The 72,089-nt window shown below is 42.9% G+C and overlaps 2 protein-coding genes across 5 annotated transcripts in view; both read right to left on the reverse strand.

Moving 5' to 3' along the window:
- CD59 (CD59 molecule (CD59 blood group)) overlaps positions 1-13,951 on the reverse strand; it is a 20,643-nt gene extending 6,692 nt beyond the window's left edge. Inside the window, exons 1-3 of one of the 4 annotated variants that reach the window (XM_019797804.2) lie at positions 13,876-13,951; positions 3,983-4,061; positions 824-922 (exon numbers count right to left, since the gene is read on the reverse strand). In XM_019797804.2, coding sequence (XP_019653363.1) covers positions 824-922; positions 3,983-4,043 — 160 coding nt within the window. In that variant the 5' untranslated portion in view covers positions 4,044-4,061; positions 13,876-13,951. Of the gene's footprint in view, positions 1-823; positions 923-3,982; positions 4,062-13,139; positions 13,650-13,678; positions 13,809-13,875 lie in introns of those variants that run through there. The other 3 variants (XM_002917487.4, XM_034645494.1, XM_019797806.2) reach the window with 3 other exon arrangements.
- A 4,032-nt stretch (positions 13,952-17,983) lies between these two features.
- Positions 17,984-49,881, reverse strand: FBXO3 (F-box protein 3). The gene is made up of 11 exons (XM_002917496.4): positions 49,778-49,881; positions 45,737-45,826; positions 43,681-43,844; positions 33,507-33,621; positions 31,767-31,971; positions 30,676-30,721; positions 27,951-28,035; positions 26,993-27,115; positions 25,360-25,475; positions 24,278-24,468; positions 17,984-19,159 (listed from the first exon to the last, which is right to left on the reverse strand). The coding sequence occupies exons 1-11, from the start codon at positions 49,879-49,881 to the stop codon at positions 18,986-18,988; spliced, it is 1,413 nt and encodes a 470-aa protein (XP_002917542.2). The 3' UTR covers positions 17,984-18,985.
- Between the last annotated feature and the right edge of the window lie 22,208 nt (positions 49,882-72,089).

The raw sequence follows: 72,089 nt of genomic DNA on the forward strand, positions 1-72,089 counted from the left end.
AAACAGTGGGATTCGAGAGCTGGAAAAAAGATTCTGGCTCTCCTCCTCACCTCTACCATCCAACACACACATTTCATAAACCCAAAAACACAGGCAGAGAGCACTTACTGGAGGCGGACAAAGACTGGCTCTCAGAGCTCCTAAATGCGAATCTGATCCTTACTCTACCCATAATATTGTCTTCATTCTCTCACTTGGAAATTACACTTTTTGTAGTGGGTGGGGGGGTCCAAGAGACACAGATGATCAAGGTTAGCTTGACGTATGTGCTCACACATAATTGGTCTTCAAATATTTATGGAATAAATGGCTACGTTCTCTCCAGGGGCCTTACTGTGTTTTCCACATTAACAATGAGTGATCGTGGTCTCCTGGAGGCAGAGGACCTGTCCCCCTACAGAATCAAGGACCTCGCATGTAGGGCTTGGAATCTTACCCACATTCCAGGACTTTACATCAAAATGATCAGATCATCCAGTCTGACAGGATAATTCTGATGTGTCCTTACTTATTGAGGGATTTCTCCTTTCTGGGGAAATGAATTTTCTCCTTTCTATCGGGTTTTTCTGAACCTGTGCGTCTCCCAAGCCTTTTATGAGTTTACCGGACACGTTCAGCATTCCAGGACAATGCCACCAGAAGGACTTTGTGGTAGAGGGCAGAAAAACAGAATAATCTTGAAGGGTGCTTTTATTTTTATCTCTTAGATGGTAACCATTACTTGTTGAATATAAGTCTCACGAGAACGAGCATGGCACACATTTCCTCCCAGGCCCTCCTCATCCCAGCACCTTGAGGAGACAGGGCAAGGGCAGGCTCTTACCAGCTTTGACCCAAAGACATGTATCAAAATTAACCGAGCACACGGTGGTCTTATTGCAGGCTTTGTTGTCAACACAGGTGTAGCAGGTCAGGCTCCCACCTAGAATCAGGAAGAAACCCTGTCAGTACTTGTAAGATCCCCACCGACGTGCCCTCCTAGCTGCAGAAGGGAACCCACCACTGACACTGGTATGGCGCCAAGGTCGGCGACTCAGAGCAGGCTTCCGTTCCCACACATGCCTGCAGCAGACGTATTTTCCCAACCTCAAACTACAATCCCAGCAACATTTTTTGGACCCTGATACAAGTGCAAAAGAAATTTCCATATTTCAAAATCCACATAACTGGGATGCCTGGGTGGCTCAGTTGGTTAAGTGTCTGCCTTCGGCTCAGGTCATGATCCCGGGGTCCTGGGATCAAGTCCCACGTCGGGCTGCCTGCTCAGCAGATAGCCTGCTGACCCCCCTGTGATGCCCCCTCTCTCTGACAAATAAATGAATAAAATTTTTTAAAAACCCCAAAAACAAAATCCACATAACCAAGCAATTGAGAAGTTTCCTCTTACTTTCAACTAGAAGTGATTAAAAAAAAAAAGTGCTTAATCTGCATTGTAATGACATATTGAAAGGAAACTATCAAGAGAAAAAACTACCAGAATTCTATAAATGCCTTCCAGGCCATGACAACACTCTGTTTGCTCGCATTCTCGTAGACTGATATTCAGTTATTTCGCAGTACCTGTCTGTGTGAAAAGACATTTTCAAAGATGAGATACGTAAAATCTCATAAAAGAATGTCGTGGTTAAACCCAGACCAGGTGTGGGTTTTGGAACCCAAGAGCTCACTTGTAGTTCTAAGGCCAAAGCCTACATTCATCATACAGGGAAGGGGAATTTTCCAGAAGGCCAGAAGAAGGTGGCTCCTCACTATCTGAGCACCACAGGAGTCAAGCTTTCTATAACATATAAAATGGCCGTGCTTGTCTTCACTGGTGTGAAATCCCACCTAGAAGTGGACCCTCTGATTTGTGAAGGTTCCAGATTAACCTTTAAAATGTCAGTCCAAAAAAACGCTCCCCCTCAACCCTGCCGCCATCTACTTTGCTTGCATATGACAAGACAGTTACCTGGAGAAGTGAAGGGGCTCACCCAAGGACACCTGAAGGACACCCAAAGCAGCAGGTCTGGAGCCAGCCCCCACACCCAGGCATCGGGGTCCATTAGCCCACTCTGCCTTCCCCCTCCCAATGTTAGCGTTAGTCATGCCTGTGTGAGAGGGGAGCCACCATGAGAAGGGACAAAGATGTAATTTTCCTGCAGTCCCCTCCCTGTTCCAGATGTGTACACATGCGTGGGAGGGGAGGATGTAAAAGGGAAGAATGTTCTAGCCTGGATACTTGGGAGGGCCATCTGGAAAGGCTCTTCTCCTGGCTATAGCCAGACCTCATTTGGCTTCTAGACAAATCATTAAACAGAGGAACCAAAGCTCACACTTAAAACTTGTATGGGGCAGAAATACAGCTAACGTGTTCATTCGGTGTGCAGAGGAAGGCTCCCCTGCATCTCCCTCCGAGCCTGGGCAGCAGCCAAGGAAGCGTCTCCCCTGGGTGCTCGTGCTCCGGACGGACCCTGACTCTCTGTGGAAGGGCTGGGGACCTGTCACAGTACAGCTGCTGGCCCCAAACCCAAGCCTTCTCCGTAAACAGATGCCGACTGCTGGCGATCGGGCATAACCAGGCGATTCCAATCACAGGAAATACACCAGGCAGAACAGAGACGATCGCGTCGTGCCGCCACAGGGGTGAGCCGTATCACCACTCACCCCGGCTGGGAGTCAGAGGTGCGGAGGGAGGCTCATGACAGCTCTTTTTTCTCAGAAAGCGAGAGCATCTTCAAATGTGTCCTTGGGCTAGTTCCTTCTTTGCCTCGATTCCCTCAACTATAAAATGGGAATAACAACAACAATCCTTCAGGGGGTGGCTGGAAGGGCTAAGCGAGACTGGGCTCGGCCCGGTCCCTAGGACACAGAAAGAATTCAGTATGTGGTAGCTGCGAAAGCTAATAGGATATAAGACATGCTCTGACACGGCAGAGATCTCTTCATTGCTCCCTGCATTGCTACTTCCCTTTCTGCCTCTCCCCCACGAAAACAACCCTGAAAAACTGGCAGAACTAACCGGACAGAGGCAGAAAATAACCTCTGATCCTTATCATGAAGCAAAGCAAGTAACGCAGGTGTTTTTCTTCTTCTTTTTTTTTTTTTTTAATTTATTTATTTGAGAGAGTGAGTGAGCAGAAGTGGGGCGGAGGGGGAGGGAGAAGCAGATTCCCCACTGCGCGTGGAGCCTGATGCAGGGCTTGATCCCACAACCCTGAGGTCATGACCTGAGCCAAAATCAAGAGTTGAACGTCTAACTGACTGAGCCACCCAGGCGCCCCAGTAACAGAGGAGTTTCTACTGTGACAGAACTAAGACTCAGGAACACACAACCACTTGCAGGAACCAGGGAGGGGTGGCTGGGGAAGGAGTTCAGAGCAGACACCCTGGTGTGAGTCCGTTTGGGCTCAAATTCTGGCTGCACCACTCCTGTGTGACATTTTACAAATTAGTCCATCTCTTTGCGCCTTAGTCTGATCGTTTATAAAATGATGGCAAACACAGGACCTACTCCATAGAGTTGACATGAGGACTCAGTAAGTGAGCGCACACAAAATGCTGAAAACAGCGGTCGGCACATGAATGCCATGAGCTAGCTGCTGTGGCTCCTGGGATCGTCACCGTCACCGTCACACGGCGGATGCCCCCGCGCAGAAGGACGGAGCTCAGCACTTTAAAGCTGGTGCCCACTGGGGTCCCCAACAGCTGGGAGAGGGAGAAACTTCAGCTGCTGCGTGTACCCCCCGTGCCCTGCTCCCCCCCAAATGCTACTCTGTCATCCAGGACGGGCTGTCACTCAGGAAGGTGCTCCAAGGAGGGCAAGGCTGTAATGTAGGAAGGAGTTGTCACATGGCCCTGGACCTATAATACCGGAAGGCAAAAGAAGCCAAGCCAGGTCCGAGGCCAGTGGCATCGCCTCCGTCTTTCTGAAGCCTAAGAAAAAGGAAGCTTATAATCACGGTGACCTAGGTGGTCTAGATCCAAGTCCCCTTTGACCACTCACCTGAATGGCAGAGGACAGCCAAGACGAGCAGGAGCAGGATGGAGCCTCCTTTGCTTCCCATTGTGATTGTCCACAGAATCTGGAAGAAAGGAACACAGAAGGTCGTCATGCACCAACAAAGGACTGCTGGTTATTTCAGAAGCCAACAGGTGGAAGGCCATGGGGAAGGAGTTAGTGGAGCAAGAAATGGCCTGGGGTGCCATGAACCCAGGTACTCTCCTGGTCCCTCCTCTTGCCCCCAGACCTCAGGTTACTGAAGAAATGCTACCCATCCTGGTGAGAGGGGCAGCTATGGGGAGTCAATGCCCACCGGGTCAAGCGTCGGCAACCCCCGGGCCCTGCCCAGCTCTCACCTACAGTGGCCAGGAATAAACAGTTACGTCTGACTAAACCTCAGTCCCTCCAAGCCGCGGTGGTCATGATCGTGCAGTGGGGATAGCACTCTCTTCCCCAGAAGGGTTGTTGAGTCAAATGAGAATGTGAGAAAAATACTTAATACAGCAACTACATTCCCACTCTGCTGGCCCCACCCCAAGCTGCTGGCTGAGCAGGGGACCCCTAGCAAGGGCCATGTCTCCAGGCCATTCCACTAAGTGTGTCAGACCAAAGGAGCGAGTCTGGAGGGCGCTGGCAGGCCTTGTCCCTCCGGGGAAGAGAAGAGGGGTCCCGGTAACTTTGATGACTAGTCCCCTTACTGTGTAGCACTGCACATCAGGGGAGGAAACGGCAGGGCTGACAGGCCTCAAACCCTCCTTCACCTGACAAGGAAGCCAAAACACAGAAGTTTCTCATTGTCTAAGTCTAAACCATGAGCAGCAGGTCTAAGCAGTCTCCCAATCCCGCCGCTACTTCGCAGACCCCACCCTGAGACAAGGAGGCAAGAGCGCCCCTGAACCAGGGTGCTCCACGCTCTCCTCCTCTCAGTCCCACAGGCCGGGACTCGCACCCACAGAGGGCCGGCGCTCAGGCTGGGTGAGCCCCCACCCTCCTCCCAGTGAGGAAGGTCATCCCTATGCTTCTGAAGGTCATCTGCTGCTGAGAAATGGGCTGTTCAAGGTCAGGGGAGGGTTGAGAAGCAGAAAGAACAGGTTCTGGCACTGCCCAAAGACGAAAACACCCAGTAGGCCATGCCCTTCTGATGCGTGGGGAACCAGAAAGAAAATCACACAGAGCCTGGCCTTTCTTTATAAGTTGAGCAACCCCCGCTTCCCTTGGCCTCTGCAAAATCTACAACAAGCCTACGAATGGCCACCCCCACCCCCCCGCGCCGCCGACCTTGCAGGGTGTGAGCTGCTCTCAGCAACTCCCGCCCAGGGAGGACGTGAGGTGCCCACAGGGAGCGGTGGCGAGCTGGAAGGGCGGGGGCCTGGCCCTCAGGTTGGCTCTGTCACTGCCCCCGCCACATTCCCCTCATCTGTAACCAGAGGCCACATTCCCCTCATCTGTAACCAGAGGCCAGTGAGGCGCTTCCCAACACCGTGAGGGTTCACTGAGATGAAACACGTGATCCGAGCACGTGCTCGAGACTCAGCCCAGCACAGGCCAGTGGCGGATGTGACCCAAGCACACGCACAGCCTTCCCGCCCTGACTCAGCCAGGAACGGCTCCCACACCTCCTGCCCCGAGGGTCGGCATGTCCCTGGATCTCTCTTCCTGGCCCCTGACCCTGAGAGGTGGGGGCCCTGAGCTCTCTGTACCCTAAAGGATGAGGAAGAGGCCTCAGCGCCTCCTGCCGGCACCCCGTGCCCTCTGTCTGGAGCCAGATGAGGGACCCCAAAGAGCCCCATCCACTCTCCCCTGGCCAGAGAGTGGCCCGAGCCTCGGTGCCCTGCCAGCTCCCCGCCTGGCTTCTCGGGGCTTGGGAGTTTCTGGGTAGAGAGAATGATTCACACACGCCAATGAGCCCGGGCTCAGGCCTGTGAAGAACAGCTGCCCTCGAGTGAGCAAGGAGAGGAAGGTATCCATCAGAGAGCCTCCCACCCCCCCAGGGGCAGGAGCTACCAGACAAAAGGGCTGCCACATCCAGGGTCCCCACTGGTGGAGGCGGGAGGGAGCTGCTGAGCCGGCTCAGCAACCGGCGGCGAGGCATCGAGCTGGCAGGAACTGCTGGTTCCCCAGGAATGGCCCTTAGCATAAATGACACCAGGACAAACAGGGTGCCACACGGAGAAGGGTTCCCGCCTGGAGTGCATGAGAAAGAACCCCTCCTAAGAAAGGCTCATCTCTTAACAAAAGCAAGAAAGAAGCCTCGAACTGGGGACGGTGAACTGGGGACGACGGGGTTCCTGGTCTGGTCTGGAGAGTTCAAACAAGGCCTCGGGCAGCTCTGGCTCCGCCACTGCCACTTCCGCAGTTTACTCAACCTGAGCTTCACTCTTCCTTCAGCCAGCGTGGGCATAATGACACAGACCACAGGGGACAATGCCTGGCACTCCAGAAGGTACTCAAAAAGCCATCGCCACTTCAGTCTCACTGAAAAGTCGTGAGGTTACCAGGAGGAAGCAACTGGGTAGGGAGAGGTGTTGGGGGGGTAAGAGTGGGGGGTACGGAGCTGCAGGTGAAGAAGCCAGACAAACACCCCGAAATGGATGAGCTGGGGACATCTCAGGCCCCAAACGTAGAGCAGCCTCCAGCTTTTTGGGTTGGAAGGGAAGTGTCAGGTCTTGGTTTCAACATGTCACCCAGCTGGCTGGGGGTCACAGTAGCCACTTCTGTGACTTGGCTGTGGGAAGGCAAGGACCGCAGAGGAAGGAACCGGCCAGCGTGCATGCGGATGCCAAGGTGAAGCTGTTCAAACTGAGGCAAGACCAGGTCTTCACCGATAACCACGACTAAAACACACATTTCCAAGGGCAAAATGTCGTTATGGAGTAGGGGGCGAGGGAGCATGGGAAAGACCTGGTTGTTTTCAAGCGATTTTATAAATGTCCCCAGGATGCTGACAGTAATGAATGCTAAGCAGGTTTCTTTACGATTTATTTCTCTTCCCGACCCTTTGCTTTCTGCCACACTTTCCTCAACTGTTCTCTAATGAACCAGGCATTACCTTCATAATCAGAAATATTGGGGAAATCCACACATAACAAATGTATCTATCACCCACCTTTGGGCAAATCTTTTTCTGAATGAAAACACAAACTAACTGAACCTCGTGATTTCCACCGCTTCCCCCGGTTTAAAGAGCCTCCAGCGGGCACTTGAAAATGATGCCCATAAGCAAGTGTACATCGGAGGGTGGCTGAGAAATAAGAGCCGGCATGACTCCTCCAATCCACCCAAGCCCAACGCTTCCGTGCGAGATGCCTCCAGAGGCCTCGACACTCTCTTTCCCAAACATACAGCCGACGGTGACGGTGAAATTAACGACTGGAAACAGACCAAAGTCGCTGTGAATAAGGTCCACAGAATAAAGATGGGTGAGTCTATTGGAAAACGTCATTTTGGAGTTGTAAAACGCACTCGAAGCCAGCCTTAGGGAGTTCGGACAGGTTTTCCTGGGAGGTTGTAACTTGACTCAGAAGTTCAGGGGTGCTCCAAACAGGCTTTTCATCGCAGGATGAGGTAAAGACTTACTACTCACTCAAGGATAAAGGATACATACCCACTGTTTAAAATAGCAAAAATCTGGCAACAGACGTGGCTAGAAGTAAATGAGCCCACGATTCCATGGGGTGGGGGGGGGGAATGCGCAGCCATGAGGAAAGCCAGCCAGGGAAGGCTGCTCACCGTGTATTAAGGAAAAAGCCAGTCTAAAAATAGCTATAATCTTATTCCTTTTTCTTAAAGATACAATGCTTGGAATACCGTATCAACTTTTCTGAACATTTGTGGAACCCGTGGTTGACAGAATGGTGGAATTATCCGTAGCTTATTCATGCTGAAATATATTCTCTTAACAATAAACATTTTTATAGAAAGAGGCCTCAACACGATAGCAGGATATTTTAATGTACTTATGAACCACTTCACTTATAGCTTCTTAACTTTTTATTTTTCTGCTACTGAACCCTATTAGGTATAAGACATATATACCACCTTTCAAAACTGGCTTCTTTGAGGTAAAAAAGGTTTCATGTACATATGCTCTCCTGTGTCTGTCTGATAGTAATACTTGGAGTCATACTCGGTATTTGTAAAGTATGACGCTTGGGTGATTTTCTAGCAGTCCTGAAAGAGAGACCTAGATTCTTTTTTTTTTTTTTTTTTTTTTTTTTTTTTTTTTTTTTAATTTTTTTTTTTTTCAAAGATTTTATTTATTTATTTGACAGAGATAGAGACAGCCAGCGAGAGAGGGAACACAAGCAGGGGAATGGGAGAGGAAGAAGCAGGCTCATAGCAGAAGAGCCTGACGTGGGGCTCGATCCCATAACGCCGGGATCACGCCCTGAGCCGAAGGCAGACGCTCAACCGCTGTGCCACCCAGGAACCCCGAGAGACCTAGATTCTAATCCCACATTGCTGCCACCTCACACAACCTTAAAACAGTCAATTCCTTTACTTCCATTCCTCACTTGTGAAGGGGTAATAATGATTTTATATAATGATAAAACATAAGAATAAGACTTGAGACGTTTGTAGCTCAATATGGACTAAAACATGGCAGGATAAGGAAGAAGCAAGCAGACAAATACACACCAACCTGACCACTGTTTATTCATTCGCGTCCCCGAGACGTTACTAGGGAGCTAAAACATTGCAAGGTGACTCACAAACACAGGCATTCCCGATCCAGTTCCTGAAAATGTTCTGGGTGGCAAATTTATGGACAGTGTGAGCCTATATTCCATGTTTCCCCCTAGATTCCATTACTTTAAAAGGAAAACAAAACCATGTTACTGTCCATCCAAAAACCCCAACCAGTCCTTCCAAGTATCTATCTATCTAAACGATCCACAGGAATTTAAACATGAAGCATTTAACACCCCAACTATTTAATGACAAAACTGAAGCAAACGAAAGGAATTCACGGGTGGGTCTCTTTACTACTGTGAAGTCGGTTCAGGCTCGACACCTACGCCCCAGTCAGCCCACAACAATTGTCTGTGAACCTGCTGTGAGCAGGTGTCCTGCCAGGCGTGACATTACAGTGACGTTACAGTGACGTTACAGTGACCGCCGAGCCAGGCAAGGCCCCGCTCTTAACAATCTAGCAGAGGCAGACAACAGCTCGTGCTAAAGACCAGAAAGAAAATAAAATAAGGGCACAGCACTGGTTCTAAAACATGAGTGGCCGAAGAATCATCTGGGGGCGGTGAAGCACAGATGTTGAGCCCCATCTGGGGCTCAGAGGTTCTGGGTCTCCAGGTCTCAGGGGCCCAAGACTCTGCATTTCTAACCAGGCACACACTGAGAACCACTGGGTTAGTGAGTGACCTGGGAGGAGGGTGAGGCTACTTTAGATAGGGCTGGAGTGTCTCTAACAATGCTGTGAGAGAAGGTGCCCCTTCTGATTAAATAATTAAAGGCTTCTCCTGTTACGGGCCGTGTGATTACACTGCATCCGATGTCACCGAATGCCAGCCGTAAGCAAACACTTCTTTCTTTCAGTGAGCAAAAGTTATGGCCAGTTGCTATGCTGCTGCCCAACGTGTTAACTGCATTGAAACCTCACACAATGCTGTGAAGTAAATTTAATCCCTGCCTCCGTTTATCAAAGGAGGGAACTGAGGGTTGAGGAGGGGAAGGAACTAAGGCAACAGTGGTAGGTAGGATAAATAATGCCTCTCCCCCTGAGAGATGTCCACATCCTAATTCCGGGTGCCTGTGAATACCGGCAACCTTAGGTGGCAAGTGACTTAAGGTCACCGATGGTTCTGGATTATCCAGAATCACAAGGGCGATTACAATGAAGAGGATGAGGAAGGCAGCAGAGTGTCAAAGATGTGAAAACAGAAGCAAGAGGGGTGCCTGGCTGCCTCAGTCTGTGGAGCACGTGACTCCTGATCTCAGGGTTTTAAGTTCGAGTCTCATGCTGGGTGTAGAGATTACTTAAAAATAAAATCTTGGGGTGTCTGTCTGGGTGGCTCAGTTGGTTAAGCGTCTGACTCTTGATTTCGGCTCAGGTTCTGATCTCAAGGTTGTGAGACTGAGCCCCGCATTGGGCTCCATGCTGGGCATGAAGCCTGCTTAAGATTCTCTCTCCTTCTCCCTCTGCCCCTACCCGCCCTGCTCACGCACTCTCTCTCTAAAAAAGAAAAAAAAAATCTTAAAAAAAAAAAGAAGAGACAAGAGATTCAAGGAGGAGGATGGAACTCTCCTCCTATTACTGATTTTGCAGATGAATGAAGGGAGTCCACAGCCGAGGCACACAGGTGGCCTCTGGAACAGTCCTCAACTGACACGGGGCCAGGAAATGGGACCTCAGTCCTCCTACCACAAGGATTCTATTGTGCCAATAACCTGAATGAGCAAGAAATGGATTCTCCCACAGGCCTCCAGAAAGGAACGCAGCCCTGGAGAGACCCATGACAGACTTCGGACACACAAAACTGTAAAACCCATAAATCTGTGTTAAGCCACTACATTTGTGGTGATTTGTTTCAGCAGCAATAGAACACTGGTACATAGAGCAGCATTTAAACCCAGACCAGAGGTCTTAAACACAGTTCAGTTCTCTGGAGGAGAGACTTCCTCTGAATTCAGCTTCTGAAATAAATTAGTTAAGCTGAGGCCACAGAGAAGAGACTTGACATCAGCACTGGTTCCAAGAGATTCACAGAGACCCGTCAGTTCATAGTCACTGCTCCGAGGAGCGTGGCGCCTTCGAGGCTGATGAACTTGAAGGTTAGATGTGTCCTCAAAAATAAAACCCAATGTGCTCACTTTATAGAACATTCTTGGAGGCCCAGGGAATGAAGTTACCTGTCCCAAGGCAACAGGCTGCTGCAGAGGGCGGAGCCACTTCCATCCACCAGGGGCTGGTAACTCACACGTGGCTCAGCATTACTGTGGGAGGCCTGACGCTTGGCCTCCTTATGACCCTGGACACGCACCGCACCTGCGGCGGCCATGCGTGCAGAGACGCCTCGACAGAAATCAGTTACTCAGTTCAGGGAAGTCATTACATCAGAAGGTAGAGACAAACAGAAAGCCACCATCATAATGGCCAGCCCCTGCCAGCCACCCTGAGGTCCTGCTGCCAGAGACAACCACCCCAAAACTCTCTAAACCACATAAGCCGGCAGCTTCCCTTCCCAGGGCCTTCTCTGCCATTTGTTCCAGGACCCCAAGAGCTGGGGAGCTTTCCAAAGAGAGCCTCTCCTGAGAGATCCTCTTCATGGCCCTGCCCTTTGAGATGATGCATGCACAGCCGATGGTTCCGTGAACACTTTCACAAAGATCTGGGGCTTGGGTAAAAATACGTCTTCCCCTTTGGAAAACCTCAAGCGCCTCTAGGCTTGGCTTTGTTTGTGGCAGTCTGGCCGAATTCAAGAGCTGGCCCCGAATTTTTAATCTGCTTCTTTTCAAGAGCTTGTATCTGTGGCTGTGAAGGATGAATTCCATGACACACCTGCTCTCCTCGTTCTAAAGCCCTTTGTATGTCGGCTTCTATCTTCCAAACCACTCAGCATAATGGACTGTTTTCCTTACATCAAGGTTCAGCAAAAGGTTTCCTGTTATTGTTTTGAAAATACAGAACCAGGCAAGTTGCTGGCATGGGTGGTACTCCTCCATGGGTGGTACTCCTCCGGGAGGCTACTTCCTACCTACCCTGGGGTTACACATTTTCCACCACAGTAAATAACCAGTTTGAAAAGTGTTGCCACCCCCCTCAATGAACATTCTGAGCTCTGTGTGGCTTCCTTGGAGGCCTGGGAGTGAGATGCCCCCGTGGGGAACAGAACAGCTGCTGTGGGGTCACACCAACGGTATGCAAAACATTAACAGCCACCATTGTTCTCCACAAACAGGTGCCAAACTGATTTCCACAAATTATCTCCATTAGTTCTTATAACACCCTATGAAGTAAGGCGTATTATTTTACTGATAAGAAGGTGAGGTTAAATAGCTCGTTCAGGATTATCCAGCCAGTAAACAACAGAGCCAAGGTTCCAACCCTGGTCTGTTGCCAGGGCCCCTGACCAGACACTGTGGCACATGAACTTGGTAGGGAAGTGCAAATTCACCACTTCTCCTCATGCACACCAGGTTTCAAACTGTACCCGATGCCAGGTGGATCCTAGAGCCAACGGATTAAGCCAGACAAGGCAGGGCACAGTGGTAGAAAAGAGGAGTTTCCCTGAGACCTGAACACCAAGTCATCTCTGGGTTAACTACCGTGTCTGAAGTCTCTCCCTCCATTTCAAAAACTGGTTATTATCACAAGCTAACGTGACCCAGGCTGCTGGGTCTCTAGATCTGTAAAATGTAGGGGCTGATTTGTTTAGAATGAAGTCGAAGTATTGCACTGAGAGGCGTGGGGAGCCAGGTCTCCGCTGGGGCCCCCTAACCCCTTTAGGAAAGTCACCACCAAGTAAGAAGGCGATGTTTAAAAGAATCAGCTGGTCACAGCAGGCGGCGCCTTCAAAATGCACACAGCGGGGAACGGGGAACAGAAGAGTAGGGAAACACCCTCGAAAAGGAAAGGCGGAGAAAGCCGGGCGGGTGTGGGGGGGTGTGTGTGCCAGCGCCTTCACAGGGAGGCCGGCAGAGAAGCGCGCTATTGCCCTAACCGGGCCTGCCGCGGGCGGACGCTCAGGAGCCAGCGTGAGGCCCAGGTGCCCGCGCTCTCCGTGGGCGCTGCCGCCGGCCGGACGCCACTGCCCGGACACCGTGCATGTGCGTCGGCCAGCGGAGAAACGGCACATCGGCGCATGGCTAGGATCCGGGGAGGGCCTGCTTCTCACCAACAAGCACACAAACCACCACTCAACATTTCTTTAAAATCCCGCTGCCACGGCGCCTGCGTGGCTCAGTAGTTTCGCGTCTGCCTTCGGCTCAGGTCATGATCCCAGAGTCCTGGCATCGAGCCCCGCCTCGGCTCCCTCTCAGCTCCCCCCCGCCCCGCCCGGCTTGTGTTCCCTCTCTCGCTGTCTCTCTCTGCCAGATAAAATCTTTTTAAAAAATAAATAAAATAAAAATCCCACCATCCGACTCCGAGAGGGATGCAGCCCCTGCAAACGAAACGTCACACCAGACTTGGATTTAAAATGTCTACCTTTCGGCCCTTTTCCCCAATTCCAAATTGGTACGTCCACACCGGGTCCGTTATCGCTCGACGGAAAGGGGGAAGCGGGCTAACCTCCTTTCAAGGCGCGATTTCTCTTCCCTAAGTTCCAACAGCTTCCCTTCAAAGTGAGGCGAGGAGAAGTGGTGGAGGCCCCGGGAAGATACTCCCGACGCAATGGAGGGCACGGCGCGCGGAATTTGGGGCGTTTCGGAAAGAGCGCCCGCTCCCCCCGCCCCCGCCTTCTCTTTTTGTTAACAAAGGAAGCCAGCGTTCCTCCGGGCTCCCTGGGGAGTCCCAGGCAGGCCACCAGGGGCCTCCGGCTCCGGGATGGTGCGGGCCGCGGGCGGCACGGAGGGGCCTGGGGAGGACGCACGGAGGGGCCTGGGGAGGACGCCCGAAGCACCTCCCTCCGTCCGGGATCTCCGCCGGCCAGGGCCCAGACACCGATGAGCGCACACGCCGGCCTAAGCTCGCGGCGGCCGCAGGCCCGGGGTGCGGCTCGGCCCCTGCGCAGCCACGGACCTTACCTGCCCGCACCCGGGGTCCCGCTGCTAACACCGCGCGGCTCGGGTGCTCCGCCCCGCGCGCCTTTATAGCCTGGGTGGGCCGGGCTCCGCCCCCTCCCGCAGGCCCCACCTCCGCCAAGGCTCCGGCCCAGACCCGCGTGCCAAGGAGTCCAAGGTCACCCCAGTCCTAGCTCGGTGTGCAGACCCTTGGCACTCACCGCACGCTCCCAGAACACCTGAGCGACGGCCAGGCAACCAGAGCTGGCCAGGCAGCCGGGCAGCCACTCCTCGCAGGGTGACTCAGGCTCCCCGCCCACGTTCAGAAAAAAGACCGTGACCAAGAATAGATTAAGACCTTTAAAATCCCTCAAACGGGAAATTTACAGTGTCTTCCTCCAATTTGCCACAGGAAACAAAAATATGAAACCCCATGACTTCTGATTTTCCGTTAAAAATATATATATATCAAAATATTTCAAAAAACTTTCTCGAGCCCCTGCCAAACTGGAACTTGGAGGGGCTGTCCGGTTCTCCAACCCTGCTTGGAGTCCGAGTTTCCTTTTTTTTGCATGAATGCACAAGATACATTTTATGCAGGGAAATCATATGACAACCGATTATGACATGTGCCTTGTACCATGATCCTCTGGTGGCTTTGGGATGTCAGAGAATGAGTTTCAGTTGGTGGTGCCCAAATCTTGGTTTTCCTCTGTAGAAATGGGAGTCTCAAATCAGGACTTGCTTTGATATTTAAAATGTATCTGCTTAAGATTATGCTAAGTGAAATAAGTCAAGCAGAGAAAGACAATTATCATATGGTTTCACTCATTTATTGAACATAAGAAATAGGAAGATCGGTTGTAGAAGGAAGGGAAGAATGAAGGGGGGGGNGTAAACAGAAGGGGGAATGAACCATGAGAGACTATGGACTCTGGGAAACAAACTCTGGGGGCTTCAGAGGGGGGGCGGGATTGGGATAGGCGGGTGATGGGTATTAAAGAGGGCATATATTGCATGGAGCACTGGGTGTTATACGCAAATAAAGAATCATGGAACACTACATCAAAAACTAAGGATGTACTGTATGGTGACTAACATAACATAATAAAAATTATTATAAAAAATAAAAATAAAAAATAAAAAAATAAAAAATAAAATGTATCTGCTTGAAATAGTGAATTCACGTATTCCCTTGTTTACAAAACTTTTTTTTTTAAGATTTTTTTATTCATTTATGTGAGAGACAGCCAGCGAGAGAGGGAACACAGTAGGGGAGTGGGAGAGGAAGAAGCAGGCTCCCAGTGGAGGAGCCCAATGTGGGACTCGATCCTAGAACGCCGGGATCACACCCTGAGTGGAAGGCAGACGCTTAACAACTGCGCCACCCAGGCGCCCTACAAAACTCTTTCACATGCATTAGCTCATACACATCCTATTAGCTCTTCCCTCCTTGGAACTCTTGGTTCTGAGATGCCACCCTCTCCTAGTTTTGCTTCCAGCTTCTTGATCTTTCAGTCTTAAGTCTTTTCCACTACCTCTGATAAATCCAGTGTTGCCTGTGTTGGACTGAGACCGTTAACTGTGTGCTCCCTGGGAGAGGACACTGTATCCGCTTAGCTTTGCCTTGGGGATATTTATGTTTGCAGATAATTTGCACATCTTTATTCTCCATCCCTGACCACTCTCTCAATCTTCATATTCATACCCAATTGATTGCTGGAACCTGTATGTCCTACAGGCATCTTGAGTTCAAAATGTATCCAAATCTCATCTCCAATGTCCAACTGTATTTCCTGCATTTTTTTCCATAAATGAAGCCAGAAACCTGGGAATCACCTTTGATTTCTTTTACTCTGTCACATCTAATCACCAACTCCTATGTACTTTCTCTTATAGATAACTGTTTCATCCTCTTTTCACTCCACTCCCACTGCTACTGCCCTAAGGCCCATAAGCATGTCTTACTTGCAGAATTACAAGTCCTTCACACCAGGTCTTCATGCTGCCTGTCTTAATTCCTGCATCACCTCCCCCCATCCCCGTCTCCATCTATCCTCCACATGACTGCTAGAGACCTGGTTGGTTTACCCTTCCAGCCATATGTTTGACTTTACTTTCCATTTAATTTATCCTTGGGGTGCCTGGGTGGCACAGCGGTTAAGCGTCTGCCTTCGGCTCAGGGCGTGATCCCGGCGTTGTGGATCGAGCCCCACATCAGGCTCCTCTGCTAGGAACCTGCTTCTTCCTCTCCCACTCCCCCTGCTTGTGTTCCCTCTCTCGCTAGCTGTCTCTTTCTCTGTCAGATATATAAATAAAATCTTTTAAAAAAAATTTATCCCTTTTCTCATTATCCTTTCCCATCTATCTATCTATTCTTGGAATAGAATATGACTACAGCTGCCATCTTGTAACCACAAGGTAACCTTTATGATTAAAGCCATGTGCTAAGGATGGCAGAACAGAAATTTGGAAGGAATCTGGAATGAAGACACCACTGGGCCACTGTATCAGTCCTCAACTAGTTACCTTTGGCTTTTCACAAGAGAAAAATAACCCTTGGCTATTTGCTATTTAGGTATCTGTCTCATCCTAACTGATACATCAAGCTTTAGACCAATGAGTCAAAGATCGGCGGTGGTCTCAAGGGACTTCAGAACCAGAAATGGCCTTCACTCTACAAAAGCATAACCTGGCAAACTGTTAGATCTCTTCTATCTGTGAATATGCATTCTTACTGGTGAAATAACATTTGAGCGTGTTATCAACTAATCAATCACACCTTGGTATGAATGACAGGTCATTCAACATACTAAAAGAATGTGAATTTAGATGAGAGGATACATAGGCCTGAAATATTCTAAGGAGCAAGAATTGGACGGGTTTCATTGTCCACAATAGCCAAATCATGGAAGGAGCCGAGATGCCCTTCAACAGATGACTGGATTAAGAAGCTGTGGTCCATATTTACAATGGAATATTACTCAGCTATCAGAAAGAACGAATTCTCAACATTTGCTGCAACATGGACGGCACTGGAGGAGATAATGCTAAGTGAAATAAGTCAAGCAGAGAAAGACAATTATCATATGATTTCTCTCATCTATGGAACATAAGAACTAGGATGATCGGTAGGGGAAGAAAGGGATAAAGAAAAGGGGGGTAATCAGAAGGGGGAAGGAAACATGAGAGACTATGGACTATGAGAAACAAACTGAAGACTTCAGAGGGGAGGGGGTGGGGGAATGGGATAGACTGGTGATGGGTAGTAAGGAGGGCACGTATCGCATGGTGCACTGGGTGTTATACGCAACTAATGAAGCATCGAACTTTACATCGGAATCCGGGGATGTACTGTATGGTGATTAACATAATATAATAAAAAAAATCATTAAAAAAAAAATTGGACGGGTTTGCAGGGGAGATCTGGGGCATCACAAGTACTCTAGGAAGTGAGAGGAGAGGTCAACCAGAAAAAACAAAGAAGCAAAAACGGCAAGTGATCCTGGGAATAGCTTTAACTTTCAAATTAGCTAGTTTTAAATTATTGTTTTATTGGGGGCGCCTGCGTAGCGCAGTCGTTAAGCATCTGCCTTCGGCTAGGCTCAGGGCGTGATCCTGGCATTCTGGGATCGAGTCCCACATCCGGCTCCTCTGCTGGGAGCCTGCTTCTTCCTCTCCCACTCCCCCTGCTTGTGTTCCCTCTCTCACTGGCTGTCTGTCACATAAATAAATAAAATTTTTTAAAAAAATTATTGTTTTATTGGGAAAGCTTTTTAAAAATTCAGTAGGTTGTTTTTTTTTAAAGGTGAGAGAAGCAGTAATAGAAGGATTTGGTAGCCTGATGATAAAATAAAATAAAAAATAAGCAGGAAAAACTACTTACTCCATTTCAGAACATTTTGACATGTGCCAATAGGAAAGGGTCTTCATGGTCCCTGGGGGCAGCTGCTTAACCCCATATACCCTTCCCTCTTCCTACAGTTTTCCCTACAAAAATGTATTCTTGGGGCGCCTGAGTGGCTCAGTTGGTTGGGCGTCTGCCTTTGGCTCAAGTCGTGATCCCAGTGTCCTGGGATGAAGCCCCATGTCGGGCATTACTTACTGCAATAAGTAAATAAAATCTCAAAAAAAAAAAAAAGTATTCTTGGGGAAAATGAAGGTAGAGCATATGACAGGGTATAGTCAAAGCCAGGAAATAACTTTGAATGGGCCTCTTGTAACAGGACAGTGAATTTCATTTTCATCTTCCAACCTAACAACAAAGGCTGATTAATATTAGTTTACAGAAAATAGGCAATTACACAAAATACAGGGCCAGAACCAAAATTCGTTTTTAAAATATGAGTTTTTTGCCACTTGGAGGATTTCATTCCAAACTCTCAATTATATAATTACAAAAAAATCCATGTTTCAGGAAAACATACTTAATCTTAACATAAAATTCATGTCACTTATCACAAAGTTAGACAGTCAAGTGTATAAAGGAGAAACAAAACAGAAGCGGTATTTACAAATTTAGACTACATGAGACATTGTGAAGACTCTTGTTAATAAACAATACAATACATACTTTTACACACTACATTTCAAAAATGATGCATCTGTGAACAATACGATAAAGGTCATAGCGTTAAAGACTTTAAATTAAATTCAAGGTTGTCATGTTGAAGATTTTAAATTAAATTCAAGGTTGGTAGAGTTGAAGGCTAAATGCAAGGCCAAGGTCATAGTGATGAAGACTTTTAAGTTCAAGGTTGTAGTGATGAAAACTTTAAATTCAAGGATAGATTGTCTACGAAAGGACAAACAACTAGCATTCAAGCTATTTAATCAGTTAGTTCCCTGTGAGTACAAAATATATAGGAATCACTAAATGGATTAGCCTAATTACAAATTCTGTTCATTTCTAAATACTTCGCAACTGCAAGAAGTCTTTTCACAGAATCATTCAGTCACATAGCTGCTCTCTATCCTTGCGTAGGTATTTCTGCTACAGTTTTCAACTCCCTCCCATTTCCGTATTTGTGTAAGTATAAAATATTTTGAAACAAAGAAATGTCTGTTCTTTAGCTAGAGAACTATTCTCCCTCTGACTTCTAGAAGAGAGAGAAAGAAAAAAAAGATTCTCATTTCCCCCTCTACCTCAAAAATACAAAGCAAACCAAAACAATCCAATTCGTAACGCGGTGTCGCATAGAACCCAGGGCCCGGAACAGTATTTCATGCTAGCTTTCCTGCTATATGCGGAGAACAATTTCCTTATTTACATTATTGGGAAATCTATTTAACAACTGGATTCACGCCAGCGCTTCCATCAGCACCGCCTCCCTAAAAAAGGCGAGAGCAGCGGCGTCTGCGAATGGGGACATCAAAGACTCTCCTCCGTCTCTCTTCCTCATCATCTTCGTCAGACTCGTCCATATCCGCGGAGTCATCGTCGTCGTCTTCCTCCTCCTCCTCTTCTTCCTCTTCCATCTCTTCATATTCATCAGGACCCATCTCCTTGAAAGAGAAAACAATCTTTTGATAAGAACTTCCATCAGTTTTTTTAATACTTATTTTATGCAAATTCTCATTTACCTAGAATATAACAACTGTACATGCCAAATAGGAATTTTTATACAGTTGAACCGTGTATTTTCCTAAATCCACATGCTGATGCAAGATTCTACAGTGTATATAACATATATCACATTTTAAAAGGCTCAATGTGGTTTTAATGGTAAATCTATTTCATTAATACCGTACTTCTATTTTATATGGTAGTTGGTACTTTGTACAAGGCAGCCAACAGACCACTTATAACAACCCGAGATAAAATTTTACTGGATTTATTTTAGGGTATTAAGTATCAATTCTTTATTAATCTACATGCCAACAGAAAAGAGGACTCACAAATATTACTAAGGTATGACCTCTACTGGTAACTTTTATGTACTGTCCGGAGGTCTAATAGACTTCTACTGAACTCCTACAAAGACACATCATTTCAATTCAACCACCAGGGGCAGCCTCTACTTTGAAATTACGTTGCTGAAGGCTCTCAGAATTAGGGCAACAGGGAGGTGGAACGTGCAGTATCTCAACATCTCATGGGAACTTCAATTCTGCTTAAGCAGTGTCTCTAAGTCTTGACTTACTCTGCTGTCAATTCTTCTCTCATACATTTGAAGACTCAAAGAGAGGAGTCGCTATATTGGAGAGAGTTCTGAGCAGCAAGGAGCGCCTAACTGGTGATGTGGGAACTACTGGGAAACATGGGATATGTTTGTCAGCAAAAGTCCTTTTCCGGAGGTCTTTATGGCATTCCGTATCCAGCACTCACTACCCCTCTGATCTCATCTCTAACCACTCTCCCCTGGCCGCTGCACTCCAGCTACCCTGGCCTCCTCGCTGCTCTACACACATGCCAAGCATTAGCGGGTTTATGTAATGTTAAGTGTTCCAGGGCCTTCGCACCTGCTGTTCTGTGTGGAACATCCTTCTGCCACATACATCCACCTGGCTCCCTCTACTTCTTTCAAGTCTCAACTCAAATGTCGGCGAGGCCTTTCCCGACACATCTTTATAGTAGAACCACCCAAGAGGGCACTCCTTATATATCCTTTACTCTGATTTTTCTCCAGAGCACTTACTACTACTTGGTATAACTAGGTAGTGTTTACTTGCTACCCTTGTCTCTTCCAAGAGAATGTAAATTTCAAGGCAGAGGTATTTTTTGTTTTGTTTTTTAATTTCCTCAACTTTCTTCTTTTCTTTTATTGAGGTATAATTGACATACAACATTACATTCATTCATTCCAGGTGTACAACATAATTATTTGATATTCGTATATATTACAAGATGATCACCACAGTAAGTCCACTTAACATCTGTCACTGCACATAGTTACAGAATGCTTTTTCGTGATGAGAACTTTTAAGATTTATTCTCTTAGCAACTTTCACATATGCAGTGCAGTCGTCACTATACTCAGCGCGCTGTACGGTACGTCCCCGAAGGCAGACTCTGGCTGTACCGTTCACTGCGTTTCCCCCAGCACCTCGCAGGGACTCAATAAATATTTGTTGAGCAAGCAAATTAATTAATGTGGGAGAAAAAAACTGTTCTTTAGGAGCTGTCAAAGGATTGTCATTTAGGATTTATTTTAACACTAATAACAACAACATTAACAACAATCAGAGAAAATATACATAAATATGACATGATATTCCATTATTTTTATTGTTTGATTTTTTTAAATCTGGGGAATGAAGACTTTAAAATTCAGTAGAAGGCTCAAAAGGGGCAAGGGGGAAGGCTCAGGAAATCCTAAAACATTAAATTCAGGTAGTATGATCATTAGTCATCTTATTGAAGAAGAAAACAGAAAAAATGTTACTTAGAAGTCAGTGTGGCTCAAGAGGGAAACTGCTGATGATCTCAGATAAAAGTGTACATACAGAAGCAGCAGAGGGAAAGAGGCACACACAGAGAAGAATGGAAATAAATAAGCAGCAGGAACCTCTAAAGTGTCCACAAGCAAACAACGAACCACCTAGAGCAACAAAAGGCTTAAGACCAACCAAAGTATATCTTGTAGTGACATTCAAAGTATAAAGCAGAAGGAAGTATTAAGTACAATAATTATCATACCATTAGGGCACAAAAAAGGAGAACAATTCAGTTTCCATATCAAGAAAACTAATATTTCAACAGGAAAGGTACAATACAAATACAACACCATACGAATACAATCCCCACTGCCTCTTTCATGTTGATTAGAAGTAAGTCCAGAATTCTCATTTCTTTTTATTGATATCTCATCCTTGAGAGGGAGAAACATTTTCCACAGGGCAGGTCAAGATTTTATATGCTTATTTGTGGTTGGGAGGAAATTAAAACTCTAAATAAGTAAGAACATAGTTAAGAGGGTTGAACATGTCATGAGTTTATTATAATTTAAAATTATAAATTTAAAAATTGTAAACTTTAAAAAAAGAGTAAGTAAATACTATAAAATTTCTCAGTTTTCATTTCTAACATGATAAATATTGATATAGCCCACATCAACAAGAGTTCTTTGGAGTCCTCAATAACTTTTAAAAGCTTAAGGGAGCCATGAGATCAAAAAGTTTGAGAACTGCTGTCCTAAATTAAAGACTACTTTATACCCACCCTAACAAATATTAAAAACAAGTCTCAACAGGATCAAGCTGACCCCATAGTAACTTAACTGCCTGCCCAAACAAAGCTCAACATTCTTCACACTTTAGGTCAGGAATATTAGCAATTTTAGGACAAGAAATATTATCAAAGAGAGAGATTTCATAATAATAAAAGAAAGCACTTCATTAAAAAGACATAATCATCCTAAGCATATCTGCGTATAATTATAGAGCTTCAAAATACATGAAGCACATCTGATAAAATTAAAAAGAGAAATAAACAAAACTGTAATTATGGCTGGAGATTTCAACAATTATCTTTCAGAGAACAAGGACAAAAAAAAAAGTCAGTTAATATATAGAAGACTTGGAAAACAGTCAACCAATTTGAACTTTCATTTATAGGATAATATTCCCACAATTGGCCGAGTATACATTCTTTTCAAATACACAGGGATTAGTTACCAAGATAGACCATAATGCTGGGACGTAAAACCTTTAAAAGGATTGAAATTACACAGTGAGTTCTCTAACCATAACAAAATTAGAAATCAGTAAACAAAAGTTAACTGGAAAAGCTCCAAATGTTTGAAATTTAACACAATTCTAGAAAAGTTACAGATCAAAATTAAATTACAAGGGAAATCCCACAATATCCTGAATTAAATGTTAATGAAAACAATATATCGAAATTTATAAAATACAGCCAAAACAGTGCTTTAGAGAAAAGAAAGGCCTAAAATCAATAATCTAAACTTCTACCTTCAGAAGCTAGATAAAAAAGCAAATGAACCCCAAAGTAAGGAGGAGGAGAGAAATAAAGAAAACCACAGAAATCAATGAAATAGAAAATGAGCAAACAATAGAGAAAACCAGTGAAACCCAAAGTTGTTCTTTCAAATGACTAACAAAAGAGATAACCCCTTAGGTAAACTCATCAATGGAAGATATAAATTACCATTATTAGGAGCAAAAAAGGACATATGACTATAGTTCTTGCAGCCATTAAAAGGATATCAAGGGAAAATTATAAATAATTTTATGCTAATAAATTCAACATTTAGACAAAATGGACAAATTCCTTGAAAGACATAAATGACCGAAAGTGAAATAAGACGAAGTAGGAAATACATTAAACTCCTATTTCAAACTTTCCCACAGAGAACTCTAGTCCCAGATGGCTTCACTAATGAGCTGTATCAAACATTCATGGATGATACCAATCTCAGACAGAAACTGGACCAGTCAAAAACAGGAGACTGTTACAAGAAGTACAAATTCCTGGTACTGGAAATACACAGTAGAAAGCATTCCTGCACTGGGAGGGAAGCTAAACTTCACTTCCAAACCCAGACCGTAGATCCTTTTTACTAGACATGCAAGCAAAGTGGCCTCAAGTCTCATATCATCCTTCTCTTTCCAAACGGGGGTTGGGAATGTGTCAGCTCTGGGTCAGACTAATCCTATGTCCATCTTCCCAGGAGCCAGAGGGCCCTTTCTGAACATTCAACACCTACCACTCAGTCACATTCTGGGTATACGAGTCATATTTTATTCCTATTGTATAGCTGGAGCCTCATAAGTCTCTTTTAATCATTTTATAATCCATAAGACTGGGGGACTGACACTATCATAAAGCAATCCTCAAAGTGAGATTTAAAAATTATACCTAAGTTGCCTTAGGAAATGATCCCAAAGAGAGATGACTACAAAGAGGATTTAAAGGGTAGACTTGCACTTTTAGTAGTCTCTTTCTAGGATATTTATATTATTTTACAAAATTGGGATTTTTAGCAAAAACACTGCAAGAAATTGCTTTTCTAATCTTAATGGAATAAAATAAAGCCTATTCTAACTGGTCTAGTGTGGTGTTTCTCATTAGGCCACAGAACTTTTTTTGGAAACGGTGGAAAAGAGGCTGAACCTTTAATACCAATGCCTTTCTACGTGATATTATGATGGTGGATACATGTCATTATACACTTGTCCAAACCAAAAAAACATGCAACAGCAAGAGTGAACCCTAATGCAGACTATAGATATGGGGTGATTATGATGTCCCAATGTAGGTTCATCAACTATAACAAAAACACCACTCTGGTGGGAGACTGATGATGAGGAAGCCTGTGTGTGCAGGGGGTGGGGGGTATTTGGAAAATTTCTGTACCTTCTGCTCAATTTTCTGTGAATCTAAAACTGCTCAAAAAAAAAAAAATGACATCTATTAAAAACAAACCAAACAAAAACAGCTAATAGTAGAGTTACTCTGATAAAAGTGTATGGAGTCTAGCTTACTTATTATCCACCACTCCTACATATTCACATGGCCCCCCCCACGATATTTCCTCAGAATCTCTAGGGTTCTCTGGAACACCATTTATAAACCATCTGTCTGGCTAATCAACAAAATCCCTCTGTGGAGTTAATTCTACAAAGTCATGGAAATCAGTCCCAGAGGAAAATTTAACTCACCAATCGGGCTATAGACACCCTGAATGTTGGACAAGCCATATGGAATCGGGGAATAGCAACATTAAAGATCTTGTCTTTAAAGTAAAGAAAATGGAAGGTATAATATCCTTCCATATATCCTGATGTTGTAGAAAATGTGGTACAACTTGTGTATTCATATACCCGACCTGGGCTGATGATTGGAAATTCACCTGCAGAGAAAACAGTAATAAGAAACCAAAGTATAAAATTCAGTTCTTCATTACAATAAATAAGGAATGTCTTCTATGAGATTATGTAAACTATGTTAAAGTAAATGCACAATTAGAAAAAAAAAAATCTAAAGTGCCCTGATAATCAAAATCTTTTAAAAAGCTGATGGTCAATGACAATCAGAGCTAATGATGATTGAAATCCACAAGTAAGAATCTGTGCTACTGATTTTAACATTTCCCCCAAATTTCAAAAAGATGACCAACATGAAATTTATTTTCCCCTTCTGCCCTATGCCAGCTAACCCTGCAGAGTATGACAGTGAATAATTATCCAGCTAAAAAAGATGACGAACTTAAGAAGTGAACAAGGAACTCAGGTGATCCACAGAATGGAAAATCAATCCCTGAATAACTGTTTGCGATAATTTTAGAAAAGTTCATGTTTAAGGTACTAAACTAATAGAATAACGATCTTTACACATTATATTTATGAAGCAAAGTATTGGAGTTACAAGAAGCCCAGAGTCTATGATACCCCTCGCACTGTAAACGCAGCTATTAAAAGACACAGTCTTGGAGTGCCTGGGTGGCTCAGTGGGTTAAGCATCCAACTCATGATTTTGGCTCAGGTCATGATCTCACAGGTGGTGAAATCGAGCCCCGTGTCAGGCTCCAGACTCAGCGGGACGTCTGCTTGAGATTCTCTCCCTCTCCCTCTGCCCCTCACCCCACTCTTGCTCTAATAAATAAACAGATCTTTAAAACAAAAGTACAGTCTCGTCCACTAACTACGCCGTGCCTTTTCCCAGCGGTAGGTCACATACATGCTCTCCAAAACGTCTTAGAGGCGACTGCCCTACAAACACAAATGCTGAGTTACACACATACCAACTACTCCGGGTCCTTGAACTTCCTCTACATCACCTTTAGCATTTGTTATTCTCCAATAGCGACTGTCCAGCTGACAAGCCTTCTCAGGAAGCGCGTCCTTTGACATTTCAATCCTGGAGAAGGAATGGGGTGGTAGAGACACAAATCTGGCCTGATTTGGTTTCTTTTGCTTAAGAGCTATAATATTTGGACTAAAGACTGGGTTAACCATCTATTTCTGTAAGTTCTCAAAGATACGGGCCTGATTAGCTTGACTCTCGTACAGAAATGCCTTACTCAATTGCGCACTTGACTTGCCGTGAGAATCAACAATAGAATGGGGAACATAAAAATTTATGAACACATTGGTGATAATAATTTTTTGCTCTTCAAATAAAGATCAACGTATGAAATGCTTTCTAGAATACAGAGCAATAAAAAATTCTGTTTTGGGGTACCTGGGTGGCTCAGATGGTTGGGCATCTGCCTTCAGCTCAGGTCATGATCTCTAGGTCCTGGGATTGAGCCCCGCATTGGGCTCCCGGCTCAGCAGGGAGTCTGCTTCTCCCTCTCCCTCTGTCTCTGCCTCTCCCCCTGCTCATGCTCTCTGTAACTTTGTCTCAAATGAATGAATAAAATCTTTAAAAATAAAATTCTGTTTTTTTTAATTTGTTATTAAAAAAACTGAGTCTGAAGACATTTCCCTTTTTTCCATTAACTTCTAGAAAGCTCAGAGAAAAATGTCACCAGTCAGTTACTAGGATTACACCTTGACTCTTTCCCAGTACTATTATTTCCCCCTTTCTCTAGGAATCTGCTGTCTTATTTTCATTTGAAGTACCCTATAAGCAAGTGTCGGTGTTATTACTCTAAGCATGTGTCAATCTTAGGATCTGAATTAAACAATTAAAGTAACAAATATCTGCACATGTGTAACTGGACGTATCAAAGGCAGCATATAATACCGAAATCCTAGGATGCTCCGTGGTTAGAATACACAGCAAAAATATTTGCAGTATGTATACATGCATGTATATGTATTTCTAAAATGTCTGTAATATATCATAAAATATATAAAAATATATCTAAAAACAAAGTATCCTTAATTCCTTAAAGGAATGAGTTATCTTTATGTCATAGCACAGAGTACTTCTAATTAAAGCAAATTTAATATGTTTTTTATTTAACCAAATCCAATGCTTAACACCATGGCTGATACACAGGCAGCACCTGACAAATATTTATTAGAGCTTTTATTGACTAAAGGCAGCCTAAATGAAACTGAAAATGCATGGTTTTATCTTGAACAATTTGATAGCTTCTAAATACAGCTCTCATAGAGAGCTTTCCTGATGATTCTAACTTACTGTCCACCCCACAAAGTACAGGCACAATTCTTTAAACACAGTACATGTGCAAGACATAACTTAAGTCACTTGGAGGTTACTATAAACTCAAGGTACCAGATTATACTAGCTCATAAAATTACACTTATAAAAGTATATATTATTATACTAGACGATAAAAAATTTTGTTATCCACCTTCCTCCACACCTCAGCAAATAGCTGTTTTTCAAAATGTGTTTGATGACCATGTCAAAGGGGGCAAAAATGACACAGCCACAGGCTGTACCCCATTTACATCTCTCACCTGATTCGGTATGTGAAGAAGTAGTGGGGTGGATGGACAGAGCTGAGTTCCGGCAGAAACGATGTAGAAACTGAAACCGTGATGTCCCCAGTTGTTGCCACACACTCTGGATCATGAACATATCTAGATAAGTTTAAAACATTAAACATTTTTTAATCAACTAACTTCAAGTCTGTAAGAGATTTCAAGAGACAATGCAAAATAGCTTATATTTCACCTTACAATCAAAAATTTAAACCATATTTGGGAACTTAAAAATATAGTCCTAGGAAGCTTAGAAGAAAATTATAAATTACAAGAAAACTAGAAAAGCTTGAAGACTTCAGATCAGTAATGACAGCATCAAGGCTCAGTGATCAGTGGTTCAAATAATGATTCAACAATTAAACTAAAAAGAGCTTATCTCAGTTTTTAAAGCCAGGAAACTTTTGGGACATCTGACAGTCCTATCAACAGTGGCGCTGACAATAAAGTGTGTTGGTATATTATTCTAGAGACCTCTAATTTATAATTAATCTATCATTTCTGCCAACCAGGCTACTATGAACCAATATTACCTCTAGTACTATCTATAATACCAGGATGTTTCATTTACAGATGATAAATAGTATCTGCCAAGAGTTAACAGTTACTGACTTGCTATCCATGATAAATCCATTAAATGGCAAACAGCCTGTCGTCCCCCCCAAAAAAGAAACTATGTATAAAAAGAAACTATACCATAAAGCCATAACTTCGAAATCAAAATCAGTTTTTCCTCTGGATCCTTCAAGATAAGAAAAATACTGGCTATTCAAGTATTTGAATGTGGCTTTAAAGTGGGAATAACACAGTGGAATTTAAGATAACAAGAGGTTCCTGTTATTTGCCTTCTTTTGAAACTTCATCTCAAGATGTGTAACTAATGGTTTTTTCTGATTTACAATCATTTTAATTCAAAAAGTCCTGAGTGAAATACCTGAAAATTTGGTCTCTGATGATTGGGAAGCCACCTGATACAACGTTGTTGACATAAGAAGTAAACCAGTCAGTAAAAGTAGCACCTATAAACAGGGGAGGAAGAAAAGAACAAATAATTTTTGTAAAATCTATATAGGAAACAATGGTAATTTCTCTATGCTTAAGATATGAGATCAAAACTAGAAACACTTACAATTCTACTAGTCCATTATCAGGTCAATTTCTATTCTCAATTCTATCCATCTCATTCCCACCTACCTTGCTAGGGAACCCTACATCTACCTTCAAACTACTTTTTACACTTACAATTAAATAACAGATTTTTAAACTTTATCTTGTGTTGGTACAAGAATGAAAAGCCTGGGGCGCCTGGGTGGCACAGCGGTTAAGCGTCTGCCTTCGGCTCAGGGCGTGATCCCGGCGTTATGGGATCGAGCCCCACGTCAGGCTCTTCCTCTATGAGCCTGCTTCTTCCTCTCCCACTCCCCCTGCTTGTGTTCCCTCTCTCGCTGGCTGTCTCTCTCTCTGTCAAATAAATAAATAAAAAATCTTTAAAAAAAAAAAAAGAAAAAAAAAATGAAAAGCCTTCTTCTGTCTATAATTTCTAGAGCATATGGAACAGAGAAAATAGAGATACAGCTATGTCTAGGAAGAAACTACAGGAAAAATATCAGCACCAACCCTCAGACGATCAAGGTGTATACCTTTGGCCCAGGTACCTCCTGACTCATGCACAAAATTCTGGCAGAAGCCAGGCTCAGCCCAGGCATCTAACGGGGGTATGGCACTGACAGTTCTGGGCATCAGACCAATCCCAAAGTAGTCTAGCTGTACCACTACAGATTCCGATGCATAGTGGTCCTCCATATTCCCAGTGACCAGCTCAAAGTCCAGTCCAGACCAGACCACACATCCATGATCTAGTGAGCGGATCAATGACAAGTATTTACATGAATTATGTTTGCCCCTTCTACATAATACAATATAACTTTCTCAGACCCCCACATCTATTATTAATACATCCCAGTGCCCAGCAATATTAGTCCCTGAATCAATGTTATTCAATGAATTTCTCTGTAATCTTGTTTCTATTAACACAGTTCTCACACTCTGCCATGCTGAACATCGGAGCTAAACTTATAGTATTTACTTACTACTCTATTTAGGGAATAAAAGAAAGACACAATTTAAGCTTGGGTCTCAGGGTTTATAGCTTTAAAATTCTAAAGGCATCAATTGAGAAAAGGTAAGCTACAATAGTTGGCCTTTTCTCAACATCCACTAATGAATGGCCAATTCTAACCCTTTAATTACTGAATGTTCTATTTAAATGATCACTTACCATCGATGCCCTCTGAACAAGATACTAAGGAGGCATATGAATAACGTCATTAAAATTCATTGAAGCTATAATTTTGTTTTTAGAACTAGTGATTTCCCTATAAAGTTTAAAACATCATTTTGTACATTTCATGGAATAAAATGTTACAGTAAAAAAACACCAATTTTTCATGGTCTACATAAAAATGAAATTGGCATGATATGTTTTAAGGTACCTTAATTTATAGATACACACCCAAGTGTGCTCTTTAAAATGAGGACAGTCTTTTCTATGAAGTCTTCACCACTCAACTTACCTGAACACAGAGTCTAGTTTTTTTAAAATATCAATTAATAATTCACTGAACACCAGGAGATTCCATCTTGTGTGTGTGTGGTTTTTCTGTTTTTCTGTTTTTGTTTTTTAAGATTTTATTTATTTATTTGACAGAGAGAGAGAGAGAGAGCCAGCGAGAGAGGGAACACAAACAGGGGGAGTGGGAGAGGAAGAAGGTTTCCCAGCAGAACAGGGACCCCGGTGCGGGGCTCGATCCCAGCACCCTGGAATCACGCCCTGAGCCGAAGGCAGACGCTTAACAAGCGAGCCACCCAGGCGCCCCATCCACCTTGTGTTTTACCAAAAATTCCAAGAGTGTCAAACTTAGTTGAATCAAGATGTATTTTTTTTAAAGATTTTATTTATTTATTCGACAGAGATAGAGACAGCCAGGGAGAGAAGGAACACAAGTAGGGGGAGTGGGAGAGGAAGAAGCAGGCTCATAGCGGACGAGCCTGATGTGGGGCTCGATCCTATAACGCCAGGATCACGCCCTGAGCCGAAGGCAGATGCCTAACCGCTGTGCCACCCAGGCGCCCCAAGATGTATTTTTATACATTCGAAGGTAGTTTACCTTTTAAAGTAAGCCTATATCTTGGTGTCTCTTTGGTAGCACTGGGGTTTTATCAAGGCAACTTAAAGGAAGCTGCTTTCTAGTGTGATTTATCAGTATTTTACCATAATTGGCACCACAAACTGCATAGGTATAAAGTTGTTTTATCTATCTGTCTCCAATTATGTATTAACATGTTTGATGGAAAATGCATGCATGTGTAAGGTAACTACATACATACTCGTAGTAATTCTATTCATTTCCCTGTTCCACGGCAGAGTCCTAAGAGCACAAGATTACATAGGGTATGGCTTTTTTCCAAATAGGAAACAAATTCACACAAAGTACAAGGGCTCTTCGAATGAGAGACTAGATAAAGTACTTTATAAACCAGAAAGCTTTAAGAAAGACAAGTATAAATTGCCAGCTGATCAAGTAACTGCAAAGTTTTTACCAACTTCTTTTTTTTGACCAGGAAGAAGAAAGGAAAAGGAAGACTATTTTTACACCTACCTATGATAAACATGTCAATAGCAGCTGGATTCCGAGCCATTTGGTCCTAGGTGAGAAAAAGAACATTATAATTGAGAAAATGACATTTTACTTAATTTCTCATTGTTCATTATCAGTATCTTTCCCTGGAGACAAGCCACAACAGATAAAAATAACAAGTGCTCTAACCAACACTCAGACGTTACTCATACTTTTCAGTCCCTGCTCTTATGATTTCTATATTTAGGTCCTTTCTAGAAAGTCCTTAGAAGAGTGCCAGGCACTTCTCAATAACAGTTAAAACGCTTATGTACTGCCATTACTGTTACAGCAAACTAAAAAATTATCCTTTAAGTTAGGAAGTTAAGGTAAGAAGATATACAGCCTATGAAGAAAGGGCTTTAGATTCAGAGTCAAGAGACCTGAACAGTTAGTTCTAGATTGGTCACTGGTCTCAGTAAATGGAGGGACCAAGCCATCATCCTACAACATACAGAGGTAACAAGTCAAAAATGAGATAATACATGAAAATATTTAGAAAAGAAATTAAACTATGAAAGCTCTTTAAATACTGTCAATGTTATATGGAGTCACATGTCTCAGGTATCTATAATTTTCTTTTTCTTTTTTTTTTTTAAAGATTTTATTTATTTATTTATTCGACAGAAATAGAGACAGCCAGCGAGAGAGGGAACACAAGCAGGGGGAGTGGGAGAGGAAGAAGCAGGCTCATAGCGGAGGAGCCTGATGTGGGGCTCGATCCCAGAATGCCGGGATCACGCCCTGAGTCTAAGGCAGACGCTTAACTGCTGTGCCACCCAGGCGCCCCTGCATTAGTTTTTCTTAAACTTAAATTGCCTTAACATGTAACATGTAGCCTTCTCTCTATGTGCACAATGGTTTGCACTGTTTGTCCACAGCTAAAATTTTCCTTTGGCATTCCATAATGTCAGAATATTATGGCCGAATATTAGCCCTCTAATTACATGGGTCTAAAATCAAATTGTATAATGCTCTGTACCCATTCTACAGCCCTGAAAACTCCTACTGCACACACCTGGACACTCACCAGAACACATCTTACAGCCGCACTTAACACATGTCCTACTTACTGGACATTGGTAGAAAACTTCATTTTTGTTTCGGCCCTCCGCAGCTTCCACTGCTATGTACTGACTCAAACCAGTATGTATGCAAAAAGTTAAAGGGAGACAGTATTTCAGTCCCTGTCTCTGCTGGAAACCTCCAGCGGCTGTATCGACGTCTAACAGATCCTCCGAACGATAGTGATTGGACAGCGCCATACTTCCCAACAATCTGAGAGCACAGACAAAAATTTAATCAATTCCAGTACGAAACAAACAGCTGTGCTTCATCTTTTTGATGTATGATAATTTCCTATCGACAGCTTTGTAAGAACTGATTAACATGTCAATCACCAAAAACATCGCAATTTCTTTACATTCAAACTCTTGAGTGGAAAGATTCTGATTTAAAGTAAAAGTCTAAAATGTCTAAAATGTCTAAAAAGCCTTTTTAAAAGAAAAATAGTTTTATTGCTTTCAAGACTATCCTGCTGTGATATACTGATTTGCTAGTGTTTTGCTATATATGCGTGTGTGATGACACTAAAGTTTAAAGGGGTTAAACCCTAATACCTTTATCTTGATACAACTTTTAGCTTATCCTATCCTCTCAGACAATATCAATGTAAATCAATCTAAACCTTGCCCAAATTTTCATAAACTTGGGATGCCTGGGGTCTAAACTGATCTCACTGCATATTCATGAGAATAGATGTATTGGTCCTTGATGGAAGGAATCCTCGATGATAGGATTCCTATCCTAAGTCTCACTGTTTGGACTGTGGATAGATATAAATCTCTGTGTAGAAATTATGACCCGTTTGTCCTGTCAATTCTGGGCAACTCTTTTAATAAAGTTCTCTCTTATTTTCTCTTGAAATATGACAATTTTTCAATTTTTGTCAAGTTTCAATTCAATAGAGAAAAAAGACTAGAAAAAAGCAGCCAGTAATTTAGGCTTATTTCGTCCTAACTGCCCAATATTTGATTTCTGCATACGACCTTATGATCTCAGTATGATCAACGTGTAGTCATTCAACTCTGATCTAAAATGGTAACAGGGCCTCATATGATTCTTTGCACACAAAGAGACGCCATGTTCCGTTAAGAACAATACAAAGTTCTCCCTAAGTTCTTAGGAACGTAAGTGCAACGTCTCTGAAATAGCCTAATTTCATAAAAGAACAAAAGGAGTAGGCCGAAAGCATATAGCTTTTAACACTGTGAATGACTTTGACACCTACTGCATGTCTGCCTTTGCCAGAAGGTTCCACAATGATTATTTCCTCTTAAAAATAGGCCACTCAATTATAGGCTATGCCTGAATAGGACAAAATTATTTTCTTTAGTGTATGTAGCCCTGAATAAATAATTGCTTTTTGCATGGATGGCATACAGAATTTACATCAAGCTCTCCAAAACAATTTACCTGACCCATAATAGGATAAAGACCTCAAGTGTTCTGAACAGTTTTAGTTAATATATACTCTCACACATCCACCCTATGTACCACAGCACCCACCCTAACCTCAACTTCATTTTAAGTATAAGGATGCGCTGATAGAAACGCTGTTTTATGAGACATGCTTTTTTTGGGAAAATCAAATTCAAGCAATAGATTCTGTCTTTTGGATTCTTACAAGGAAGAAGAGGAAATTCCTATACTCCTTTAATCTGTTAAGAGTAACTACAAATTGTATTTGTTTATTTTCATTCTGGGAAATGACGTGTGTCATTAAAAATAACCCGAATGCCAAACACTCTTACCCGGGAACCACTAGCTTCTGCCCATTGTGGATACGATACGAACATCGATAATCATCAGGAAGCTTGCAACCAATCTGAGCTTCCACGGCATCTAGGTCTTCCTCTCGAGCACCCTCTGCAAACGCACAAAAAAAAGCAAATTTTGAAGAAACAATAAGCTTTATATCTAAGGAGAAACACAATCTGCTGCTAGCCAGTAGAACAATCTTAGAGCAAGTGAACTCTGTCCAAACTGCACTGCTGAAATACAGGGAAATAAATTGAAAATCAGAGCAACATTATTTCACTTTGGCTTGGCTCTGACATTTGAAGCACTGAGAAGGAAATTCCTCAGTTTCCTCTCAACAGGGAAAACACTGGGGGCGCCTGGGTGGCTCAGTCGTTGTTAAGCGTCTGCCTTCGGCACAGGGGGTGATCCCGGAGTCCCAGGATTGAGCCCCACATCGGGCTCCCTGCTCCACTGGGAGCCTGCTTCTTCCTCTCCCACTCCCCCTGCTTGTGTTCTCTCTCTCGCTGGCTGTCTCTCTCTCCCTCTGTCAAATAAATAAATAAATAAATAATCTTAAAAAAAAAAAAAAACAGGGAAAACACTGGCTCTCTGTGAAATACAGAAAGGTATGCAGCAGGGAGATCCATTTTAATTATTTCACATTACGATGCAAACTTTAGGGTATACCTCATTTTTCTTAATCTAAACACTCACATTTAAAACACTCTATTTAAAAAAAAAACAAAAACAAAAACAAAAAACCTCTCCAGAAGTTCTCTAAACTGATGTTGTTCAACAGTCTTGACATTGTCTCTTAATGAGAAATATAGGACACAGGTAAGTATAGGTTCATACTGTGGGGAAGCCACTAACTTAAATACAATTTTGCACGTTTGTCAGGTTGCTTCCAGCTTTAAAAAGCAGGAAGTGATTACAAATAACAAAAGAAGAGATTCACTCCTATTCAGTAATGGTTTACCGGGTGGTTGGAGCAAATCTCTTGCCGAGAACTAGAAAAAGGGAACAACAGAAAATTGGTTTCAAGGCTTTCTGAGAACCTCAAAAACAGTGAGAACTGGAGAGAGAGGGAGTCAGAAGAACAGGGAAACGGAAAGGTGAGCCCGGCCTTTGGAGCAAGCCTGTCTTGGAGGCAACTGCCAATTCTGAAAGTGGACCCATGCCTGAGAAACAGAGCAAACTGAAAGCAGCAGTATGGACAGAATTTTCCACAACTGATGAAAACATCAAACCACAGACTCAAGAAGCACTATAAATTACCCCATGGAGAACAGTAATAAAGAAAATCCTATCTAGGCACATTACTGGGAAACTGCTGAAAATCAAAGACAAAGAGAAATCTTAAAAGCAGCCAAAGAAGGGGAAAAGCCATACTGTCACTTTAAAAGGAACAACAAGACGACTAATAGCTACATTCTCAACAGAAACAATAGAAGCCAGAAGAATGATCGCTTCAAAGTGGTAAAACAAAAACAAAAACAAAAAACAACCAAACCTGTTGACTAGAACTCTATATCCACTGTATACTTCAAAAGAGTAGATAAAATAAATATATTTTTGAACAAAAAACAAAGTCTGAAAAAACTCAGCAGTAGTAATCCCTCATTTAAAAAAAAATACTAAAAGGAATTCTTTCAGGGGCGCCTGGGTGGCACAGCAGTTAAGCGTCTGCCTTCGGCTCAGGGTGTGATCCCGGCGTTATGGGATCCAGCCCCACATCAGGCTCCTCCACTGGAAGCCTGCTTCTTCCTCTCCCACTCCCCCTGCTTGTTCCCTCTCTCACTGGCTGTCTCTATCTCTGTCGAATAAATAAATAAAATCTTAAAAAAAAAAAAAAGAAAACCTCTTTTAAAAAAATAAATAAATAAAAAATAAAAGGAATTCTTCAGATAGAAGAAAAATGATCCCAGATGAAAGCATGAAGATGCAAGAAGAAATGAAGAACAACGAGAAAAGGTAAAAATGGAGGTAAATCTAAAATAAAATTGAATATATAAAATAACAATGTTTTCAGGGATACAAAGTATGTTCAAAATTAAAATCACAAAAACTATAGTATGAAAGGCAAGTGGTATCGTGATAACTGGAGTTAGAGTATTCTAAGGTTTTTTTTACTGACAGGAAGTGGTAAAAGTACTAATTTACTTCATTAAGTCAGAGATGCATCCTTTAATCTCTAGGGTAAATCACTAAAAATGATAAACAAGGAAGGGAGGTACAGAATAAAAGATAATTAAGAACAGAAAAAAAGGAACACTTGCTCAGGAGCACATATAAAAAAACAGGAACACAGTATATTTAAACTCAAATACATAAGTAATTACATTAAATATAAATAAACGAAATGATCTAATAATTAAAAGACTGACAGACCAGATAAAAAACACAATCATGTATAAGAGGCCCATCTTAGAGATGTAGATACACAAAGGAAAGTTAAAATAGCTGTACTAAAATCACACAAAATAAACCTTAAGGCACACGGCATTATCAGAGGTAATGGAAGGCTTTTTGAAATGGCAGAAAAGGTGCACCTAACAACCCAACTTCAAAATTTTATTTTTTAAAATAACAGAATTAAAATGGAAAAAAGAGATATCCACAACCATAGTTATTAGTTTTCTATTGCTATACTATTAGCAGCTTAAAACAACATGCATTCATTATCCCATAGTTTCTGAAGGTAAGAAGTCTGGGCATGACTGAATTGGATCCTCTGCTCAGGTCCCACAGGCTGAAATCATCATGTCAACTGTGGCTGCTATCTCAGGTTATACATCTCATGCTTGGGGTCCTCATCCAAGTTCACTGATCATTGTCCAAATTCATTTCCTTGCAGTCGCATGACTGGGGCCCTCAGCAACTAGAGGCTACCTGCCATTATCTATCACCTGGCCCTCATCACAACATGCCAGCTTGCTTACTCAAAGCCAACAGGAGATACCTATGCTTCAAATCCCTCTGCCTTCAGGGAAGGGCCCAGTTTTTAAGGGCTCACCTGATTAGGTCGGGCCTGTTCAGGATAATTTCCCTTTTGACTAACGATTAACTCAAATTCAACTAATTTGGGACCTTAATTACATCTGGAAAGCCCATTCACCTTTGTCATCTATTACCTAATAACAGGACTGAAATCAATTATATCCACAGTACCACTCATATTCAAAGGGAGGCCATTATTATACCAGGAATGTACAGCGGGGGTAGGAATCTTTGGAGACATCTCAGAATTCTGCCCACCACACTGATAAATTTTAAAATATCTCTCTCAGTAACTAAAAGAACAAGCAGACAACAATAAATAAATAAACGGTAAGAGTGCTAAAGATTTTAACAAGATTAACATTTTTTGTCTAATTATATACATAGCATTGAATCCAACAATTGCAAAATATACATTCTTTTCAAGTGTATATGGAACATTTACCAAGAGAGATTACATGCTGGACCAGAGAACAAATCACAACAGATATCAAATGACTGAACTCATACGAGCATATTCTCTGATCAGAGCAGAACTAAATTATATTAAGAAAATTACTAAAAAAAAACAAAAAACAAAAAAACCCCCCAAATTTTGGAAATCAAGCAATACATCTCCATATAAACCTGTGGGTCAAAGAAGAAATCAAAAGAAATCAGAAAATATTGTGAACAGCCTATTAATGAAAATACAACATATTAAAACTTATGAGATGAAGCTAAAGCTATGCTTAGTGGGAAATTTATAGCAAAAGCATTTGAAGAAAACAAGAAAGCCTGAAATTTTATGATCTAATCATCTCAAGGAAAATGCCACAGTAAACTCAGAAAGAAATCAGAGAAATTAATGAAATAATAAGAAGTGAATATAGAAAGAACTGACAAACGCTAAAGCCAGTTCTTTGAAAAGGCTAATAAGATTAACCCCTACCTAGTAAGACTGATAAAAAAATAACAGAAAAAGCACAAACAATATCAGAAATGGAAAGGTGAAATCACTACAGATCCAACAAGCACTGAAAAAGTAAAAGGATATTATAAAAAACTTAATAGCAATAAATTGGAATACATAAATGAAACGGACAATCTCCTAGAAAAATACCCCAAATTGACATAAGAATAAGTAGAAAATCTGAATAATCCTGTATCTAATAAAGAAATTGCATCTTTGGGGCGCCTGGGTGGCACAGCGGTTAAGCGTCTGCCTTCGGCTCAGGGCGTGGTCCCCGCGTTATGGGATAGAGCCCCACATCAGGCTCCTTCGCTATGAGCCTGCTTCTTCCTCTCCCACTCCCCCTGCTTGTGTTCCCTCTCTTGCTGGCTGTCTCTATCTCTGTCGAATAAATAAATAAAATCTTTAAAAAAAAAAAAAAAGAAAAAAGAAATTGCATCCTTGGGGCGCCTGGGTGCCTCAGTCCTTAAGCGTCTGCTTTCGGCTCAGGTCATGATCCCAGGGTCCTGGGATAGAGCCCCGCTAGTGGGAAGCCAGCTTCTCCCTCTCTCATTCCCTCTGCTGGTGTTCCCTCTTTTGCTGTGTCTCTTTCTGTCAAATAAATAAAATCTTTAAAAAAAAAAAATGCATCTTTAACTTAAAACCTTCCCACAATGAAAACTCCAGGATTGAATGGCTTCACTGGTGCAGTCTACCAATAATTTAAGCAAGAAATAATACCAAGCTTACATAAACTCTTCCAGAGAACAGAAAAAGAAGTAAAACTTCCTGACTTGTTTTATAAGGCCAGCATCTTCTTGATGGCAAAACCTGACAAGAACATTTCAAGAAGGAAAAATTACAGGCCAAAGTTTCTCATGAACATAGATGTAAAAATCCCAATCAAATACTAGCATATCAAATCCAACATTCAAAAAGGATATTACAGCCAAAGTAAGTTTATTCCAGAAATGCAAAGTTGCTTTGATATTCAGAAAATCAATTAATGCAATTCAGTACATTAAAAGAATGAAGTAGGAAAATCATGTGATAATCACAAGGTTGAGAAGTCACTTGACAAAAATTCAAGTATCCATTTAAAACACAAAAACAAAAATCCTCTCCACAAACTAGGATCAAAAGCATCATTTTTATTTTTTTAATTTTTTATTTGTTTTTTTTTTAAGATTTTTTATTTACTTATTTGACAGAGATAGACAGCCAGCGAGAGAGGGAACACAAGCAGGGGGAGTGGGAGAGGAAGAAGCAGGCTCCCAGCGGAGAAGCCTGACGTGGGGCTCCATCCCGGAACGCCGGGATCATGCCCTGAGCCGAAGGCAGACGCCTAACGACTGCGCTACCCAGGCGCCCCAAAAGCATCATTTTTAAAGGAGAAATCTTGAAAGCTTTTTCTCTGTGATCAGAAAGATAAGGACGCTCATTATAATCACTTCTATCCAACACTGTACTGAAGGCCCTAGCCACTGCAATAACACAGGGAAAAAAATGACATGAAGATTGGAAAGCTAGAAATAAAACTGCCATTATTCAATATCCTTAGGGAAATGCAAATTAAAACCACCACTACATATCCACTGGAAAGGCTTAAAAAAAAAAATAAGAATGACAACATTAAAGTGCTGGTGGGAATGTAGTTTTAGAAGCACTTTGGAAAATGAAGAGTATCTTTTGAAGTTTAATATAAGCACACTCTACAACCCAGGAAACTCAATCCTAGATATTTACCTGATGTAAGTATGCTCATATGTACATCAAAAATTATTTGCAACATTATTTATAATAGCCAAAAAACTAGAAATAACCCAATACCCATCAACAGTAGAATGAATCTATAAATTATGATCGACCCATAGAACGGTAAACTTTCAAGCTACTGCTATACACAGCAGAGCTGAATCTCACAAACAAAACAGAAAAAATTCACACAAAATATATACTTAATCATGCAAATTAGATAAAATTCAAAAAGAGAGAAAACTACTCAGCAGCATTAGCAATCAGGACAGTGGTTACTTCTGAGAAAGAAGGAAGATTCTAGGTACAGAAAATTATTCTACTCCTTGACTTGGAGGGTGTTACAATGGTCATGTTTATGTTGTGATAATTTATCAAGTTGTATACTTAGAATACACACACATTTTTTTTTCTTTTTCTTTTTCTTTTTTTTTAAAGATTTTATTTATTTATTTGACAGAGAGAGAGACAGCCAGAGAGAGAAGGAACACAAGCAGGGGGAGTGGGGAGGAAGAAGCAGGCTCCCAGCAGAGGAGCCCGATATGAGGCTCAATCCCAGGACCCTGGGATCACGGCCTGAGCCGAAGGCAGACGCTTAACAACTGAGCCACCCAGGCACCCCCACACACATTTCTATATGTTAGTTAACATCACTAATGATGGCATGTGAATATCACGTGTCCCTAGGTATGATGTGATAAGAAGGGCACTTCACCTCTGTGGTAATCTTTCTAAAAACCCATTACTCCAATGTAATCATAAGTAATACTTCAGACAAAGCCAACTAGAGGAATATTCTACAAAATATGTGAGGAGTACTCCGTCAAACTGTCAAGATCATGAAAGACAAGGAAAGACTGAGAAACTGCCACACACCAGAAGACACTACGGAGACATGACAATTAAATGCAATGTGGTATTCTGGATTGAATTCTGGAATCCAAAAGGGATATTAATGGAAAATGTGGTGAAATCCAAACGAAGTCTGGAGTTTAGTTAATAGTAATGTGCCAAAAAAGACTGTAGCTTTGACAAACGTCCCACAGGGAGATATGTTAGGGGAAACTGAAACTGGGTGAGGGGTGTACAAGAACTCTCTGTACCATCTTTGCAACTTTTCTGTAATCTATCATTACTCCAAAATAAAAAGTTTATGTATAAAAAAGTTTAGGACAACAGAAAACAAGCTGGGGGTGCCTGGGTGGCACAGCGGTTAAGCGTCTGCCTTCGGCTCAGGGCGTGATCCTGGCGTTATGGGATTGAGCCCCACATCAGGCTCGTCCGCTATGAGCCTGCTTCTTCCTCTCCCACTCCCCCTGCTTGTGTTCCCTCTCTCGCTGGCTGTCTCTATCTCTATCAAATAAATAAATAAAATCTTAAAAAAAAAAAAAAAAAGAAAAGAAAACAAGCTGAATAGCTGCCTGAGCCAGATATCGATGAGGAAAGAAACTAATATTGGTATGGTTAGTGCTATATGTTGGACATTTAACATATAACACTAAGAAACTAAGAATTTCTTGAAGAGATAGCTGGACAGAGAAAAGTAAAACAACAACAACAAGAGAAAAATATAAGGAAATCCATGTTTACAATACAGCAAAATCAAGGTTTAAAGGGACATCCTGTTATAGGAGAATTTGGGAGCCAATCAGACCACGTTCAAATCTCAGCTCTACCACTTACTAGCTCTGTGACCTCTGGCAAGTTATTTCACCTCTTTAACCCTGTTTCATCTGCAAAATAGGGGATAATACTACCTACTTGAGATAATTAGCGTGAGGATTAAATAAGCTCCCTCTGCTTAATAAAGTGCTTTCCTGGCACTCAATAAATATTCATTTACTTTCCTTGCCCCTTAACAAAGTTCTGTGAAAAAGTAGGGAAGAGGTTACCAGGAGCCAAGAAACCTAGATTAAAGTTCTATCTCTGTCACTTACTAGTTATGGGACTTTGTGTAAGTCACGTAAAACTCTCTGAGCCTGTTCCTTCACCCATAAAACAAGGAAACTGGTATAAATCAGGGATTGGCAAACTACAGCCTGCAGATCAAATCCCGGTCTGCCACCCGTTTCTGTAAATAAAGTTTTCCTGGAATACTGCCACGCCCATTTGTTTAGGTATTGTCTATGGCTGCTTCCCCACAATAACAGGAGAGTTGAACAGTTGTGACGGAGACAACCTCTCTCTCTCTCTCTCTCAAAGATAAAGTATCTACTATCTGGCCATTTAAAGAAAAAGTTTGCCAACCCTTGGTCGAAATGGTCTCAAAGGCCCCTTTCAACTCTCAAGTTCACACGTAAGGTAAATATGAAATTCGAAGACATGTGATATATACCATTAGATAATTCCAAGGTACTCTGTAAAACTTTCCCCAAGTCCAATGCCTATTTGCTTTCCAAGTTTCCTTTCTAACTCTGCCATCTCCCTAACCTTGAGACTGAGTCAGGGACTGTGGCCCCTGAGGTGGGTAGCTAGTTCCTGACTCAGTCCTGCAACTCAGAGGCCTCGCATCCCTAGAGTCCCCAGCGTTCTAGATATTGAACAGTTTTTACCCCATTCCAACTCACGGCAAAACCCCCAGAGAATTGGCACCTGGGAGTAAAACAGGGGCTATCAGGGAAGTCTCTGACAACCTCACTTCCAACTACCAGGTACAGAACAGTGAGCAGAGAACCTGGGAATGCCAAATGGTGGGGGCGGGGGGGGGGGGAAGGAGGAAGAAAGAAAAAGAAGCTGCTATGTATCTTTAGTTTCTTCCTTTCTTGGTAGCTCTGTGCCTAAAAGGGGAACCATGCCTACATTTTCATATTCTAAATGTCCTAATGTTAGACCAGCTCTCTAAGAGTCCTAAGGCACTCTGGACAAAACAGAATAAGTCCTCTCTCCCTTCAATTGTTGAGACCATAGCTCTGGTGACAGCTCTGTATTCAAATCCCGGCTCTGCCTTTTATTTCGTGATGGCAAATGGCTTAGTTTATTACGTCTTAGATACTTCACCTATATAATGAGAATAATAATTGTCTACACCTCCTAAGATTTTGGCAAATTAAATGGAATAATATGAAGTACTTCGCTTCATGCCTTGCTTTGTGTCTAATAAAAAATAATAGCTATTACAAACCCTCACCTATTTTACTTATCACCACCAAATACCTATTTTTGGAATTACTTTCCTCTTGAAATTATTTAACCCCACATGCCAAGTGGATAGTATTCTTTTCCGAGGAAAAAAAAAAACTATTAAAGGTATTAATCAAGGATACTTTCCTTCAAAGCTCTACTCTCTCTGCCAAATCACTCTTTCCTCTACCTCCCAGCAATTCAGTTTGAAGTACCTAGTCATGCGATCCTGGTCTGTATGAAATTCGTATTTGTATGGGAAGTTATAGTGGAAATATGAAACGCAAAATGAATACTGTTCCCAAAGAGACCTTGTTTCAAAAGAATACATGTGAGAAGAACTGATTCCAGTTTCAGCGCAGCAAAACCAAAACATGATAAATTCCTTTTAGTGGAGAAATGTGAAAAAACTTGGAGGCTAAAGCAGGTAAGTAGCAATATATCTGCAATCCGTTTATGTACTTTCTTGGGCATAAATTAACAACTCAAATTAATGGGAAATAGCTTGTTAATATTTCTTGCCAGAGTTGGACAATAACAGTATAGTAGTAAGACCACAAATTCTGGGGTCAAACAGGCCTTAGTTCAAATCTTAGTTTTCACTAGTCTGTAAATGTCAAAATAGAGATGAAAGTTTTCCTTACTTTATTATGCTGCTCTTATACTCTGAAAGACCCCGATCTTTAATATTTGGTCTTTCTAAATCATCAGACTATCAAACAAAACTTTACTTGCACTAAAAATAAGAGGGTTAACAAAGCAAGCCATTTTCCAATTAAAAAAAACTCCTTTGAAAGAAATCACAATAGTTATCCTCAAGCAATCTTAGCATTAGTGAGCTTATTATAAAACAAATATAAGGGGGGGCGCCTGGGTGGCTCAGTTGTTAGGCGTCTGCCTTCGGCTCAGGGCGTGATCCTGGTGTTATGGGATTGAGCCCCACGTCAGGCTCCTCTGCTGGAAGCCTGCTTCTTCCTCTCCCACTCCCCCTGCTTGTGTTCCCTCTCTCACTGGCTGTCTCTCTCTCTCTGTCAAATGAATAAATAAAATCTTTTAATAAATAAATAAATAAATAAATAAATAAATAAATAAATAAATAAAACAAATATAAGGATACAAGGAGTTCAGCTTTCCCTTCTAATGTATCAGGTAGCTCCCAAGGCAGGCAAAAATGGGGCAAGCAGTAGAGCAAGGGTCCTTTTAGAAATATAGGCTTCCTATCTCCTTGGCCAAATGTGAATGGTGAATTACAGATAATGTTGGTGAATTACAGATAATGTTGGTGAATCACAGATTAGCACAGATGATAGAAACCCAAGTTATTTAACCTATTTATACTACAGTTACTAAAATGAAGGGAGACCCTGCAATGCCAGTACCTTTCAGAGATAAAACCATCCGAGGACATCTGGGCTCCAAATATTTCTTGAGATCATCCCAGGCCTTTTTAATAGCAGCATAATGGTCAATATATCTTCCTACATCAGAGTAAGTATCTATGAAGAGAGATTTCCAACACTGATTCTTCTGTGTTTTCTCTTCCCTAAATAGATTTTAAAAAATGAGATTAAAAATCTTTTGAAATGAAATTAAACACTTACCAACATACTTTATTGGGGATTTGTGCTTACTTTTGCCTTCCTGTTCATTTATTTTAGCTACAAATGAAGACTAGATAGCAAAAGTGATACATACATCAAAAAACTTAACAGGAGTTACTGCTGTCATAGTGGGATTATGAGTCACATATTTTCTTACTTTCTACTTATTCTTTTCCTTAAGTTTTCAAATCCTTAATAAAATAGAATATGAATTGTATAGGAGGTATGAAATTTCAAATTACTCCTTAAAGCACACCAATTATAAAGTTTTAAAATACATATGTAATTGTTCTATTTTAAGAAATTATTCGGAATTTAATGATATAATACTACTAATCTACTTTATCTACATTGGATTAGCCAGGAAATCATAAAGCATTCAAAGTAATCACATGATTTCGTGTTTCTATTTAGTACAATTCCACAAACATTGAGTGTCTAATCATCCACTGAGGACATTAAAAATGAGGCACATTTTTTGCCCTCAAAAATATATATATACTAATCAGGGAGAAAGAATGAAGTGTCAATTTAAGAGTCAGAAGTGGTACAGGATAGAGGGCCTTCTGGTATCCTCCCTCCAAATGAGGTTGGACCTTATCCTGTAGGGAATGGAGAGCTACTGAAGGGTTTTAACAGGGGAGTTGAAAGAGCAGAATTGTGGCTGTGGTTTGGGAGGTGTGTAAACTAGAGACAGAAGAGATGAGTCAAGAGGGTTTTGAGTAGTCCAGGTAAGAGATGGTGAACTGAACTAAAACTGGTAGCTAGAAGAAATGAGAAGGAAAATGCAAGAAATATACAGAGGCTGAAGTCAGAAAGGCTTGGTAACTGAATGAATGTCGGGACAGAAAGAGAGGAGATCTAGGATGATTCCTGTTTCTGGCTTGAATGCCCAGGTGGATGGTACCGCCATGAAGATTATGAATGCAGGAGGGTCAGGTTTAGGGATGGTGTGAAGAGCAATTCAGGGTGTTGTTTTGGCTGGGAGGCGGGGGGTGGCAGGAGCTGGAAGGGAAGCATCTTTTTATTAATCAAAATAATATATATACGTATTATCAAAACCAAAAAGTACCAAAGAACTTATGATGAACAACTAGTCTGCTAGTCTCAGCCCAACCCCTCAAAGGAAACTTTAGTTATTTCTGCAAGTTATCTCTGTAATTCTAGACGTTCATGCCTCTAGACTTGATTGATCAATTTTACATCTATCTACTGATACCCCAAAGTAAAAGATCGGTTCACGGCAATACTTAAAATGTCTTCTTCCCCATTCTTCCTCCTCCCAGGGTTTGATGGCCCTATTATATTTAGTTCTGTTAGGTAGCTTGCAGCTTTAAATAATATACTTAGACCTCTACTTCTTGCCTTGCCAACTCGTCACTACTTGACTCCCCTCGATCTAAGAAAAAGATATTGGCAACCCTACCTTTCCTTTCATCTTTCCCAACTGCCACCTTCTGTCAACGACACTTTGATTCTGTCAAATTTATTAACATTTACTGAACTCAGAAAGCCCTTGTGGGTCATCCAATGGAAAGGTCCAGCAGGAGGCTGTAAGATCTCAGTGGGGATGCCAGGGACGGACATTCAGGTTTGGGAGTTAGGAGCACACAAGCAGCCACCATAAATGGCAACAGTGCATGCAGAATTCATAGAGGGAGAAGAGCAGTGGCCCAAGGACAGAAGCTTGCAGAACACCAGCATTTATTGGCAGGCACAAGAAGAACCATCAAAGGAGATAAAGAGACAAGGGTGAGAGGGAAAACCAGGACAGAGTAGTGTTATGGAAGCCAAGGGCCGAATTTCAAAATTACATTATTTCCTGAATACTCACTCAGATATCAGCCAGTATTTTTTGCAATGTCTTCTCCACAGCGGATCATGACTTGATAGCTGGCTAAGTCTTCGACTGACATAGCAACAACTGGCAATAACCAGATTCGTGGTTAGTATAAAAGAAAATAAGAAGACAATTTAGAAATAAAGATGAAAATATTCAATGTTGTTTTCTTTCATTCCTTTTGCTTTTCTTATTTCCCACTATCTATCCTTATAATTGTAAAACAGTATTTTCTAAAACCTGTTTAGTTGTGTTAGCTAGTATAATTACCTTGTGAGTGGTGAAATCTTAACTATTTGAGTTCACAAATAAACCCCAAACCCTCTGCAACTGCAATTTTCATATGAAAGTCACTAAAACACAGAAACCACTGCAGTTAATTTCAAATCGAAGAGTTTTCCTATACTTATTATTGGGACAGTATTTCTACATATAGGAAGAAACGTTAATCAGGTATAAACAAAACAGTTTTCTTTTTAAGATCTGTGACACATTTGATATTAAATACATAAGTCTTTGTCTCTCTTGTCCCAATTTTTTCTTAAAGGAAAGAAAATATTGCAGCCAAAATCAATCTTAATTACAGCAACTATTGGAGAGCCCATTTATAAAATACATCAGATTCATAAAAGTTCTAATTCAATATCCATAGTAATCCAAGGTGCTCAAAATCATGGAATGTTGGAAAGAAATAATTTTCTTTGTATACAGAGATTTCTAATAGAATACTGCTCCAGTCCTGTAAAGCCTACCCTACCTGATTAATTTGCAAAAAGAATGAACCTAGGATTAGGAAAATGGATTTCTATCCTCTCAGAAGAGGAATCACAAGTTAAAGAAATTCAATACTCAAAGATTTCAGTTGGGCAATAGGTAGTCAATTAAGTGAATCTTCAATTAATGGGGTTTGTCAAGGCCATGATTGGGGCATGTTAAACACCAATAGATGGTAAACAAAATAGCCTTCATTCGATTTTCAGATTTCACACAAACATCACCCTCATCCTTCCCTGCCAAGCTCAGGAGGTGCCCAGACAAACAGCTGCAAACATAGGAATCCCTCCAGTTTTGTCAATTCGGAGTCCATTCTCTCTTTGCTTGATCCTTCTCTCTCCACTGTCCCAAGAGGTAAACAACAAAAAAGAATCTCTGGAATAAGGACCAAAGGAGATTTTGATGCACATGAAGGATGAGAACAATTGTTCTAGACATTCTGACTCTGTTGGCTTGGGGTAAGATCTGTATCTCAAGCATGTATATGTTTAAAAAAAGTGTCACATTTGGGGTGCCTGGGTGGCACTGCGGTTAAGCGTCTGCCTTGGCTCAGGGCGTGATCCCGGCATTCTGGGATCGAGCCCCACATCAGGCTCCTCTGCTATGAGCCTGCTTCTTCCTCTCCCACTCCCCCTGCTTGTGTTCCCTCTCTCGCTGGCTGTCTCTATCTGTCAAATAAATAAATAAAATCTTTAAAAAATAAAAAATAAATTAAAAATAAATTAAAAAGTGTCACATTTAATTCTGATACACAGTAAGGGTTAAGAATGAATACACAATAAATCACCCTGGAATGGGTGAGAGCCATGCTGTGCAGCTGATTAATTACACAATGATCCCAATAGACTACTCCAATCGAACCTGATCCAGGTCAGAAAATATGTATCAAAAACTTTGGAGCTCAGCAATGGGCAGGACCCTTGGCAAAGTGGAGCTGTTCAGTGCAGGAAAGAAGTTGTGGTCCACTGGAAACTTTTTTGTAGATAAAATCTGATGATGTTTGTGACGGTTAATTTTATGTGTCAACTTGCCTGGGCCAAGGGATACCCAGACAGCGGGTTAAACATTATTTCTGTGTGTGTCTGTGAAGGTGTTTCTGGAAAGGATTAGCATTTGAAATGGTGGACAATATGGGTGGCCCTAATCCAATCCATTGAGGGCCCGGAACAGAACAAAGAGGTTCCTACCCAAAGCATTTAAAATAAAATCTGATCCCCCTCATCTTGGCTCACAGGGTCCTGCATGATCTCACCAGTCTCTTCTCAAGGCACTCTGCCTGTGAGTCACTCCCTACCCTCCCGCAACATTCTAGCACCCGTCCTGGCTATGCTACTATCCAATCAGCTTCTGAACACACTATCCCCTCTGCCAGGACTGCTCTATGCCAACCTTCATAGATGGGGACTCCTTCCAATTTGAATTGATCATCCCTCCCTCTCATTCCTTTACAGAGCAACTGATTTATTTCCTTCATAGCACACAGCATCTCTTGCAATTATGCACTTTGTTTTCCCATCTTGCCCACAAGACTGTAAGCTTCCTAAGAGGGGCCTTATCTGTCTTGTTCACTGCTATATCCCCAACATCTAAGCAGCTGGCACACAGCAGGCACTGAAAAAAAATCTGTTGAATAAATGACGAATACTAAGATAAATAAGACAGTCTTTACTTTTAAGAAGTGCACAATCTATCTGGTAAGGCAAATACACTCTGCAGAGGAAGGAAGAAGGCAGAAGAATCAGGAGAAGGGTCTTAAATAAATTCCATCCTGCCAGGGTGAGAAAAGGTGGGCAAGGCATTCCAGACAGGGTCAAGAGCTTAAGCCATAGAACAAAAAAACTAAGTGTGTAGTATGCTGGCAGAGGTCTGATTTGGCTAGAGTGGACTGTGCCAAATTGATAAGGACCTTAAATGCTCCCGGAAGTTTAGGTTATAGTTTGTAAACAAGGAGCATCATAAGTTTTTAAGGGTACTGACAGCCAGATCTGTCTTAGAAAAATCACCCTGGTGGCAATGTATGTGTGTATATGTGTGTGTTAGACCCCTAAGAGGCCACTGCAAGGAAATATTTCAGAAGAAAAGTCTGCTTTTGGAACAGCCTTTTCCAAAGAAAAGACGAAAGTTATTTCTCTGCTTTATGTACAAGCCTGGGCAGAGAAAAATTTACTTTCTTGAAAAAAAAAAAAAAGTTACAGGTACTATATAGACAGCACCCAGAAACTGGAGTTACCCCTCTGTCACCACTTAGCTAGGCCAACCAACAAATATCAATAAATCTAAGAATACCGTATTTCTAAAAGAATTTCTGATAACACAGGGCACAGTCACCAAAGGGTTAAAATCCAATTGGTCATCCAAAAAACAAAAGGAAATGAATCTTGCCTACAGATCCTTAAGAGGGCGATTTTGCCTCCTCTGCAAATATATATGGTGACACAAGACAGAGCCATGCCACCAGCTGTCAAGGGTGTAAACAGCGCCATTTCTTCCACCATACAGTCCCGAGCGCTGAAGGTACCGGGCATTTAACCACCCTTACCAGCAACCGGTGTTTATTTTTGGAACGGATGCTGGTAATGTGGGAAACGCAAAGCGTACAGGAGAGAAGACAGTCACCTGTATCTCACCACCGGAAGTCACTACCAAAACACAAAATCCAACATGCAACCATGAGGAGGAAGGCTGGCAGCAAAACAATTATCAAACATGGATGTCCAAAAGTGAGCCCTGCTAAATATTAGGGTGCCACGGAAGTCGCACCTGAGGGTCAGGGGGTCGCCTGGTTCCTTCTCTCGGGCGCCCCACCTGCCCACTCTGGCGCCCGATTCCGCAGGCCCGGGCCCAAGCAGAAAAGAGCGCTTGGTCTGGACCGGGGCTTTCCAAAGCGTCCAGGGCTGGGCCAGATTCGGCGGAGACCAGCGGGACGGCGTGTGGTGGGCACGGGGGACGGCGGGGCGGCAGCGGGGAGCAGTACCTCCCCACCTTACAACTGGGCCTCGCCAAGGCCTGGGAGAGAGGATTCTCGTCGCTCCTTCGGCCTGGGCCTTGGACCGGAGGAAGACCCAAAGGCGGGGGGGCCCTTTCCGCCCCCGTCTTGCTCAGGCCCTAGGGTGGCTCTGCAGGATCAGGGCGGCCCTGGCGTCACCTTCTGGCTGACGCGGGAGTCTGGGTCCTGTCGGCGAACCGGGCCTCCGTCCCTCCTGCCTCACTGTCTCCCCCCGCCCCGTGATCCCACCCCTGCCATGCGCGTCGTCCCATTACTTGATTAGGTCCCGGTAGTCCAAGAAGGATAAGATGAGGAGCAGGGGATCGGTAGGCAGCGATTCTAGGGTCAGCGGCGCTGACTGAGTCTCCATGGCCGCCATCTTGCCTGGCCCGGTGCAGGCCTGGCCCCGCCCCGGCCCCGCCCCGGCCCCCGCCCCCTCNCAGGGACTGGATCTAAAGGTCAGCTCCTCTCACTTAATTTGGTCTTCCCGGTGATTTTTCAGCCTATTAGGGCAATGCAAAGTATTTAGTAAATGGATTCTCCGCCCCCCCCAGGTTAAGTAACCTGGGTGTGAAGAGATGAGCGGAGCCTGCCAGTGGACGTCTTGAGGCACGGTGATGGCCCATCCTTAGCTTTGAGGGTGGGAGAAGTGTCATGGATCGTGAGCTAAGGAATACACACTTACCTGAATCCTTTTTCCCTTGCTTTTCCAAAGGCAGTCTGGTGTAAGGGACTTTGGGAAGCCCAGTGAGACCTGGGGGTCACATATCTGTCATTTACTCTACTAGAAGTGAAATGGTGGACTAACTATGCCTAAATTCTATGAGCCTGTGGACTCATCTCTAAAGACCATCCTCCCCTAAAGTGGTTTATGGATGGTAATGAAGCCTTGTTTGTGTAAAGTACCTGGCTAGATATTCAACAAATATTAATTTCCCAAGCCTATGCATAAATCCATTACTAAGTTTTCCAAACACTTCCATATCTTGGAGAGGGTTTCCTCCCAACTATTCGGAAAAGTGGAAATAATTCCACCAACCACCCCAAACCACTCCATTTCCTCAATTCACCATACCATTAATGCTTTATATTTATGATTTTGTCTAATATTTGTAACTCTTCTCCCCACCACACACATAATGTATTAATCATGTTTTTTATTTTCTGTATGTTATGATGTTTTGATCCTAAAAGTCTTGCTCTCAGGGGAAAGACTGCCCTCCAAGGGCTAGCTAATTCCTAAAGATAGCAAACAACTTGGTTGGGAGATGGCCTCTCATCTGCAAGCCAACCACTCCTTTTATCTAACTCTCACACACCAAGCCAGTATTTCCCCTGCCCTAAATCATCTAAGGGCCCCGTGCCAGGCAGTTAGAGAACACCCTTAGAGCCCAAAGCCCACCAAGTATTGTTCCAACTAACCAGTCCTAAGCTGTTTACTCTGCCCTGCCACCTTCCCAGTGGAAACCCCAATAAAGTCCCTGTGATATAGGAAAGAACGTTAGGGTTGGAAGCCAGATGGCCAAGAAAGAGTTCTTGAGATGTCTTTGGTGCAAAAAGGTGATTTTATCAAAGCAAAGGGACAGGACCCGTGGGCAGAAAGAGCTGTACCAGCGTCATGAAGAGTGGCCCATTAAATACTTTCTAGATGGGAGGGGGTTAGGGACAGCCTACGTCTCTAAGGAATTTGGAAGCAAGGTTTCCAGGACCTTGAGGGGGCTAGCTATTGTTGGGAAAAGGTCATTTATTACTGTCTAATAAAATCTTAGTCACGAGACCGTTCAGATGTACATTGGTGGGCTATATGCTTGGAGGATGATTGCCAACATGTATCTTGGGGGGTTTAGAGATAAAGGAAATTTCCAAAGGAATTTTTATATGGTAAAGTGGACTTACAGGATCCTAGGGGTGCGGGGGTGGTCAGGCCAGGACTGTCTTTTGCCCTTAGCAAAGAATTAACATTGAGGCAGTTGAGTCCCTAGAGGAATGTCACTCTGTTTCAAGGACTCGTCAGTGAGCTGTAGGTAGTAAGGAAATTTAATAATTTTTCTTCTGCCTTTGTTCCCCACATCGCCTCACCTGAACTTTCCCCTAGCTTCTGCTTCTGCATCCTGAGAAAACCTGAGGCTTCCACGGTGGCCCTGTATGCTGTAGTGCGCCCCCTTCTCTAAGGAAATGTAATAAAAATCTTCTTTCAATGGCAATGGCCTTGCCGTGTTGTCACTCACTTTCATAAATTCAAATCCCTCTGATACGAATGAGACACTCACCTAGGAAAAACCACAAAAACGAAAACAAAAGAATCTCTGCTCACATCTCTGTAATTCCAAACTATGCACAAATTTAGAGCATTTATTGAGTTGGATTCAGGTCCGTTGTTCCCTATTTGTCTCCCTCACCAGACTGTAAGCTCTCAGTCTTTTTAATCCTTGTAACTCCAGGGCCTAGCATGGCATTCAAGTAGAAAGTTTAAATTCAGGTTGAGTGGATAAAGACAGAACAATCATTTCAGTTTGCCAGGGAACCATACCTGTGTCTATAGGTAAATGCTTACAAAGGCACTAGATTCTGATTCATGTTTGTCTCTATTTCTCCTTCGGATATGCTATTTAACTTGGTTTAAGTTCAAAAGTTGGGGGAAGTTTTAAGTACACTGCTTTGGCTTCTGCTGCCCTATTGTTTTTTCCTTTTTTCCTTTTGGACTTGCTCCAGTTATGACCTAATGAGGAGACCACAAGTATGATATTCCCCTACTGCCATGGCCGAGATTAAGGTGAGATGAGAGACGTACTCACCTGGGGCACAACATTTAAAGGAGTGCCCAAAAAACCCCTCAATAATCAAAGTGAGTAATATTTTAATGCAGTATTTTTTTAAACCAAAATTAATGCAAAAGTCCATGATGAACAAAACACCAAAATTTTAAATAAAAACAGGATTCCACGGTGCTGTTCAAGCTACATGGTAGCCTAATGTTTTGGGAGAGCTACGTTCTTGTTTCAAGAAGTCGAAGAAAGAATCTCTCAGACAAAGGAGAGTGATTAAAGCAATAGAAGCTCATTAAGATACAGAAAGAGCTCGGAAGAGTGAGAAGGGTCCCGACTGAAGATACAGAAAGAGCTCGGAAGAGTGAGAAGGGTCCCGACTGAAGATACAGAAAGAGCTCGGAAGAGGGAGAAGGGTCCCAACCGGGTTGCCACTGAGGCCCTTTAGAATTGGTCTTTTATAGAAAGCTAACCAGGGAACTTAAATCCTTTTAACATCTCTATTGATATCACCAGTGAGTAAGGACTAGTGATAACACCTTCAATGGCTTACTTCCTTTTTAGGGTCTGGTTATTCTCTGTTGGTCACAGGTGATTATCATAAAAAAGACACCCACCCCCACGCCTAGGGCAGGGTGGTCCAGCTTGTTCCCTCATCTCTGGTTTCCCCACACCTCTACATTTTTGGGATTTCTTTGAGCCTGATCACAAAGCCTATCTATCTCTCCCTACCTTGCCCCGCCTGTCCCTTACTCACTACGGCCAAAGGAAAGAATGTATACCAAAATAATGTCCCTTACTCACTAAGGCCAAAGGAAAGAATGTATACCGAAATACATGTTTTTAGATGTTTTTAAATGGTTATTTTTTCCCCAGAAGGCAGAAGAGGTGCCCAGGTGGAGGGTTTGCTTCTCCCAGATAGTGGGGTTCAGAATTCCTGCTATCCTCCCTAACCCCTCTTTCCCAGGCTGCTAATTATCTTGAATACTACTCTTTAAATGGAACAGAAGGATTTCACTAAAAGAGTATTGGCTTGCTGTTCATATTCCTATGGTAGATCAGAAGGCACAAGGTGGGGGCACCTGGGTGGCTCAGTCAGTTAAGTGTCTGATTCTTGGTTTCGGCTCAGGTTGATCTCAGGGTCCTGGGATGAGCCCCACATCCTGCTCAGGACTCAGTGGAGAGTCGGCCTGTCTCTCTCTATCCTCCTCTGCTCCTCCCCTTCCCTCTTTGCCCCAATAAATAAATAAATAAATAAATAAATAAATAAATAAAATATTTTTAAAAAAGAAAGCACAAGGTTCTGAAAGAAGAGTTCATCCATGGAATTTTTTAAGAAAAGTTTTCTCTACTCTCAGGAATAGATAACGCTTGAAAAATAAATACACTTACATGTTTTGGGGCGCCTGGGTGGTTCAGTTGGTTAAGCACTGCCTTTGGCTCAGGTCATGATCCTGGAGTCCCGGGGTGGAGTCCCTGCATTGGGCTCCCTGCTCAGCAGGGAGTCTGCTTCTTCCTCCGACCCTGCCCCCACTCATGCTCACTCTCTTTTTCTTTATTAAAAATTATTTTTTAAAGAAATTTATCATGTTATGTTAGTCACCATACACAGTACATTAGTTTTTGATGTAGTGTTCCATGATTATTTCTCTCTCATTCTCTCTCAAATAAATAAAATAAAATCTTTTAAAAAATAAATAGATACACTTACGTGTTTTTTCAGAACCCAGTGTCACTTGGGTCTGTAGTGTATAGTTTTAGTGCACAATGCCCTACCTATAGACAATTACATTGTAGTTGCGTTGGTTTCCCGGTTCCCATCCGCTAACCCGGTAAATCCCTCAAACACTCTCATTCCTATCTTATCAGGGGCAAAGGTTGGGCTCAGGCCTGTAAGGGATCAAGATGAGCACAGTGCTTGCTACTCCAAATTTTGATGCCCTTACTCTCTAGAAGGTGAGAGATACAGATACACCCCCTAACTGTTGGGTGGGGGAGAGACAATCCACAGGGCTCTGGAGGCTCATTCTCTCCCACATTATCAGGGTTTAGCAGCTAGCTGGGTCAGCAGATGGGAGTTTGCTGGGAGGCAGGACCGTGGTCACCAGATACTGAGTTCTAGAGGCTTCGGCTGAATGGTGGCCTAGCTGTGCCCCACCCCCCATATGTGAAACACCAGAGTTTAGGGGCCCTCTCTATTGAGCACTTTCTGGGATGTGTTCTTTCTTCCCCCCAGCCCAGCCCAGCGCATGGCTCAGTGGGATAATGAAAGCCTGGAGCTGGGATAGGGAATGAGATGGGTGGAGGGGTCTGTGCTCTTTCCTCCTTCTCCGCTTGTAGCCACCCCCCCCCCAACCTTTTGTATTTATACTGCATGGCGTTAGTAGTGTGTGTCCTGGGTACCTGAGAGATAGCCGCGTGAAGGGGCGCCTGGGTGGCTCAGTCGTTAAGAATCTGGCTTCGGCTCGGGGGTGCGATCCCAGGACCCTGGGATGGAGCCAGCAACGTGCTCCCTGCTCAGCGGGAGGCCTGCTTCTCTCTCCCACTCCCCCTGCTTGTGTTCCCTCTCTAGCTGTCAAATAAATAAAATCTTTTTTTTTTAAAGATTTTATTTATTTATTTATTTGACAGAGATAGAGACAGCCAGCGAGAGAGGGAACACAAGCAGGGGGAGTGGGAGAGGAAGAAGCAGGCTCATAGCGGAGGAGCCTGATGTGGGGCTCGATCCCATAACGCCGGGATCACGCCCTGAGCCGAAGGCAGACGCTTAACCGCTGTGCCACCCAGGCGCCCCCAAATAAATAAAATCTTAAGAAAAAAAAAAGCCGCATAAAGGTCACACTCCACTTCGTCTCTTGCTAAGTGTTTTTGGAAATGGCCTTGTCCAATTGGGCTTCCCAGGGGCAGGAAACCCCAGGTGATTCTCAGGCGGCCCCGTCAAGTCGCAGGGCGGGCCTGGGAGAGGACAGCACGAACTCTGGTGTCAGCTCTCCTCGTGGTGGTGAGGCAGTCTGGGCATCTGGGAGCCCGGCAGGTGAGGAGGCAGGAGGACCGGGTTGAAACCCGCCAGACCCCGACTGACCCGCACAATGTGGCACCCAAAACACCTTGACTCAAAGGCTGCTGGCGATTGGTCAAAAGGAGGCCTGCCTCTGTAGAGCCCACAATTCAAGAGTATGCTGACTAGGCTGAAAGCAGGGAGAAGGATAAAATTACAGGGATGTGTGGAAATTAGGGGCTGCCACTGCGCTCAGAAAGGCAATCAGCCTGATGGGTTGGTGCAAAATCTGGAATGGATTTCGCTGCTCCAGTGTAGCAAAGTCACAGACAAACCCCTGGCTTCTGAGAAGTCTGGAATGGATGCGAGAGATTTAAAGGCACCGTTGCAGCAGTCAAATAAACTAGCTCTGGGACTTGGCCCCCCCTTCCCCTCCCTTAATGAGACTTTAAATGGTCCCGAATCTGCTAAACAAATGTCTTTTGTTCTATCTGGTACGTGCTTCCCGTTTTCCTGCAGTCTCTATAGTTGATAGGAAACTTCTGGGTGCGGGGTGATTGGATACATTCATCCAACCCCCTATTGGTGGACTCTAAAATGGTGAATACTGAAGGTGTGGCTAAGAATGGTTTGTAATCCCATCATTGAAACACTGTCTCCAACTCCGGGCAAAGGAAGTGCAGTATTCTCCTGCAGCACCGGCCAGGGTGCCAAGTAATGCTACCCACCAATTCGCTAGCCTGCAGGTCTGGGGAAGCGCCTAGTAGCCACTAGAATTTGGAGACTGACTGTGTCCTTTTGACACTTAACAAGGTCCTCCTGTTGGCTGTTGTTCCTGTGGTGCCTGACAGATATCATAAGAGTGGCTGATCCAGGATGCGCTCGGTAGGCAGGCTTACTTTTTTGGTGTGGGGGGGAGGGCGTGGATGATCTCCGGAAAGAAGGGAAAAAAATCAGTCTCTGACCTGAGCTCTGTTCTGTGCCCCTGGAGGCTGATCTCTATGAATTTCTTCACCTGCGCTCCCTGGTCATCTGGCTTCCGGTTGGGTTCCGCCATTGGGAAGCATTGGTAGGAGACTGGGGACGAGAGGAGAAACGAGAAAGTGGGGTATTGAATGTCCACCAGCTGGGGTGTCAGCCCGGCTGTGTTTCTGTGTGGGAACCACTCCTTCTGCTGCCCTCTTTCAAATCTTCGGCTCATCCAGTAACCCTATTCTCTCCCCGTGGCTCTTCCAGGATTGGAAACAGCTCTCCTCTTTTCACTAACCCGCAGGCACCTCACACCCCGTGTTGATTCCTTCATCCTGCTCGCACCTCTGCAAGCCATCTCCTCACTGAGTTCTCTTCAGTTATTTCCTTTTGGAAGATGTGTCTGTTTCCTTACAGGACCCTGCCTGATGTCATTGGCCTCCCCCTGCCTCCCCAGGCAAACAGTGCTGTAATAGGGCCCCCAGGAGAGCTTTATCAGGGAGCTGAGCTAACAGTGAGAACTGCTGCTTGGGGCCGAACATTCCACTGCAGCGATGGCGCAGTACTGAATATACCGCGTGCATCTGTTGCATGCCATCTTGGAGAAGTTGACCAGAGATGGATGGGCTTGGAAACTTCTGGAGCTGCTGGCTATGTTTGCTTACCTTGATTGTGGTGCTGGTATCACGGGAGTATGCCTATATCCAAAATCATCAAAATGTATGCATTAAATATATGCAAATTTTGTATATCAATAATACCTCAATAAAGCTGTAAGAGAAAAGAAGAAATGCTTCTGCCATTCATGGGACCTCTTGGCGGCTTCCTGCGAAGCCACCAGCTAGCAGGGGGAATGGACGCCCATCCTCTGCTTGGCCTTTTTTGGAAATAAGACTCTTCGTACCTAGGAGTTCTACTACAGCCTTTATACACCAGGCAAGCCACCACATCTAAGAAGGGGCCACCTTCTAAGGCAAGAAGTGTTCAAAGCAAGCCAGTCATCAGGAAAGCAAACCGGGTCCTGGGGCTTCCTATCCCCATCAGACCCCCAGAATTACAGGTTTGGGCGTTCAATCTCACAGCAGATTGGAGGATTTGGAAATGAGACACCCCACTTTCTTGTCAGGCAAGCCTACAAGGACTTCCTTCTGTTGCCCAGCCTGAAACTAGCCCACTCTGGAAAAAGAGAATGTCACTGAAAGAAAATGACTTTTCTTTGTGAATGACTCTGCCACCTGACTGTCCTGCCTTGCATTGAATCCTGAGCTGTCCCATGAGTCCCAAGCTTCTGAAATTGAGCCAGTCAGTCACAGCCAGGACATAGCAGCATGGTAGCTCGCCACTCAATTGTTGAGCATATTTCCTCACTAATGAATGTTCAGTGGACAAAAGAACAAAGTCAGTTGGATGTGACCACTGTAGAAACTGTTAACAATGTTAGACAAAACAGAGATTGTAAGTGCAAGGACTTTTGTCAGCAAATTCTGCAAAACAAGAAAACATTAAGGAGGGCCAAATGACCAGGGAAATATAATTAAAGAAAGAGGTAGGTGTTTATGTAGTTAAAATTTATTGCAGGGAAAGAATGAATCATTTTTTAGTATAAATACATCCCAGACATGGATCCACCTTGAGGGAATTGTGCTAAACGAAATAAGCCAGACAGAGAAAGATAAGTACTGCACCGTATTACTGATACGTGGAATCTTTAAAAAAAAAAATCATTGAATTCATAGAAACAGAGTAGAATGGGAACTGCCAGAGGCTTGGGGGATGGGAAGAGGTTAGCAGAAGAATTCAAACTTTCAGTTATAAAATGAATGTGTTTGAGGATCTAATATATAACGTGATAACTAGGGGCACCTAGGTAGCTCACTCTGTTAAGGGCTTGGGCTCGATCCCAGGACACTGGGATCATGACCTGAGCCGATTGCAGATGCTTAACTGACTGAGCCACCCAGGGCCCCAAGGCCTGACTCGATTTCGGCTCAGTTCTTGATCTCAGAAAGGGGTGCACGTGTGCGCTCTCTCTCTCTCAAAAAAACCCAAAAAACCCATGATAACTATAGTTGATAATACTGTGCTATATACTTGGAATTTACTAAATAGCCAAACTTAAGTGTTCTCAGCACCCCCAAAAAGATACATATGTGGCGACAGATATGTTAATGAACTTAATTATGAGAATCCTTTTACAATGTGTATGTATATCAAATCATCATGTTGTACACTTTTTTTTTAAAAGATTTTATTTATTTATTCGACAGAAAGACAGCCAGCGAGAGAGGGAACACAAGCAGGGGGAGTGGGAGAGGAAGAAGCAGGCTCCTAGAGGAGGAGCCTGATGTGGGGCTCGATCCCACGACACCAGGATCATGCCCTGGGTCGAAGGCAGACGCTTAACCGCTGTGCCACCCAGGCACCCCATGTTGTACACTTTAAATATATTACAATTTTATTTGTCAATTATACCTCAGTAAAGGTGAAAAAATAAAAAAAACTAAAATGAGAGATAATAAATAAAATACTAATACAGTTTAAAAAGATTATACTTATACTTTTGTAGAACTTGTGATTTTAAACAAATTGTAAACTCTTTTCCTTCTTGGCAAGTATTCATCTACATTATCATTATTAAGGACTGCGTTTATGTTCCTTAACAGGAGTACAGCATATTTTAGGTAACCCGTCTCCTATTGGGAGATATTTAGAAAATTTCCAATTTTATCATAATAAACAGCATTGGGACAAATACCCATGTACATTCATTTTTGTGAATTGTTTCACTTACATTCATAGCATAAATTTTAGGTGTGGAACTGCTGGGTCAAATTTGCAAAGTTTTTTTAGTTTGTCTCCTATTTCTAAATGGCTCTCAAAATAGGCTACAGACAAAACGCTGAGTTCTAGGTATAGAAATAGTACAGAGCACATTCTCTGACCCAAATACGGTAAAATCACAAGTGAATAATAATCTCAAAAGCCCCACCGTTTTGACCTCAAAAAGCAAATAAATAAAAGTATCCTCTAAAAACCTCTTTGGTCAAAGAAGAAATGAAAACTGATTTGGAGAATGGTCTGACAGTAATGCCAATAAAACGTTTAATTTTTCTGCCAAACTTTACCAAGAAGCAAATTTAAAACCTTAAATATTTTCTCTTTTTTAAAAAGATTTTATTTATTTATTTGACAGAGAGACAGCCAGTGAGAGAGGGAACACAAGCAGGGGGAGAGGGGGAGGAAGAAGCAGGCTCCCAGTAGAGCAGGGAGCCCGATGTGGGGTTCGATCTGAGGACCCTGGGATCAGGCCCGGAGCGCAAGGCGACGACTGAGCCACCCAGGTATCCCTAAATATTTTCTCTTTTAAACAAGGAAGACAAATAGACACACAAAACATTCTGCTCAAGTTATAAAAGAACAAATACACTAAGGGGAAGCCAGATATACATAAATTAAGGGAAAGGCATAATGGAAAGAATGAGGGATAGAAATAGTGGAATTGACCCAGAATTTCCCCATCTTGCTCTATGTGTGTATAAGTGTTTATGCATTTGTGTGTGTGTGTGTGTGTGTGTGTGTGTGTGTATTTCTGTGTGCTCAAAGGAGCAGGGACCACAGGGAAACTTCCCACATTTTGCTGACAGGTTTAGGAGGCAAGGCAAACTCAACCCAACTGACACTCACAGCAGGATTAACTGGGATAATGTCAATGTCAGTAAAGAGCCATGAGAGCACAAACGTGGAAGTGACTAATTTAATGGTGGGCAGGTCAGTGAAGGAAAGGATCTTACAGAATTTGACAGCTGAATTGACAATCGTAGGATGGGTAGGATTCTGCCAAATAAAATGCTTGTAGAGAGAAAGTGAGGACTAGGTGTGGGGGGTTGTTTTCAAGGCACTAGAATTTTTTTCCATGCCTAATCAATTCCTGACATCAATGGGACACTTAGCTATGCAGCCTTATCATTTTTAATTGTGTGCCTGCTTTTAGAGCTGGTATTCTTTTGATTCAGGTAACCTATTTTTAGATCCTGCTTTATATTATTAATAATTACAGCAGAAAATGAACTTCATAGATATTAAATGTCTTTTTATTTCTTATCTGTAATTAGCTATGATGTGAGCATGCAAGATATATTCAAAATCTACTTTATTCTATCAAAAGGTTATGTTGCATGGATCTAAGTGTATTCAAGGAAAAGAGATCTGTAAAACCATATGGAAATCTTTCCATTAATTTTAAATTTTTAGGGATGCCTGAGTGGCTCAGTTGGTTAAGCATTTGCTTTCTTTCAGCTCATGTCATGATCCCAGGGTCTTGGGATGGAGTCCCACATAAGGCTCCTTGTTCAGCAGGGAGCCTGCTTCTCCCTCTGCCTGCGGCACCCTGCTTGTGCGCTCTCTCTCTGATAAATATATAAATAAAATCTTTAAAAAATCTTTTAAATTTTTAGAAATTTATCTGTTGGGTGTCCAGTGACTCAGTTATTTATCTTATATACTAAGTATGTAATAGGAAGAATGAAGTATATAGAAGCTCTTTCTCCAGAAAGATATACTTTTATTGGTTTTCTTGTTATGAGTATTTTCAAAATGCAAACTTCTGAATTCAGTATTATTCCTTTTTTGGGGAAAAGAAATGTTAGCGTGTGTGTGTGTGTGTGTGTGATGTATGTTTGTTAAGCATAGAGAAAGGTGTGGAAAGCACAGAGGAAACTTTTATATATATGTGTGTATATATATATATTTATATAAATAAACCTTTATATATATATTTATATATATACATGTATATATATATATTTTATATTTATATATATATATATAAAGTTTCCCTGGTTCCCTGAGGATGGAGAGGGGAATATTGTGAAAAAGGTGAGTGAGGAGAAGAAGGAATGAAAGGAGATGATTTGTTTCTTTCTATATGTTTGTATTGCTTTGTTACAGTGATAACTGATGTGATGGTTAATTTTATATATCAACTTGACTGGACCATGAAGTGTCCAGACATTTGGTTAATAGTCTGGATATGTCTGTTGAGGGTGTTTCTGGAGAAGGTTTACATTTGAGGCATCTGTGAAAACACCACAGCTAAAATCATACAACAGCAAATGACTAAAAGCTTGCATCTCTAGAATCAGGAACAAGACAAAGATACCTGCTCTCATCACTGTTATTCAGTATTACAGTGGGGACTCCAATCAGGGAAATTAAAGAAGAAAAGGAATAAAAGTCATCCAGATTGGAAAAGAAGCAGCAAAACTATATTTGCATATGACATGATCTTGTATATAGAAAATCCTAAGGAATCCACACACACAAAAATTATAGCTAATAGGGGTGCCTGGGTGGCACAGCGGTTGGGTGTCTGCCTTTGGCTCAGGGCGTGATCCCGGCGTTATGGGTTCGAGCCCCACGTCAGGCTCCTCTGCTATGAGCCTGCTTCTTCCTCTCCCACTCCCCCTGCTTGTGTGCCCTCTCTCGCTGGCTGTCTCTATCTCTGTCGAATAAATAAATAAAATCTTTAAAAAAAATTATAGCTAATAAACAAGTTCAGTGAAGTGGCAGGACACGACAATATACAGAAATCTATTCTATTCCTATACATTGACAATGGACAATCCAAAAGTGAAAATTAACAAAATGGTCCCATTCAAAAAGCATCAAAAATAATAAAAACATTCAGGAATAAATTTAACAGAAGTAGTACAAGATGTATACACTGAAAACTATAAAATGTCATTAAAAGATATTTAAAAAGACCTTATACAGGAAAAGCATACCATATTCATGAATTGGGAGACTTATTGTTAAGATGGCAACATTTCCCAAGCTGCCCTACAGATTCAGTGCAATTTCTGTCAAAATCCCAGATAGTTTTTTCAGAGAAATTGGTAAGCTGATCCTAAAATTCATATGAAAATGCAAGTGACCCAGAATACCAACATAATCTTGAGAAAGAACAATAAAGTTGTAGGACTCAAATATCCTGATTTCAAATTTACAAGAAAGTTACACCAATCAACCAAGTGTGCTTTGGCATGAGAATTATATAGATCAGTGGGAAAAAAATAAGAGTCTACAAATAAACCCATACATTTAAGTCGATTGATTTTCAACAAGGATGTTAATATATTTCAATAAAGAAAGAATAATATCTTCAACGAACAGTGCTTGGACAACTGGAGAGTCACATGCAAAAAAATGAAGTTGGATCCTTACTTCACCCCATATACAAAAATTAACTCAAAATGGAATGACTTAAATATTAGAGCTAAAACCATAAAACTTTCAGAAAAAAGTGTACAATTAAATCTTCATGACCTTGGCAATGGATCCTTAAATATGACATCAAACCTATGAGCAACAAAAGAAAATATAGATAAATTGGACTTCTTCAAAACTAAAAACTCTTGTGTTTTAATGGATTCTATACAGAAAGTGAAAAGACACCCCATATAATGGGAGAAAATATTTGCAAAATATATTAATTATGTATGTATGTATGAATGTATCTATCTATATCTCAATTACTCAATAATAAAAAGACAACCCAACTAAAAAACTGAGTAAAATATATAAATTGACATTTCTCCAAAGAAGATATATAAGTGGCCAATAAGCACATGAAAAGTTGTTTAACATCATTAGGCATTAGGAAAATGCAAATCAAAAACAATATCACAGGTCGCCTGCGTGGCTCAGTTGGTGGAGTGTGGGACTTTTGATCTTGGGGTTGTGAATTTAAGCTCCACGTTGGGTGTAGAGATTTCTTAAAAAGAAAAAAACCCCATAATATCACTTTCCATCTGCTAGGAGGGCTATAATTTTAAAAGATAGCTAATCACAAGTGTTGATGGAGATGTGAAGAAATTGGAAATTCATATACTGCTGGTGGGAATGTGAAATTGTTTAGTCACTTTTTTTGATAAAAGAAATTCTTTAATCAAAACTAGTTTATATGTTGGCACTTAAGGCTTAACTAGAATAAATCTGTGCAAATTAAAATTGTATTAAGGACCAAGCAGATAACGACTGGTTTATATAACATAATAGCAAGAGTTCCTGCAAAATAGTGGATCCAACTTCCATTGGAAGACCTCTCAAACCTTTTGGCAGTTCCTCAAGAAGTTAAATACAGAGTTATCATCTTGGTATGATCTAGTGATCCCATGCCTAAGTATATATCCAAGAAAATTGAAAATATATGTCCACGCCAAAACTTACACATGAATGTTCATAGCAGCATTATTCATAAGAGCCAAAAGGTAGAAACAACCCAAATTTCCATCAACTGATGGATAAACAAAATGTGGTACATCCATATAATGGAATATTACTTGCTGAAAAAAAGAAAAAGAAAGAAAGAAAGAAGATGAAATGAAGAACTGTTCTACAAGGTGGATGAACCTTGAAAAACAAAATGCTAAGTGAAAGATACCAATCACTAAAGACCACATCCTGAAATGTCCAGCATAGGCAAAACGGCGGAGGCAGAAAGCAGGTGAGTGGTTGTCCCAGAACGTGGGGAGGGAGGGAGTGGAGACTGATTGCTAACAGGTACCCGGTTTCTTTGGGGGTGATGAAAATATTTTGGACTTAGGTTATAACTGCATAATTCTGTGACCATACTAAAAACCACCAAACAGTGCACTTTAAAAACAAAGGGATCATTTGCTCATACAGTTTTCTCAGGAAAAATAATATCCGGCACTCACTTAGCATAACGAAAACTGCCCACTTCTGTATGATGACACAATACCTTCATCTTTGTCACAGTCCGCAGTGACTGTCGAGCGGCTCATTAGCAGTGTCCCCTGTTGTACGCAAGTCCCCATGCTGGGTACTATCACAGCCCAGTGAGGCTAAGACCACCAGGAACAAACGGGTAGTTTGACAAAGGCAGGTGCATTGGCCCATTGCAATGAGAAAAGCCACGTGTCGAGTTACTCTGGAGCTCCTCCAAACAGGGAGAAGTAGAGTTATTACAGAGTTTTGGGGAAGAATGGGAATCTGGGTGAAATTCAAAAGAAGCAGTATTTCTGTGCACTTACGGCAACACAGGGTGAGGGTCAAAGGGCCGTCGTCAGGTCCGGACTGTGACATGGACACAGGATCCTATTTCCTTGGAAACCACTAAATTAAGATAAACGTGGACACTTGAGTCCAGACACCTTTATCTGAACCACTGCACCTGGGTTGTACCCCAAGATCGCTTCTCTGTGTCAGGCTGTCTCCGTTCCTCCAGGCAAGAGACTAGGATATTTTACTCTTACTGAATTAATTTCCAACAGCAACGTAACTGGGAGTCTGATTTTACAGGACAGGTTTTTTCTGTGAGCAAGAACGCAGTAGTCCCTCTAGGGAGGGGGTCCAATAGTACTTTGCAGCGGCTGTGTGTCCTTGGGAGAAGTCATGTGTCCGGTGAACTTTGGGCCGTCTCTCTGTGTGTCTGTTTTCCCAGCCTGGTGAATGGCAGGCCTGGTTTTTCCTTCCTCAGTATTGAGGGGGTTCTAAGGATTGATGCAATGATGTTTGTGCACCTAAGACCCCAGAGATAAGAAAGGCAATGCTTTAAATAAGGAGGGACCACTGCAGCTGCCCCGGGAGGTTCATTCCCTCTGCCTTTTAGTGGTTTTCAAGGTCCTGGTTCAGCCGGTCTGAGTTAGCTCAGAGGAAGGACAGGCTGGACTCCAGAGGGGCCTCCTTTCTAACAAGGCCATTCCCCAGGCAGGAAACACTGCTGTTACTGGGTTCCTGCATATCCCTTAGGGGCAGACACAACACCAGCAAGCTCCCACTGCAGTGACCAGGCCAGCGAGGCCCAGCCTGGACACACGCTCTTGGTCAGGAGCTGAGGGGCGAGCAGGTGGTCCGGCTCCTCCGCTCCTAGGTGTTGTGAGAACCACATTTATACTTCTGAGTGGCCCGAGTGAGCTGTGTATCCTTGTCCTCTTGCGTGACCTTTCTGACCACAAAGGCACACACCCATTTGTCTCTAATTGTTAGAAGCGGTCATTGCAGGCTGGGCCACCTTAGGGGTGGGAAACCTTTCTTCTTAGGAGCTGTGCCGGGTCTCAGGAAGGGCTGAAGGCTAGGTACTGGGGCCTCAGGAATCTGCAAACCCAGGAGCGGGTGGAGCGGCCTCATAGTGCAGGAATCTAGCTGCTTGGGGGTCTGCTCTGAGGTTCGGGAGAAGGTGGAGGGGTAGCAGGAACTCGGCCAGCCCCTGAAGTCCAAAGCAAGGGTGGCATTTTGAAAACGAGTAAATTGACTGCAGAAGGAAAAACCCGGTCACGAGGCTGCTCGTTGCTAGGAAGAGAGGAGGGTGGCTGAAGCAAAGAGAATGGAGACTACTGGTGGGGTTGGAGGGGACAGGCAGAGGGGGCTGTCAGACTTGCAGCTGGGCAGATATGCTGATAGAAAAATCTGGTGTGGAGTTCAGGACTCCTTGCCAAAACCCCTGACAGGCTTATGGGCCAGTGGGAAGACCTGGCACGGCTCTCGGACAATGACAGAGACCGCACCAGCAGGAATCAGGGCTGGGTCTGAGATTTAGTCCCTAACCCCTCCCTCCCCCGCGAGAGCAGGCTCCAAAGGTCTTGAATTTTGTGGTGCCCCGAGCTTACGTGGCTAGTATTAGCAACAGTCTGTTCTTTTGTCTTCACTATAATTGTACGTGATCTTGGGACGGGATAACTGTACGGGATCTTGAACGTCCTGGTAGTGACCCCTGTTGGTGACTTCTAACCGAAGCGGGCCAAGGGCTCCACCAAGAATGACCTGTACTAAAACTTGGCAAGGACGAATCATTAATTTTTTTTGTTTCTTGTAGCAAACAAAGGGGGGAAAAAAACCCACCTCAGTTTGTAGGACTCCTGTATTAGGGACGTTCTGCAGCACGGAGCAGCCCTGTCTTCTCTTAGGGACATTAGAACTGCCTCCTTTCCCAGGGGAGATCTGGCTCCCATTTTTTGTAGTACACCTGTCCCTACCTCAAGGTAGGGTTCGCTCTTATGTTTCAATAGTGCAGGGATCGCCTTGTTTTCCTCTTCTCTCCCAGGAGACCGAAGGCCCACTTTTGTTGTCTTATTTCCAAAGATAGGGGCTAATCTTAGACAAGGCGGTTCAGGGAATCAGAGAAGGTCCCATCATCACCCTCAAGGGTCAACCACTAGTATTTATTCAAAACGTAGCGTGTATGTAAATGTTTCTTTGTGGAGAGGGTCGATAACTTTCAAAGATGACCTCAACATGGCCAACAAGCTTAGACTCAGTAACTGAGGGATCTTCCTCTGGAACGGTTGGTTTTGCTGGTTTTGACATTCCCTCCTGGAGTCCCTATCAGGGCAGCCCTCTCCTGTGTCCTACACTCAGATATACTCATTCTCTCTCCCCATGCTTTTCTCTTGTCCTTACCGCCAACATCCATGTTGATTTATTACTATTGTATTACCAGCTGTAGTACTTATTAGCATTGTATTAGAATTCGGTCTCATACGCTGCTGATTTTTTTTTTTTTTAACGTTTTACGTTTGTCTTAGGAGAAAAACTTGAAAACTATTCTTGGTGACTGACTAGACCGGAAAAGACCAAGCAGGTGCTTTGTCATCCAGAAAAGAAGTTCAGTGCCGGAGGGCAGGAGTTCAGAAGTGATTTCTTTGGCATCTGGGGAGAATCAGTGGATATGGTAGATCCGGGGGGACCCATATGGATACTGGGAAAATCCTCCAAAATGGGGCAGAAGGCTTGGAACAACCACGACAACGGTAACGGGGAGATAGGGCAGTGGGGATGGTAACTGCTAGCTTTCTCCACCAGTCACCACGCGCCAGGGGCCCCTGGAACCAACAGTGAGGGGCAGGGCCCCAACAGCCCTGGAGTTCTGTCTTGTTCTGTCTTACACACTCTTTCACTTAGAGTTTTAGCAGGTGGAAGGCTTCAACGGGAAATGTGAAATTTAACAAGAAATCAAGAGATGTATATGGTAGGAGTTTTTTCTGGATCTCTTGCCTAGGACAGGTCTGAGCTACAACGGAAGACCATCCTCTCCCCAAGGGGCTATTTTTGAAGGATGTTAGACATTAACTGCCATTCTTTTTTATGTCTTCCAAATCATGTATTCCTATGTCTACCTGTCTCTTGATTGTTTCATGAAAAAAGGGAGAGGAAAAAAGGAACTGATAAATATTAACTCCTGGGGAAGACTGAAAACCTAGCCATCAAAGTACTCACGGCCTGTGTCCCTTCACTTCATGCCTACAATAGCAACCTTTCTCTGGGAATTGTGTAAGCTGGGGGAAAATTCAGGGATAACATTCCCTCTAAAAATGTATTTAGTGAAACAAGACAATTGTTGATAAACTCCAGAAATTGTCGATTTTCAAGTTACGTCTAAGGTGAACCCTGCTTTCTATAGGTTCCAAGAAATACCATTGACTCATTTCCAGCACCTTTCTTTTCTTCTCTCCCAAGTGAGAGAAAATCATGACCCTCTATCTTTACCTTATGTGTGAACTGTCTACAACTTTGATGATAATAACAGTAATGGTGTTAATAGAGTAGCCCAAAATGAAGGTAATAATGCGCCCACGTCCTGCCCAGCTAATTGTAGGTCGCTCACTACATGCTTACTAAATCGTCATCTGTTGCAACTCATTCAACAAATACTTATCGAGTGCTATGATTACATGATTTTTTTAAAAGATTTTATTTATTTTTCTGACAGAGAGAGAGACAGTGAGAGAGGGAACTCAAGCAGGGGGAGTGGGAGAGGGAGAAGCAGGGTTCCTGCTGAGCAGGGAGCCCAACGTTGGGCTCCATCCCAAGACGCTGGGATCATGACCTGAGCCAAAGGCAGATGCTTAACGACTGAGCCACCCAGGTGCCCCTGAATATGTGATTTTATGATATACTGGATAAAGCAATAAGCAGACATCATCCCCACCCTTATTTGTTTTTGTTTTCTGTCTTGTTGCTGTTCTCGCACCATAAGGGGAGGCATTACATTTCACGAGCAGAGGGGTACAGACAGCCATTGCACTTGATTCCAAATCAGAAGACCCAGATGCTAGTTTTTGCTTCGATAGGAACAAGATGTTCGTATGATCTCGCATAAGTCATTGGAATGTCTTAGTATCATCTGAACAAATAAGATGGTCAAACTCGATATTTATACTTTATTTTTAAAGACTTCATTTATTTGACAGAGAGAGTACAAGCAGGGGGAGTGGCAGGCAGAGGGAGAGGGAGAAGCAGACTGTCCACTGAGCAGGGAGCCTGATGTGGGACTCGATCCGAGGACCCTGGGCCGCAACCTGAGCTGAAAGCAGACGCTTAACTGACTGAGCCACCCAGGGGCCCCTAGATTTTTATACATTCAAGAGCTCCGCCAACTGTAGAGTTTGGTTTGATGTTGAGACGCAGTGAAATTGACTGGATATGAAAGGCTGGCCTTGGGGCGCCTGGGTGGCACAGCGGTTAAGCGTCTGCCTTCGGCTCAGGGCGTGATCCCGGCGTTATGGGATTGAGCCCCCACATCAGGCTCGTCCGCTATGAGCCTGCTTCTTCCTCTCCCACTCCCCCTGCTTGTGTTCCCTCTCTCGCTAGCTGTCTCTATCTCTGTCAAATAAATAATAAAATCTTAAAAAAAAAAAAAAGAAAGGCTGGCCTTTATGTTCTGCTTACAAGTCTACATTCCAGGATTGATTTACAGAGCCTTTTCGCCTTCTTTGATGATGGTCAAACCTTCAGAAACCTGGTTTTTGAAACCTAAACTCATCTGAAAATGTTTTTTGTTATTGTTGTTTGTTTTAAAGATTTTATTTTTTTAAGTTATCTCCACACCCAACACGGGGCTCGAACTTACGACCCTGAGATCAAGAGTTATATGCTGTACCTATTGAGCCAGCCAGGCGCCCTTGAAAATGTTAATTATAAGAAACCCTACTTAGTTATTTATCAATTTTTCTAGAACAGGAAACTATCAACAACAGCCATAAAAAATTGGCATGGTTTCTTGCTGAGGAAAGCATCAGACCTTCAAAAGTGGGGCTGATTCCAGCTGGCAGCTGTCATCACATGAGGAGCTCTTGTGAGCTGACCTACCATGTAAGGAGTAAGTAATCTCTCATCCTCACTCCCCTCCACCTGTTGACTATATCGCGCTTACCCATCCTCATCCTCCATCCAGTTTCCCACAGCTCCATGTAATGTGTTAGCCAGACGGATCAAGGTTGAAAGGTTTTTGTTTTTGTTTTGTTTTTTTTGCTGTGAAAGTTAAATTTTAATTGAAAGGTAATCGATTTTTCTAGGAATGAGCCTCTAAACATGGCCACAGCTCAGTGATACTGACCGACCCAGTGTCTCTTTGCTGAACCGTGGTAAACACGAAACAGATAAAGCGAAGTGAGTAGCATCAGAAGAATAAGGCCAAGGCAAATTTTGTAAGCAATATGCGTGTGTTAGTCATTATAACTTGGAGAATTTTTGACAAGCGTTTTTAGCCTTTTCCAGTTATGTAAGATTGAATCTCTTGAAGAGTTGTGGGAGAAAGGCTTTCCAGACCCAGATCCGCGAGTTATTCGGAGGACCCAGGAACTGTGAGCGGCTTGGTAGTCCTGCAGCCGAGAAGAGCGGTCCTCAAACTTTCATGCGTGTGTATCCCAGCGTGGCTTCTTCTATTCTCTTTCTTTGGTCTGGGGTGAAAACTGAGATTTTGCATCTCTCACAAGCTCTGAGGTGAAGCCAACGTTGCTGGTCTTGGGACCATATTCTGAGTAGCATGCTCCTGATAGAGTTACCCCACCTGGGGAAGGCAAGCAAGCACCATCCTCACCTGTGATTCTGACCACGAGGGTCTGTGAACAGGCATAGGGTTCCATGACGGCCTCTACAGTGAGTGCACCACAATTTAAGTGGTGGGGTAAATACATGTATTTTCTCTTAAAAACAAAGCCAAAAAGTCAATGGGCACATGGGCAGCAAGGAGAAGGATGTCAGACTCAAGTGTCTCTGGAAAAAGGTGGAGATCAATGATATGCTAAGGCATTAATTTTGTTGCTATGCCTAATGTATGAACAATCCGTTTAGCCTAAGACACTGATGATTTCTTTTTCATATAAATAAAATGTAGCTATGCTGACCACATGGAACTGAATTCCTTCTACTTGAATTAATGATAGGAAAATTTGGGGCGACAAGGAGAAAAGACAGTGTTTATTTTCAGGATGGGAGTCATTCATTCATTTGTTCAACAATTCATTCGTTCAACAATACATTCATTCATGTATTGAGCCCCAGGTGATGGGCCAGGAGCTGGCCTGGGTTCTCAGTCCCTCTATGAAAGTCTCACATTCATTGGGAGCATATTGACCCCAAACAGCTCATCTTAAAATGAATTAAAATTGTGATCCTGGAAGGAGAAACGAAGCATGCTTTGAGAACACCGAAACTGGGGCATGTGACTTGATAGGCATGTGAAGGAAAGCTTCCCTAAGAAAGTGATGTTTGAGGTGAGAGCTGAAGGGTGGGTTGGAATGATTTAGGTCCAGGGGTTGGTGCTGGAAGGCAGCAGAGGAGGGAAGGAGGTTGGCCCATGTGTGAGGTTATCCATGTGTCAATACATAGTCTCCCCCGATCTGGGGCTTGATGCAGGGAGGTGTGGTGTAATTACTACTGACGCGAAGACCCCTAGGGCTGGCATATATATGCCCAGGCTGGTCTCATCTACAGAAACGTGCCCTCTCCTACATGCCCACCCCTTTGCTTCCACTCTCCCTGAGCCTTACTAACCTGTAGGCTTCAAGACTACCAGATTTTAAAACTTGTTTTTCTTTTTTCTTTTTTTTTTTTTTTTAAAGATTTTATTTATTTATTTGACAGAGATAGAGATAGCCAGCGAGAGAGGGAACACAAGCAGAGGGAGTGGGAGAGGAAGAAGCAGGCTCCCTGGAGGAGCCTGACGTGGGGCTTGATCCCAGAACACCGGGATCATGCCCTGAGCCGAAGGCAGACGCTTAACGACTGAGCCACCCAGGCGCCCCAAAACTTGTTTTTCTTGTAAAGAATATGTAGATTGCATTGCGATGATAAAAATTCTTTTATTTTATATTAAAAAAGAAAACTTACCCAGTTTTTCTCAGATTCACAACCAGGTTCAGGAAGGCCTAGCCCACATCAAACGGGCCTGGAGTTTGGACAGTCTGGAGTCTGTTAAAGTTCCAGGGCCGTTGACAGAATAGAATAGTGCTGTGAGGTGGGCAGTCATCACCAAGCCTCAGAGAAATGATCTTGCCCAAAGTTACAGTGACCAGTAAATAATGATAAGCTAACATTGAGCATGCCCTTTCCATACAATGTCTTATCATCTCAAGTCTCCTGTTTGCCTTTGCTGTCTCAGGAACTCCTCAAACCTTCCTCCTTCTGAATCCCCCTTACACCCAGCCTGCAGACCCAGAGGGACAGCTTTCACATTTAACGCAGATATGACTGTCTCCAGAACTCAGTCTCTGGGGGCACTTTGTTGTAGGGAAAAGCGGGAGGGAAATCTCTGTGAGCCTGTGTACCTTGGGTCATGGAGAAGCTAGGTCTTTTTCTCCTCCTTCCTCTTCCTCTTCCCTTCCTAATTACATTTTTCCTGCCCCAGGTTCAAAAACCTAGACGCTGCGGAAATCTGCCTGTAGTGAGAGATCTGGCCACCAGGGGGAAGCACGAGACCAGAGCTTTGTCCGAGGATTAAGCAAGTCCTAATCAGCGGGCTCCCCCGCTAAAGGACGATCTCGGGTTTCCAATGAAGTCTGCACATTAGAATCATCTGACGACCTTTTATAAAATCCCGGGGGCCTGGGCTGCATC

Source organism: Ailuropoda melanoleuca, chromosome 16 (genome assembly GCF_002007445.2).
Source record: "Ailuropoda melanoleuca isolate Jingjing chromosome 16, ASM200744v2, whole genome shotgun sequence".
Classification (NCBI taxonomy): domain Eukaryota; kingdom Metazoa; phylum Chordata; class Mammalia; order Carnivora; family Ursidae; genus Ailuropoda; species Ailuropoda melanoleuca.

Excerpts from the sequence above, each read along its gene's own strand:
- FBXO3 (XM_002917496.4), bottom strand. The coding sequence starts at position 49,881 with ATGGCGGCCATGGAGACTCAGTCAGCGCCGCTGACCCTAGAATCGCTG. Across the intron at positions 27,116-27,950 it reads ATCAGAGACCAAATTTTCAG|ATATGTTCATGATCCAGAGT; the intron begins GTATTTCACTCA and ends AAACTTATCTAG. Across the intron at positions 19,160-24,277 it reads GGGTGTCTATAGCCCGATTG|GAGATGGGTCCTGATGAATA; the intron begins GTGAGTTAAATT and ends TTCTCTTTCAAG.